The 72,089-nt window shown below is 42.3% G+C and overlaps 3 protein-coding genes across 5 annotated transcripts in view; 2 read left to right on the plus strand and 1 right to left on the minus strand.

Moving 5' to 3' along the window:
- Nucleotides 1-519: 519 nt before the first annotated feature.
- LOC140725717 (carboxypeptidase B-like) lies at nucleotides 520-26,057 on the plus strand. 2 transcript variants are annotated; one of them, XM_073041556.1, is made up of 11 exons: nucleotides 520-641; nucleotides 1,484-1,559; nucleotides 1,649-1,773; nucleotides 3,467-3,569; nucleotides 6,355-6,456; nucleotides 9,957-10,061; nucleotides 10,156-10,266; nucleotides 11,993-12,083; nucleotides 15,234-15,433; nucleotides 22,418-22,502; nucleotides 23,076-26,057. In XM_073041556.1, exons 1-11 carry the CDS (start codon nucleotides 571-573, stop codon nucleotides 23,261-23,263), a joined length of 1,257 nt encoding a protein of 418 aa, XP_072897657.1. In that variant the 5' UTR covers nucleotides 520-570; the 3' UTR covers nucleotides 23,264-26,057. The 2 variants fall into 2 exon arrangements, with proteins under 2 accessions (XP_072897657.1, XP_072897658.1); XM_073041557.1 differs by lacking the exon at nucleotides 1,484-1,559 and having other exon boundaries at nucleotides 521-641.
- A 7,589-nt stretch (nucleotides 26,058-33,646) lies between these two features.
- Nucleotides 33,647-56,824, minus strand: LOC140725718 (carboxypeptidase B-like). 2 transcript variants are annotated; one of them, XM_073041560.1, is made up of 12 exons: nucleotides 56,735-56,824; nucleotides 56,566-56,641; nucleotides 56,359-56,483; nucleotides 56,162-56,261; nucleotides 54,592-54,693; nucleotides 52,810-52,914; nucleotides 52,601-52,711; nucleotides 44,425-44,515; nucleotides 41,231-41,433; nucleotides 38,220-38,304; nucleotides 36,712-36,933; nucleotides 33,647-33,777 (listed from the first exon to the last, which is right to left on the minus strand). In XM_073041560.1, exons 1-11 carry the CDS (start codon nucleotides 56,803-56,805, stop codon nucleotides 36,746-36,748), a joined length of 1,257 nt encoding a protein of 418 aa, XP_072897661.1. In that variant the 5' UTR covers nucleotides 56,806-56,824; the 3' UTR covers nucleotides 33,647-33,777; nucleotides 36,712-36,745. The 2 variants fall into 2 exon arrangements, with proteins under 2 accessions (XP_072897661.1, XP_072897659.1); XM_073041558.1 differs by lacking the exon at nucleotides 33,647-33,777 and having other exon boundaries at nucleotides 36,688-36,933.
- Nucleotides 56,825-68,206: 11,382 nt separating this feature from the next.
- Nucleotides 68,207-72,089, plus strand: part of LOC140725719 (carboxypeptidase B-like) — an 11,856-nt gene continuing 7,973 nt past the window's right edge. The window contains exons 1-5 of the mRNA XM_073041561.1: nucleotides 68,207-68,341; nucleotides 68,748-68,823; nucleotides 68,906-69,030; nucleotides 69,127-69,226; nucleotides 70,993-71,094. Of these exons, the coding sequence (XP_072897662.1) occupies nucleotides 68,271-68,341; nucleotides 68,748-68,823; nucleotides 68,906-69,030; nucleotides 69,127-69,226; nucleotides 70,993-71,094 (474 nt within the window). The 5' untranslated portion in view covers nucleotides 68,207-68,270. The remainder of the gene's footprint in view (nucleotides 68,342-68,747; nucleotides 68,824-68,905; nucleotides 69,031-69,126; nucleotides 69,227-70,992; nucleotides 71,095-72,089) is intronic.

The following is a 72,089-nucleotide window of genomic DNA, read 5'->3' on the forward strand; positions in this document are numbered from 1 at the left end:
TGTTATATGGTGATATGGTTAAATACTCCACCCAGCTGAATAGCATAGTTTTTCAATACAGTCAGCTACACTGTCTTGGCTAGATGCTTTTTGTGGGTTCACCCTACTGAAGGATGCTCTCACGTTAGCACATTAGCTCAAACTTAAACCATAGAGTTGTCAGGGACTGTGCAGGTTCGTGAAGGTGTCTCCTTGTTCTGTTGGTCAAAGCTAGCATAAAAGGTCATCTGGGAGTGAAACCTTGCTGTTATTTATGATGCTCGTAATTGGTACAGGATGCCTTGGAATCTCAAGATGCACGTAATCTATAAGATAGACTTGAGGGAGCAGCAAGATACTAGTTACGGAACGGAATGTAAATGGCTATATTTAGTTTTGGATTGACAGGCCTTTCAGATAATGAACCAGAGGGGAAACGGCTCTTCAGAAGAATGCTGCCAAAGATATGACAGGACGTATTTCATGTGCCAATAAAGAATGCAACATTGCAGATACTGGTTGTGTATTTGCTCCAGAGACTGTGCCAAGTACCTGATCCAACGACACATTCCTTACAGTCCAAGGAACACAATGAAAGGACTGTTGCTTCTCGGCTTTGTTGCAGCTGTTATAGGCAGAGTTCCTGATAACCAATATGCCAGGTAAGGAGAGACACTAAATTCATACTTTCTTGCTTCTCTTGTTCAATTTCTTCCATAGTCTCATTCACTTTTGTCCATACAATGTAATTAGAAGTCTGTATTCTTCCACTTCTAGCTTTTCATCCTTTCCTCTACTTCACAACTGCCAACAGCCATCCAGGTCTCAAAACTGTAAAAGGCTTCCCTAAGTTCCTGGCTTTCTTTTCCCCCTTTAAGATATTTCTTAACCCTAGACAACTCCAGGTTATGAAAGTGCAACTGAAGGATATCCCAACATATGAATGTGATTGGATATGGTTAGGAAATTGAAATAGCTGGTGGAGAGCAGAAGTTTTCTGTCTTTCTCTCTCCACTTTCAGTAACTGTTCATTTTTGAATCACAAACAAGAGAGAATCTGCAGATGCTGGAAATCGAAGCAATACACACAAAATGGACTGAAGAAGGGCCTTGGCCCACAGTGTCGACTGTTTACTCTTTTCCGTAGGTGCTGCCTAGCCTGTTGAATTCCTCCAACATTTTGGGTGTGTTTTGTGTTTTTGATGTCATTTGTTACAATATTGTGGAGGTACAGTTGCCATATCAAGTGAAATGTGTGCATTTTCCAACTTATGGGTCAACTCAATTTAAGGATGTCTACACAAATGAAATCCCTTCATTACCAGGGAACAGCTTGTGCATACCTTTTTGAACAAGCTTTTTGAAACCTCCACTCCTTTAGCTCAATATCAATAAAATCTGATTTTGTCCCGTGGCAGCACGAGATATTACCTTGGTTAAAGGAATACTAGTCACTGTATTGCAGAAGTATTGAAGTCAAGCTTACACTTAACTCTTGTTAAAGGGATAAAGTTTTGCGTCTGAAACCAGAGAATGAACAGCACCTGCAATTTTTAAGGGACGTGGCTCCCGCATTAAAGGTATGATGTTCCATTGCTGCTTAACAAGATGGTGGTCAGTAACTTTTGGTGGAACTGAATGATTAATTATGTCCTTGATGTGCCCACAGATGGATTTCTGGCAGCCATCTTCTCTCGAGCTGGTAACCACTAACAGGAGTGTGGATTTGAGGGTCCCTGCAGCCTCCGTTTCTAAAACCCAGTTTCAGCTGGAGGAGATTGGACTGAAATACGAGTTAGTTTCGGATCATGCATCAACTTTGGGCACAATCTGTACCTCACTAGCAGTTACCAATAGTGGTTGAAATTGCACTATATTGCAAAGATAATTTGTTTTCCTCCGAGTTAGACACGGTAGATGTAAAGATGGTGTTTTCTTTGGCAGGGTATCTAGAAACAGGGGTCATGGCCTCAAAGTATGGGGTTGGCCATTTGGAATTAACGTGAGAAGAATTCTGTTCAATGCAGAGGGTAGTGAATCTGTGGAATTCTCCATCCAGTGTGTTGTGGAGGATCAGTGCAGAGGTACTGTATGGTTGGGTTTAAAGGGACCCAAGACCTATGGGTTTGGTACAGAAAATTGACACTTGGGTAAAATATATTATAGAATGGAGAGACAGTTTTAATAGGCTAAATAGTCCACTTCTTATATTTTACGTTTCCCTTCAGATTCTTCTAGATTTTTTTCTCTCCTTAACCAACATAATTGTAGAAATTGTTAAAAGAATATTGGGTTTTCATCCATAGAAAGACTGTCTTTGCTCATGAAAACCAGTTATAGTTTAACTAACACTACTGAAAACGGAATTTTAAAATTCCATTAAAATCTAGGGGTGCCACAGTAATGTAGCAGATACCATAGCACTCTAACAATGCCAGTGACTTGGGTTCAATTCCCGACAGTCTGTGAAGAGTTTGTATGTTTTCCCTGTGACCATATGGATTTCCTCTGGATGCTTCAGTTTCCTCCCACATTGCAAAGATATATGAGTTAGTAGGTTAATTGGTCATCTGGATGAAATTGAGCAGCATGGGCTCATGGGCTGGAAAGGCCCGTTACAGGCTGTATCAATAAATCAATCAATTAATAAGCAAGAAAGCAAATAGATAAATTTCACAAGAGTATTTAATTCCCCATGACTATCTGCATTTGAAATAAACATAAATTGCTTCAAAAATATATTTGTTACTATGCTAGTATTTCAGTATCTTAGAACAATTAAAGTTTTAAAAGGTGTCTTTTAGTACCATTGAGCTTAAGAGGAAGCTGAGATTAGTTCTATGAGCTGTATGGAGTGAACTTGATGATCAATTGCTCTTTATAGAGATTAATCCTGTTTTATTCATGATTAATTAGGTGACTACTCCTGATTAATGACTAATCAATTCTGATTTATTTGTGTTAATATATAATCAATCCTGATTAATCAGTGATCATTAATGGTGGTGCATAGTTGAATTAGTCTTTCATGCGATTTTTTTTTTAATTTAACATTAATGACTGGGTAAATCCAATTGTCCTTGGTATGATGTGCCCCTGAAATTCCTCCCTCTTTCACACTAGTTTGGCTAATTTGCGGGGAAGCCAGTAGAACCTGTTGTGTATTTAATATTTCAATAATATTTGAGTATTCTGTATGTATATGTGTATATATATATCTATATATATACACATATACATATGTGATTAAGCATTAAGCATTTTTGTTCATTTAAATAATTAATTATGGGTTTACATAAACATGTTAATTGCATACATGATACGTGCGTACCTTGCTTAAAGTAAACTGAAAGTTAGACCTACGTTTCAGACTCCTGTGGCTTCCTTTGAATTAGTTTAATGTTTTTAAGTTACAAAACATAAGAGAACCACTACCCACTAATCTTCAGGATGCACACATAGTGTCTCCTGATCTTATTTCACACAGTGTTTTAATTGATGACATGAAGACACTGATGGAAAACCAATTTGACCAAAAGGATAACAATTCTACCAACTACAATTATGAAAAATATCATCAATGGATTGAGGTAAATGTATGATGAAGAGAAAAATACAAAACTATAACAAAAGTAAAGTCATTCTGAAGAGATGCATAATGTAAATTATGATTCACATAATTTTTCTCGTTCAGTGCTACTAACCAGACTCCCATCTAATTAGTATATTTTTAAGTGCCAATCATTCCTGAAGTCTCAGTTATACATTCAGTGGCCATTTTATTAGGTCCCTCCTGAACCATAATAAAGTTGCTTCTTTGTGTACGTTCATGGACTTCTGCTGCTCTAGTCCATCCACTTCAAATTTTGAAGTATTGTACATTCAGAGATGCTCTTCTGCCCATTACTGTTGTAACATTTGGTTACTTGATACACTGCCACCTTCCTGTAAGCTTGAACTAATCTAGTCATTCTCCTCTGATCTCATTCATTAAATAAGGTATTTTTCTCCACAGAACTGCCATTCATTGGGTAATATTTGTTTCACAAATCTTGCTCTGTAACCTCTAGAGACTCTTGTGTGCGAAAATCCCAGGAGATCAGCAGCTGCTGAGATAAACTACACCTTCTGGCACCAGCCATCTTTCCATGGTCAAAGTCACTTAGACCTTCGCCATTTTGGCATTTGGTCTGAGCAGCAAGTGAACCTCTTGACCATGCCTGCATGCTTGTATGCCTCGAGTTGCTTCCATGTGATTGGCTGATTAGGTATTTGCATTAATGAGCAGGTGTACATAACAGAGTGGCCATTGAGTGTAGATTTGTCTGGCTCCAACCCTGAAGATCCAGGAAATGGCATCATTTGTTAATATTGCTTGTTGTCATTTTTCTTCTCAATGTGCATCAAATTGGGGCTGGCTGTGCTAATTTAATCTATGGCTTGTCTTTGTTGCAATGGGTGGGTTTCCCATTATTCTGCCAGACATGAGTGATCATAGAAACAACAGATGACTTCACTCACCTCAGCTCCAAACTGCTTTCACTACCTATGAACTCCTTTCTAGGACTCTACAACTCATATTCTCAGTATTATTGCAACACACACAAATATTCTCTGTGTGTTGCTTGAATTTCCAGCATCTGCAGATTTCCTCATGTTTGCGTTCTCAGTATTATTTACATTTTTATTCAATAAATAGTTGTACCTAATAAAGTGCCCACTAAATGTATAGTCTGACGTAGAATTAGGGTTTTTCACATACCAGGTGGCAGTGGAGAAGAAGCTGTTGTTGAACCTTGGGCTGTGGCTCCTCAGGTAGCTGTTTTCTCTTGCTACAGAGTACAGAACCGGGGAAGAATCTCAAGATAAAGGACTGACCATTCAGGGCATTAGAATTAAGGACCTTTGGTGCTTGTCAATGAATATCTTCTATATGCTCCTCTGTTAAGGTTAATAGATATTTGGACTATGGTCATGGTGAAGTAAGCTTTTGAGTTTGGAGCAACAAACAACCTGCTGGATGAGAGGATATGGAGAGCTATTGTCGGGGTGCAGCTAGATGAGTTGACAAGTATGTATAAGTGGAAAGGAATTTTTGGTGTTTTCTGTCCAAACCCAGGGTCAGGGATAAAGAATGGACAATTCCTTTTCCTTGTTCGGGTGCTGCTCAAGCCACTGAGTTCATACAGCAGCTTACGAATGTGTTGCCCCACATTCCAACGTCTGCACTTCCTTGTGTCTCATCCTTGTGAGTTTGTAAAGACAGCTTCCAGTGACTAGGGAGACTGATGGGACAGATTTTGGCATCCACTGTCTCCATTTACAAGGCTCTAAACAGGTACAGACTATATCAACATAAGAGCAGTCCCTGTAGCTAACTAAAATGGGCACCAGTAACTTGCTAAGATGTTGATTGGAAAGATTCCTGAGCAAAATGAGTTCTAAATGGCAGACAAATACTGGCCCAGTCCTTATAAAGTTATACAGGACTGAACCAGACATCTGTTCCATATCAGTCCAATATTCTACTTAGTTCCATCTGCCTGCACCCAGATCATAGCCCTCCATACCTCTTTCATCTATGTAGACATCCAAACTTCTCTTAAGTGTTACACTTGAACTCACATCCACCGCATCCACTTCCAGCCTGTTCCAAACTTGTACCACCAACTGAGGAAAGAAGTTCTCCCTCAGATCCCCCTTAAATATATCACCGTTCACCTTAAATCTCTGATCTCTAGTCTGTGTCTATCCCTCCCTGATGGGGAATCTCCTGCATGGATTAACCATTTCTGTACCCCTTAGATCCCCAGACACATAGTATCAGTAAGCATCTTGAAAGACTCAGGTGACACTCTTGAAGCAAAGCGAGTAAGAATGTACAGTAAATGGTACATGGTTAATGTTTACTGCTGATGTGGAATTCTATTGATGAATAAATTTTAGAAAACAATACTTAGAATAGCCATCAGGAGATTTTTTTAGATTATCAGTTAAAAGAAAAAAACATAAATTAATCATATTATATACATATTTGTTGTATTGAGATGATGGTAACATGAAAAATAACAAATTTTGAAAAGTCTAGGAACTTTTAAAACATTTCTAAAGACTGATAAGGTTTATTATCAAATTCAAAACTCTTAACATTGAAGATGAGCTCACAGCTAATTCTCAAAGTTCAAGATACATTTATTAGCAAAGTATGTACACTGTATGAATGTATTTTTTCTACTCCTAGCAGGATCACAACACTATCACATTATAAATTACTCTGGATCATGGAAAAGAGGCTCTGATGCCTGCTTTGGTCCAACTGTAGACATAACCATCTACACTGAGAACAGGAACAATCATCTGTATTCTCTATTGTAGATTGAATCCTGGATGAAGAAAATCACAAATGAAAACCCAAGACTGATTTCTCTGTTCAGAATTGGAAAGAGCTATGAGTATCGCAATATCTATATCCTCCGGGTAAACTTGCTTATTGAATTATTAATATGAGAGTTCTTTATCCCTCCAGCCAACTCTAGAGCAAGTGCCAGATCCTTTAAGCTTTGCGTGACATTGCTTGGTTGTCAGAGAATTTTTTTAATGCAGCATTCAAGTACAGTAGCATCAGCCATGGTATTCTGAGTCAGAAAACTCAATGCATGTCCTCCTGAAACACAGGCTGGGAACCGGGGGCGTGGTAGCAAAGCAGTTAGCATAATGGTTTACAGTACCAGCGACTGGAAAATGGTGTTTCAATTCCCACCACTGTCTGTGAGGAGTCTGTATGCACTCCCTGAGTAATGTGGGTTTCCTTCGGCTCCGCCAGCTTCCAGCCACATTTTAAAGATCTGCGGTTTGGGTTAATGAGTTTTGGGAATGCTATGTTAGTGTTGGTAGCAGGCTGACCCCCCACACATTCTTGGGCTATGTTGGTGGTTGATACAAACAACTCATTTCATTGTATGTTTCGATGTACATGTGACAACTAAAGCTAATCATTATCTATAGAAATACTGAAGTATTCTGTACTATACAAATACTAGTTTTTGTACAAAATGTCAAATGAAGGCTTTATTTTTTCTTTCGATGAGCATAGAAGTCTCCATGACAGTATTTGAAGAGCTGCAAAGGAATTGCTGCAGCACTGTTTATTTTTTTCTTCGAACAACATTGCCTAAGCATGCTGTGCATAAATGGTTTACTTTTTTTTAAAATGCATTTTCAGTGTCTGGGCATTGCAGGCAAGCTCAGTTGTTATTGTCCATCCCCTTTTACCCTCGCGAAGCAGTGGTCAGTCCCGTCCTGGAACTGCTGCTGTCCTTCTGATGGAAAGTACTCCCACCGTACGGTTGAGTAGGGGATACCAGGAGCAAAGACTCAGTGATGAAGGATGATGATGATGTATTTCCAGTCATCATGGTGTGTGATTTGAAGGGGAACCTGTAGGTTGAGATATAACCATATAACAATTACAGCACGGAAACAGGCCATCTCAGCCCTTCTAGTCCGTGCCGAACGCTTACTCTCACCTAATCCCACTGACCTGCACTCAGCCCATAACCCTCCATTCCTTTCCTGTCCATATACCTATCCAATTTTACTTTAAATGACAATATCGAACCTGCCTCTACCATTTCTACTGGAAGCTCGTTCCACACAGCTACCACTCTCTGAGTAAAGAAATTCCCCCTCGTGTTACCCCTAAACTTTTGCCCCCTAATTCTCAACTCATGGTCTCTTGTTTAAATCTCCCCTACTCTCAATGGAAAAAGCCTATCCACGTCAACTCTATCTATCCCCCTCATAATTTTAAATTCCTCTATCAAGTCCCCCCTCAACCCTCTATGCTCCAAAGAATAAAGACCTAACTTGTTCAACCTTTCTCTGTAACTTAGGTGCTGAAACCCAGGTAACATTCTAGTAAATCTTCTCTGTACTCTCTCTATTTTGTTGACATCTTTCCTATAATTCGGTGACCAGAACTGTACACAATACTCCAAATTTAGCCTCACCAATGCCTTGTACAATTTTTTTAAACTTTTTTTTTTGTAATTTATTTTTTTATTGAAGTTCATCATCAAACAAACATTTCCATGAGATGTATTTCAGACATTGTACATATATATCATATAATCATATATATCACAAATCTCCACAAAGTATTTATCTGAGGTACACACTTATAGAAAAGAGTGGAAAGAAAAAACAAGCAAAAGGAAAGAACTATGTACAAGTAGGGAGTGATCTTTTTTTTACAACAGATTCATTGATTTGTGAGAATAAAATCAGGCCTATGAGGCATTATGTAGTTAAACCATTTTTCCCAGTATGAATCAAATTGTTCCAGCTTATGATTAACAGATGTAATTTCCATCCATGTATTTAAAGTTGGGCCCTCCTGTGATAACCATTCCCTAGTAAGAGTCTTTTTACCAGCCACCAACAGTATATTCATTAAATATTTATCTCTTTTCAACCATTCTTGAGGTATATATCCAAAATATATGGTCTTACTCTCTAAGGGTATTTCACATTTAAAGATGTCTTGTAGGGCATTGTGTATCCCCCTCCAACAGTTTTTGATAACAGGGCAGTCCCAAAAAATATGATAATGATTTGCATTTTGATTTCCACAATTTCTCCAGCAAACAAGGAGGTTACTATCATAACGTGATTTCTGAGAGGGTGTAATAAAAAATCTTATCAAGTTTTTCCATCCAAACTCCCTCCATTTCTGTGAACTGGTACACTTTCATTGATACCTCCATATTGTTGTCTATTCCTCCTCAGATATAATTATCCCTCCTTCCTTCTCCCATTTTGTTTTAATGTATGAAGTCGAATGTGTTTTAAGATTTGACAACCCCTTATACATGCTTGAAATGATTTTACTACCATTATCTGAATTATATGCTTTTCTAAAGAGCTCTATCAAGCACAATTTTAACATTACATCCCAACTCCTATACTCAATGCTCTGATTTATAAAGGCCAGCATACCAAAAGCTTTCTTCACCACCCTATCCACATGAGATTCCATCTTCAGGGAACTATGCACCATTATTCCTAGATCACTCTATTCTACTGCATTCCTCAATGCCCTACCATTTACCATGTATGTCTTATTTTGATTAGTCCTACCAAAATGTAGCACCTCACATAGAACTTCCTGTGCCTCTGCTGCCCTTTATTACCTTTTCAAGGAGAGGTTGTGGATTTGGAAGGTGTGGCCAGAGTAACCTTGGCAAGCAACCATGATGCATCTTGTACAGGGTACACAACAATCTTTCCAACGCCATTGTTCCCTCCAATTTGTAATGACCAGTGTGTGCAAAACTCTTGTCCTGGGCAGTTTTTTGCCCAGTGACAACAACATGTGTGCGCTGAATATTTAAGGGAAAGTAAACCTGAAGCATAATAAGGATAATAAAGTACCAATCCAGTTAGTTGTTCATTGTTAAAAAAGACAATACTTACAGGTATCACCAGTTTCTGTATTGCACCTAAATATATCTCATAGGTGCATGTTCCCGGCCGTTCCGCTTTAAATGAACTAGCAGTTCTTTTGAATTTCATGCCCGTTGCTTCTTTAGAATTTGATATCGTGAATCAATAATTTCTTCAGACAGTATAAATAAGCCAGTTCTAAAATCTGCAGACAAATCATCGCAAACTCCATGTTGTCGACACCGTAAGCATCAGAAACTGGAAAAGGAAATGTAATTGTGTACTATCGTGAAATGTGCCAACAAGGTACAGGGTGACAAACTTTGGTGCACAGTTTAAATACCTTTGTGTACGAGTAGCAAAAGATGTGTGTGTGTACACACTTTAGAGGGAACTTTGCCCAACCCTACAACAGTGACTTCACCCTCAAAGATAAAATGTCTCTGGACAACTTGAAGAAGATGTCCAAAGGCACTGTGTAAATGCAAGATTTTCCCTTTTTCTTGACAATGTCTGTCAATCTCTCACTGAAGGTCGGCAAGAGAACACGTACAGCGAAACCTACGATCTTCATGGACTGTGGGATCCACGCCCGCGAGTGGATTTCACCTGCCTTTTGCCAGTGGTTTGTGATGGAGGTCAGTGAACCAATTCTGGAGTTTATTTCATGAAGCTCTTTTTTTTTAGTCAAGATTGAGGAACATATCATTTAATAAGTTTACATTTCCACAGGCTGTTCAATCTTTTGGAAGAAATTGTACCATGGACACCCTTCTCAATAAATTGGATTTCCTGATTGTTCCTGTTATCAATGTAGATGGTTATGTTTACAGTTGGACCAAGGTAGGTATCAGAGCCTCTTTTCATGATCCAGAGTAATTTACAATATAACAGTGTTGCGATCCTGCTAGGAGAAGGGGGAAATAATCACTGAATAGAAAGATGGAGGGGGGAAAAGGATCAATCATGATTGAATGGAGGAGCAGACTCGATGGGCCAAATTCCAAAGATCTACAACTCTCTGTTAGGAATGCTAGAGGGAGGGGGTGGGAGAGAGAGAGAGAAAGTAGAAGGGAAGGGAGGAAGGAAAGAGAGGGAAGAGGAAAGGAGGGAGGAGAGAGAGGGAAGGGGAAGAGAGTGAGGAGAGAGAGGAAAGGGGAAGGGAGTTGGCATTCAAGCTCCACATAGGAGATGGCACCCAAGATCTGGGTTGACCCTGGGTCACTGGAATTATGAGGCAGCAGCTCACTGAACTACCCAAAAAAAGCAAAAGAACAAAAGACCATTTATTCTGAAAATCAAGGAAATGTAGAATAGGTATATGCTGAGCTGGAAATGTAAAACTATTTTATATTTCAGGCCTGATCTAACTGAAATCTTCTTTGATTATGCTCCCATTTTCATTCTCCTGAGGAGCCTCTCACCAATACTTTAAGCCGTACTTTCTTTCTTCAGAAGTTGCCCAGATTAGCCCTGTATCTTGTGCATGTCTCTACAGATGTAAATAATGGCAAATGTATTTCCATTTAGCAGGCCTCCCGTGTTCTAACCATCATTACGAGGTTACCCCAGTCTCTGCTGCCATGTCCCAAACCACATCAAGTCCAATTCACCCAACACTTCTGTGCTGCTGGCCAGTCAATTATTTCATTAAATAAAAACTACCCTTGTTTTCATACCTCTCTCTAGCCTCACTCTACCTGTCTTAAAAAATTCCTCCAAAGCTCATAGATACCTATATTCCTCCTTTCCTGGCCATTTGATCATCTCATAAATGCGAGAAAGTCTGCAGATGCTGGAAATCCAAAGCATCAGGCCAAGACCTTTTGTCTAGAGCTGAAAAGGAAGGGGGAAGACAACACAATAGCCAGAAGGTGACAGGAAATATAAAGGGCTGGAGAAGAAGGAATCTGATAGGAGAGGAGAGCAGACCATAGGAGAAAGGGAAGAAGGAGAGGAACCGGGGGAGGTGATAGGCTGTTGAGAAGAGTAAGAGGCCAGAGTGGGGAATAGAAGTGGGGGGGATTTTTTTAACCAAAAGGAAAACTCGATATTCATGCCATCAGGTTGGCAGCTACCCAGAAGGAATATAAGGTGTTGCTCCTTATCATTTCTGTTGCTTCTCCAATCTAGCCACACCTTCAATTACCAAAGCCCTAATCACCAAACTCCCTCCTATGTTTCTATCCTCTTGAAGATCGCTTTATAAAAAGTAGTTATGAGGAAAAGGGAAGATTAGATTTATTTGTCACACGTACATTGAAGCATCCTTTGTGTCAAACCAAATCAGCAAAGATTGTGCTGGGCAACCTGCAAGCATCGCTGCCAACATAGCATGCCCACAACTTACTAAGCTTAACCATACACCTTTGGAATGTGGGAGGAAGGAAGAGCACCTGGAGGAAACCCACATGGTCACAGGGATTTCATTTATCACTTTTATCCTCTCCCTGAGTGGTCCGTTATCAAACTTCCTTTGTCTGTCGTTCCAAGAAAATACTTTTGGGATGTGTTGCGAGGCTAATTTGAAATACAGGTTGCTGTTGTTTTTTGCTGTTGCTTCCCACAGGATCGATTGTGGAGGAAGACACGCTCCAGGAATCCTGGCACTACCTGTGTGGGCACTGATCCCAACAGAAACTTTGATGCCAAGTGGTGCTGTGAGTTTGTGCCTTTAAACCAACACTCTGTAAGCAAGGTGGGAGCACTTGTTAAAACAGAAGGAAAGAAAGCTAATTCATCAGTAGTATTAAGCAAGCCATGTTGTAAAACGCATTATCTGTAGGAAGCAATTCCCATCCACAAGGCCTGGCCTAAGATCACAGAACACAACCTCAGAATAGAAGGGCATCCTTTTGGAATGGAGATGAGGAGGAATTTCTTTAGCCAGAGAGTGGTGAATCTGTGGAATTCTTTGCCACAGGCAGCTGTAGAGGTCAAGCCTTATGTATACTTAAGGCAAAGTTTGCTAGATTCTTGATAGGTCAGGACATGAAGGGACATGGGGAGAAAGCAGGAGACTGGGGCTGAGAGGAAAATTGGATCAGCCATGATGAAATGGCGGAGCAGACTTGATGGGCCAAATGGCTTTATTCTGCTCCTATATCATATTTGAGAGAGGTGGGGACTGGGGTTGGAGGGTTTGAGTTATGATTAAGTCCAGATGATCTGGGGCTTTTTCCCTGGAGTGAGGAAGGCTGAAAGCATACAAATTCAGGAGGGCATAGAAAAGGCATAGGCTCCCATCCTTTTTTATGCCATGGAGCCTTGCCATTAACTGAGGGGTCCATGGACCCCAGGTTGCAAACCACTGGTTTAAGGGGTTATGGACCAACACAGACAAAAGGGACTAGCTCATGCAGGCACCTTGGTCTGCATGGAAGAACCTGTTTCTCTTCTAGGGGAAAGGGGGGAAGGGAAATAGAGAAAAGGCAAAAGGAAATGGGGTGGGAGTGGATGTGGAAAAGAAGAAAAAGGACAGGAAGTGATTGAGGGCAATTATGGAAATATTCAAATTTACACAAGGACCAAGTCCTGGAGACACAAGAGACAGCAGATGCTGAAGTCCTGAGCAACTATCTGCTGGATCAACTCAAGTTATGCGGAAGCAAAGGTACTGGTGACATTTTGGGTCAAAATCCAACATTGGAACTGTTGAGATGCAGGCTTTTGATCCAAAATGATGACGAGACCTAGCATTGGTTAGTCTTGGTCATAATTGAGGGGAGAGGAAAAGGATGTGGTAGAGGGTGATGGAGAGAAGGACACACAGCATATGTAGATGTCAGCTGGAGTAGAGAGCAATACAGAGAGATTTCAAAAAGAAAATCAACCTGGAGAAAAACTCATCTTTCTTTCAATAAGTATCACAGGGGCATTGACAGACAACTTGTGTGGGTGTGGATGTTCTGTAAAGACAAGATGTGAAAAGTTTCAAAGAGCATGAAATGGGAAGCTAACTAAAGAAGCTCTCAGACAGGCATTGCCTGCATCAGTGGCATAATATAGGCACCGAGACGGTGGAGAATGGGTGTGGGGCAAGCAGCTGGCCAGTCAGTCCATCATGTAGGCTAGCAGAGAGCCAATGGAAATAACAAGAACCTCTTAATACATGTGGAGGAGAAACGCCTGTCATAGGACAATCACAGAGAACTGACAGTGATTCCAGGAGCTTGAGCAACGTTATGATGGCTATCGGCTTGAGTGTCAGTTCAGGCTTGACCTTCAGCTCCAGGATAACATCCAGAAACACAAGAGATTCTGCAGAAGCTGGAAATCCAGAGCAACACGCACAAAATGTTGGAGGAATTCAGCAGGTCAGACAGAATCAATGGAAAAGAATTAGAAGTCTATATTTCTAGCCAAGACGCTTCATCGGGACTGGAAAGGAAGGGTTTAAGGTGGGGGGATGGAAAGGCGTACAAGCTGGCAGGTGATAGGGGATGTCAGGTGAGGGGGAGGAAGGTGGGTGGCAGAGGGGTGAAAAGCTGGAAGGTGACAAGTGGCCAAGGCAAATGGCTGAAGAAGAAGGAGCCTGACAGAAAAGGAGAGTAAACCATAGAGAAAGGGAAGGAGGAGGGTCACATCCAGGATAACACCCAGGCCAGCTGTGTTGGAGGTGACACGTTTTCTGATCGAGGAGCTGTCCACTTCCCCAGGTGAATGCTCATGACCCCACAACAGGAATATACAAAACACAGCAGGTCCAGCTTTGGAGAGCCTCTTGTTAGCTAGGATGTGCATGCCTCTGCATCTGTCACACTGTGGTGGTGTAGAATAGAGTGGTCTGGTGATCAGCTGCTGGGAAAATGGAACTGCTACTCCGCCACTGGACTCAGCATCAATTGCTGACGAAGCAGTCACTACTTATGCAGTAGCTAGCCTGTTGCCTTTTCATCAGCCATTGCTATTTGTCTTAGTTTCCGGCGTGTTTTTAATTATTAACACACGTCATTCTGCAGATGCTGGAAATCCAGAGCAACACACTCAAAATGCTGGAGAAACTCAGTGGGTCAGGCAGCATCCGAGTCCTGATGAATTGTCCCGGCCCGAAGTGTCGACTGTTTATTCCCCTCAATAGATGTTGCCTGGTCCTCCGGGTTTCCTCCAGTATTTTGTTGGTGTTGTTCTTTACTCGTAATTAACTTCATTTTAATCAACATTTACGTTTTAATCCATTCACAGAAGTCGAATGAGTTTTTAAATGAAATTAATTATTCAAAAGGAAAAAGAATCTATCTTGTCTTTCATCAGGAGCAGTATGGGGCAAGAGAAAAGGATTTTGACAGTGAGAATTAATTGCCAGAGTTCTTCACGGAGGTTTGGGTTTCTGCCACCTCAGGCCCTGTAATTGTTTGAAGAAGCCAGTCAGTCGCTCACGGCAATGCTGATCACTAATCAAGCCTTCAATGTATTAGGATCATATAGCAATGAGATTTTAATGAGTGTAATACTATCTGGCTCAGGAATGATCCACCCCTCCTTCATCTCCTTTATCCTGTATGTTGGTTCCAGGTTACTGGATAGAGCACACCAGGACACCAGCATGCAGGATATTCGACCGAGTATATTCGACTCAGGATCCTCGACTGAACATTATTGATAACCCAGCTTGTACAGTTTGTGAACTCCTCCCATGTGGGAGTAGCTAACTGAGAATCATAGGAATAACACTATTAACTACCACTACAGATTGCACATATTTCACAAGGCAACAATAACTCTGTTTCAAAAGTGTTGAACTGGCAGTAAAGTGCTTTGGGTTGTGGAAATCGCTATGTAAATGCTACCTCTTCAATTTTTACCTGCAGCCATTGGTGCCTCACGGAACCCATGTGATGAGACTTACTGTGGATCCCATGTTGAGTCTGAGCGGGAAGTCAGGGCTGTGGCTAATGCCATCCGTAAATACAAAGGGATCAAGGCTTACATCACAATGCACTCGTACTCTCAGATGTGCCTCTTTCCGTATTCCTACACGTACTCATTGGCTCCAGACTACAAGGAATTGGTAGGTGCCAGTGTCAGTTTTCATTAAGTGAGATATCTCAGTACTGTGAGGTTGCTGTTGGTTAACAATATGACAATGAGGTAACCATAGGAAGGATGGCTCTGTGTGTTTTCTTGAAGAAACAACATGCATGCATCATCTTCAGCTCTGATGCAAGCTGATCATTTTAATTCTACTCAAGGTGGGAGCAGCTACCTTGAGCTGTGGTTAATCATTTCTTGAGTCATGTATCTCCAATGAAGCTGTTCATGAGGTAAGAGCCTCCGCCATGAGACAGGTGCCTAGAAATGCAATGGGTTGAATGTAGACCACTCACCCAGAGCCATCCAATCCCACTCTGGCAACTGGAGAACGAACGTTCAAATTTACACAAGGGCCCAGTGTTGGAGACATAAGAGACAGCAGATGATGAAACCCTGAGCAACAATCCGCTGGGTCTGTGGAAGCATAGGGATTGTTAATGTTTTGGATCAAAGTCCAGCATCAGAACTGTTGAGATGCAGGGCTTTGACCCAAAATGCTGACAAGCCCTTGTCTTGTTTAGTTTTGATCAGGAAGCCATTTGACTGCTGTGCGTTGGCATTGGTATCAGTTTATCATTGTCACATGCAGTGAAAAGCTATCTTGCATACTGTTCGTACAGATCAAATTATTAGTGCACTTAGCTAGAACAAGGTAAAAGAAACAATGGAGAATAATGTGTAAAAGCTACTGTAAAAGAGCAGTGCAAGTAAGCAATAAAATGTAAGATGGATTATGAAATCAAGAATCTACTTTTTTGTGCAAGAAGTCCAATGAAGTGTCTGGTAACCATGGGACAGAAGCTGCCTTTGTGCCTGGTGGTACATGCTTTCAAATTTATCTATCTTCTACCTGATGGGACAGGAGAGAAAAGTAAACGTGCCCGTCTGATTCTCCACAAGAAGGAACCCTGTCACCTGAAATCCTTGCCTGGTCTGACTCCAGATGGCCAGTCTGCATCTCTCTTAACCATCAGGGACTGATAGGAATTGACAATGTGCTGGTTTTGCCAGTGTGTAAATAAATGAAAGCCTCTGGACAGTCTATGGGGTTGCTGAGAATGTGAATAGTGCAGGAGCCCTGGTGAGATGCACGGATGAACCACAGAAACATTTGAGATTCATTGTTATCACTGTTGCTGATGCAATAGGGCCATAGCAGGTACTCATGAGGAATTGTTTTTAGAACATGGAACAGGACAGTAACGGCTCTTCGACCCACGACATCGTGCTAACCTTTTAACCTACTCCACGATCAATCTAACTCTTTCCCCTTACACAGCATATAACCCTCCATTCCTCTTTCTTCCATGTGCCCACAGTATCTCAGGGTCTCTTAAATTTCCCTGAGGTTTCAGCCTCTATCCCCACCCTCTGGCAATACACTAAAAGCACTTACCATGACCATGATGGTTCTTGGCAAAGTTTTCTACAGAAGTAGCTTGCCATTGCCTTCTACTCTGCAGTGCGTTTACAATACGGCTGACCCTAGCCATTATCAAAACTCTTCAGAGGTTTTCTGCCTGGCGTTAGTGGTTGTATACCCAGGACTTGTGACTACCTGCTCATATGAACATCCATCACCGGCTCCCATGGCTTCATGTGACCCTGGTCAGAGGGCTAAGTAGGTGCTACACCTCACCCAAGGGTGACCTACAGGTTAACGGAAGGAAGGAGCGCTTTATACCTCCTTTGGTGGATACATATCTCCACCCTGCCAAAGAATATAGATATCCAAATACTGCAAAAACTGAATAGTGAGGTGGTCTTCATGAGCCAGTCACAAAACTGATGGCAGAGGGAAAAAGCTGTACTTGAAACCTTGAGTATGGTTCCTAGTTTTCCTGTGCCTTGTCTCTGATGGTAGCGTTTAGAACAGGGAATGTCCTGAATAGTGAAAGTTCTTAATTATGGATGCCGCCTTCTTGAGGCACTGCCTTTTGAAAGTGTCCTCGATTTTGTGGAGTTCGTGCCCAGGATGTAGCAGTTTCAGTCCGCAATCCTCTGCAGCCTCTTCCCATCCTGGTAACTTCCAGGCCCTGGCTCAAAATGGGTGTGTAGGTTGCCAACTCAGGGCACCCACACTCAACAAAGGGAAGCTGGAAAGTCCGAGGTCAAAGTGCAGGCCAGTGTCGAGTGTCTGGGTGTCAGCACCTGACTTGGATAGATTATTGGAGATTCTATTTCAAACCGTATAAGCTGAGTCTCCAGAACTCCGTGTTACAAGTAATAACCTCCTCCTATTTTTATCTACTCCCTATAAATTGATTTGCTCTCCTCCCTAGAATTATTGTCCAACATGTTTTATTGATCAACAGATTACAGATCTGAATCTTTCCCCAGCTGCTGCATTGCTTTCCTCATGTCCAAACATACGTTTACTAAATTCATCACATCAGCCATATCTCCAGCCCCTGCCCAGCCCAGCGCTGAGGCTCTCTGCTCCCCTCTGCTGTTACCACACAAGAAATCATCGGATGCTGTTGCATCCTGGTCAGTTTGTATTGGGCAAGCCGGCAACCAAAGACAAAGCACCAACACCAATGGTTTGTGCTCCTGGATTAGTGATCTGAGCCACTCAGTTTGAATCCCACCCCAGCAGCTGGGAAATTTAAATGCAATCAAATAAAATCTGGAAATTGAAGAAAAATTATATTAGTAAATTGGTTATTATGTCACATGGACCAGGGTACAGAGAAAAATTTTGTTTTGCATGCCATCCATTCAGATTTGTTTGATGCACTGAGGTAGTACAAAGGGTAAATAATAACTAAATGGAGAATAAAGTGTTACAGTTACTGAGAAAGTACATAATAAAATACTGGGATAGTACAAAAAATGCCAGTTTGTAGCATCCACATATGTTCTGGCCCATGGGATTCAGATTTATGGTGGTTTACTCTTAACTGCAAACTTCTTGATTGGCTCTGAATTCACCAAGTCCAGGATGGACAACAAATCCTGGCCTAACCAACGATGCCTACAACCAGTGAATGAATCAACATTTAGATTATCTCCCTCAAATAATTAACTGATTAGTATGGGAAACACGGTAGCACAGTGGTTAGCATAACACTGTTACAACGTCAGCCACCTGGATTCGATTCTGCCACTGAGTTTATACATTTTCCCTGTAACCGTGTGAGTTTCCTCACACATTCCAAAGACCCATGGTTGGAGTTAGGGTTAGTAAGACGTCGACATGCTATGTTGGCATCGGAAGCAGGGCGAGTCTAGCGGGCAGCTCTGTTTTAGTCACTGGTGCAAGTGACACATTTCACTGGATGTTTCAATGTTTTGTTGTATATGTGACCAAGAGAATTCTAACAGGCTGCATCACTGTCTGGTATGGAAGGGCTACTGCACAGGACCGAAGGAAGCTGCAGAAAGTTGTAAATCTAGTCAGTTCCATCTTGGCCACTTGCCTAAAAAGTAGCCAGGACATCTTTAGGGAACGGTGTCTCAGAAAGGCAGCATCCATTGTTAAAGACCTCCAGCACCCAGGACATGCCCTATTCTCACGGTTACCATCAGGTAGGAGGTACAGAAGCCTGAAGGCGCACACTCAGCGATTCAGGAACAGCTTCTTCCCCTCTGCCACCTGATTCCTAAATGGACATTGAAGCTTTGGACACTACCTCACTTTTTTTTAATATACAGTATTTCTGTTTTTGCACGTTTTTAAAAATCTATTCAATATACATAATTGATTTATTTGTTTATTTATTATTATGTTTGATTTTATCTTTTTTCTCTCTGCTAGATTATGTATTACTTTGAACTGCTGCTGCTGAGTTAACAAATTGCACATCACATGCTGGTGATAATAAACCTGATTCTGATTCAGATTCTGTACTTGCTAACGCTTTATTCTGTATTGTTGTGTTTTTACCGTGTTCTACCTCAATGCACTGTGTAAAGATTTGATCTGTACGAAAATTATGCAAGTTTTTCACTTGTCTTGCACGTACCTTGGCACATGTAACCATAATAAACCAATCCAAATTCCAGCACTATTTATCTGAAGGAACTATATCAAAGATCCTTCAAGTCACAGTACATCCACTCTGTGTATCACATCCTCAGAAGGATAAATCTAACCCTCCTGAAATCATCGATTACTCTGTCACTGCTAAACCTCAGAGTAATTTTTTAGTCGAAAGAGCTAGAATACAGGTTGTCAGTTAAATTGATTACATGCCCCCAACATTCATAGTTTAAAGTACATTTATTTTCAAACTACTTATATGTCTGAGTGACGGAATGGAAATGTACTCTTGGGCAACGTGTAGCAGCTGCTTAGACTACCAGTCCCCCCACCCACGCGATCAGGGTCACGTGAAGCCACGGAAGCCGATGGTGGATGGTCATATGAACAGCTGGTGCATATCAAAAGTCCTGGTTATGCGACCACTGATGCCAGGTAGACAATCTCTGAAGAGTATTAATTATGGCTGGGGTCACCCATCTTGTAAAGACACTGCCCAGAAGAAGGCAATGGAAAATCATTTCTGTAGAAAAATTTGTCAATAACAATCATGATCAGGAGACCATGATGACCCACAACATACTACATGGCACATAATAGTGATGATGACATATATGTCACCCCATACAACCCTGAAATTCATTGCCTTGAGGCATATTCAATAAATCCATAGAATAATAACCATAAGAGAATCAATGATAGCCCACACCAACTTAGGCATCAACCAGTGTGCCACAGGCAACAAACTGTGCAAATGAAAAACCAAAGAAATAATAAGAAATAAATAAGCAATAAATATCAAGAACATGAGACAAGGAATCCTTGTAAATGTGAACATAGGTTGTGGGAACATTTCAATGGGGGGACAAGTGAAGTTGAGTGAAGTTATCCCCCTTGGTTCAAGAGCCTAATGGTTGACGGGTGATAACTTCCTGAGCCTAGTGGTGTGAGTTTTGAGGCGCCTGTAACTTCTTTCTGATATTAGCAGTGAGAAGGGAACATGTCCAGGATGGTGGGAGTTCCTAATGATGGATGCTGCTTTCCTATAACAGTGTTTCATGCATTTGTGCTCAATGGTGAGGTGGGCTCTACCCATGATGGACTGGGCCATATCCACTACTTTTTGTTGGATTTTCCATTTTGAGGGTATTAGTGTTTCCATACCAGGCTGTGCTGCAGCCAGTCAATATACTCTCCACCCTCATGCACATGGTAAAAATATGTACACGTCCAAGGGGCTATCAGAGGGCGCGTTGTGCAGAGTTAGGGCTTCTGCCTCACACCCCAAGGACTTGCCTTCAGTCCTGCCATTAGTGTGGGATTTGCACATTCTCCTCAAGACTTGTGAGCTTCGAATTCAGTACATTGGATCCCTCACACACCCTGAAGGGGACTTCCTTCACTCAGAGAGTGGTGCGAGTCTGGAAAGAGTTGCCAGCGGAAGCGGTGGATGTGGGTTAGATTGCAACATCTACGAGAATTTTGGATAGGTACATTGATGGGAGGGGTATGGAGGGATATGGTCTAGATTGCAGGTTGATGGGACTCGGCAGAAGATTAGATCAGCATGAACTGGATGGGCTGAAGCACCTGTTTCTGTGCTGTAGTGCTCTATGACTAACTCAGTGAGATGCTGCTAGGTGAATTGGCCACAGTATACTTCCTTTTAGTATAGGTAAGGAAGAAAGAGTTCCAGGGCTACATGGGAATAAGGAAACAGGAAACAGGATTAATGAGTTTGCTCTGCTGGGTGCTAGCATGGTTCTGATGGGCTGAATGTTCTCCTTGAACGTCATAATTGTTCTTTGCTCATAATAAGTAAGTAAGTAAACCAAAAGGTAATGTTTAAATTGATGAATTGGTTAACTATTGTCACATGTACTGAGGTACAGTGAAAACCTTTGTTTTGCATACCATCCATACAGATCATTTCATCAATTCATACAAAGGAAAATCAGTAATAGAATGCAGAATAAAGTGTTACCGTTATAGAAAAGGTGCAGTGCAGGCGGGTAATAAGGTACGAGGGCGAAAAATGAGGTAGATAGTGAGGTTTAGAAGCCAACTTATCTTACAAGGGGACCATTCAATAGTGTTATAACAGCAGGAAAGCAGCTGTCCTGAGCCTGGCAGTATGAGGTTTCAGGCTTTTGTATCTTCAGACTGGTGGGATGGATGAGAAGAGAGAATGTCTGGAGTGTGTGGGATATTTGATTACATTGACTGTTTTACCAAGGCAACAAGAAGTGTAAACAGAGTCTAAGGGGGGGGGGGGGGGCTAGTTTTCATGATGTGATGAGCTGTGTCCACAACTCGTGGCAGTTTCTGATGGTCTCAGCAAGTGCAGTTGCCATGCCAACCCATGATGCATCTGGATAACTTGCTTTCTATGGTGCATTAATACAAATTGGTGAGGGTTGACTGGGACAAGCCAAATTTCTTCAGCCTCCTGAGGAAGTAGAGGTGCTGATGAGCTTTCTTGACCATGGTTTTTTTGTGGTTGGACCTTTTTATGCCTCTCTAAATGTAGCAGTATCTAAATCTTCTTCCCTCATAGTCATCAGGGGAGTTACCGTGGCACCCATCCAAACATCATACCAGCCATCATTTCAATATGATTTCCACAGTACAATACTCCTTGGAGTATATAAAATGGTCATTAGTAAATCCAATAGGCAAATCAGGAGAAATTTCCATATTTGGTGATGGATAAAGAGGTGGAATCGACTACCAAAGGAGGCACATAGCATTTAAGGCAGCTTGCATAAGAGAGGGAAAGGAAAGGAATAAATGCTAGTACATTTAATTGAGAACATTGTGAGAGGTGATGCAAACATTGGCTTGGACCAGGTTGGGCTGAATCAACAGCTACTATGTTGTTCTACATACAACTTTCCTCAACTTTAATGATCAAAGTGAAACTTTCTGTATGAGATTTTGCTGCTAACTCTTTATGGTTCTGTGATTGTTTATTAGAATTCCATTGCCCGGAATGCAGTTATGGCCTTGAGGAGCCTTTATGGAACTCGATATACCTATGGTCCAGGTTCACTCACAATATGTAAGTGACAGTAATTGTTCATGCCTGTCTAAAGCCATTGCTCACTGCTCAGAAACAGGAGCTATGCTTGTTTCATTAAGCCAATAAACACTTACCCAGAAAAAAGTTGCAAACCTGATCACCATATCATAGTGAGGTATAAGACAGTAGGAAAAGAAATAAGGAAGGTCTCCATACATTCATATCAACCCTTGCCCAACAGAGGAAACAGCAGAAGGAGTTTGTAATTCTATCTGATAGTCAAAGATGTCCAATGAAGACAAAATCATGCTTTGCTCTCTAATATTTGATTTTAAGGAATAATGGATCAGGTTCCAACATGAACAAACTGTCTACTCTCACAGATATCCCAATGCATGTCTCACAAAACAGAAGTGATCTTTATAAAACATATTAGAAGCTATTGTGGAGCAGCAGCTGGTTAAGTATCTGAAAGGAAAGAATTTGCAGGAACTTGGATAGATGGCAGAGGACTAGCTCTTTTGCTCTTTATATTGGCCTGGTACAGACTAAAGGAACAGAAATGCCTCCTCTGTTACAACCACTCTACAGTTCTGTTCTATCCCTCTCCAGATCCATCAGCTGGAGGTTCGGATGACTGGGCCTATGACATTGGAATCAAATACTCATTTACCTTTGAACTCCGCGACTTGGGTCAGTATGGTTTCTTATTGCCTGAGTCGCAGATCAAGCCAACCTGTGAAGAGACCATGTTGGCAATCAACTACATCGCCACTTATGTTCTCGGGCATCCATATTAATCTTCCTCGGTGAATGAGTAATTTTTGATTCTTGGAAGTATTGCATTTGTACATTTCTATTGCTTGGAATGTATCAGTGTATATTTGTTTTTGTATACGAAGCAGAGTTCAGAGATCTTCTGGTCAATTTCTCTCTTATGAAATGTCTTCTGTTTCCCTGTTGCCCATTTCTTATTGTTCCTCATTCTCTTTCCATTATTTTTCTTTCTGTTTCTTCTCTTTCTCCTCCCTCTGATTTTCTCTCCGCTTCTTTCCATTCAGAAGGAGGTGATGGACATAACGTTGAGGAGTGGAGTTTGTAGGATAATTCTCCCACCATGAGGCTGCGTTTCTATTTCTTGCTCCACTACTCATGCTCCCAACCGCCCCCCCCCCACCTTGCTCCTTTACTTCTCTAGTCCTTCATTCTCCAGTCAGAACATTCATTTCCAAACCCATCAATTTTACAACCTCTTTGTCACCAAACTCGGTGCTGAGTTTTCCTAAGCTCTTTACCCTTCATTTCTCTCTCATCAATGAAAGACTGGCCTTTCCTCTTGGTAGTATCCTTTATCCTCTACCTATTTCCAGCCTCCATAGGCCTCAAAGCCTCTACCCTACCTTCTTATTTTTACAAAGGCCTGCCTTGCTTCCACAGGAAACCCATCTTTCTCTCTATTTCTATATCAAGCTCACGAGGGGAAGAAAGCCACAGCAGCATAAAGAAAATGGAACTAAGCACGCACCGCATGTGTGATTCACGGGCATTCATACTTATATTGAGTTTAATCCTCTGTATCTTAGCCCTAATGTTGATTCCATACATCTGAAAAAATTGGTGAATTTATAATAGCTGAGAAAGCTACAATAATTTTGAAAACTGAATTCATATTGACTGTGATTATATCTATAGTTGGTATACAAGAAATATGCCATACCCTGTCATTTCATTCTCCTTGATATGTGGGTGCATACTGTCAATCAGAGCTTCAAATGCATACATTCCAATTTGTTCTCTAATGTCAAATAGCTTGAAACATATTATATCCGAGTAGGAAATTTCCTTCCATTTGCTGATCTGGTAAAGATCTTCGTTCCCACACATGATGGAGTTAGAACGCAGAATACAGACCATAAAAGGCTGTAGCACAGTACAGACCCTTCAGCCCATGATGTTGTGCTGACCTAATCTTGCCCTTCCTTTCTATGTAGCCCTCCATTTCTCTACCATTTGTATGCCTGTTGAAGAGATTCTTAAATGCTCCTAATGAATCTGTCTCTACCACCACCCATGGCAGGGCAGTCCACACACCCACCACTCTCTGTGCGAAAAAACATACCTCCGTCATCACTCCACCCACCCACCCCCTAGACTTTCCTCCAATCACCTTAAAACTATTTCCTCTTATATTAGCCATTTTTGGTGCCAATGAAAGCACACCCTATGTTATCTTTCAAATATGACTTAATCTTAGCTTTGAAAGAATTTGCAGACTTATTGGTGAAAGGCAGAAGAGATGATTAGCTGGCAGTTCATTCAGAGATCTGACAAAAGTTGGACAGTTTGAATGGTCTTAATTTATCAGAAAATTGTGTAATTCCAAGAGTACACCGTCAATTCTCAAATAACACAAACTTAACATTTTCCACAGGGTTGTTGCTCTGGGAAAGATAACAGTCTCAATTCTTTCATACTCAATTATATGTATGATAACAGTCAACAATACATAGGAAGTAGATTAGGACCTGGAGATATTGGGTTCTGGATTTCTTCATCCAGATTCTCTACACAGCAGTTAACTTCACCTAATGGATAGAGGAAAGGGAAAAAAATCCACTTCCATGACTGCATATTCTATTCCCAAGCAAATACTTTTTTCCTTACTTATCCCTGGTTTACAACCTGTTGTGTATTCTGCAAGTTTGCACTGAAGAAGGTGGAGTTTCCAATTTGAGATCCAACCCTCAAGCTGATCCTGCATGCCCAAAGATACTTTGGTCAGTTTTCAGCCCTTTTCCATGTAACAAGTACACAGGTTACAACACACTTGTCAACAACAGGTCTCCAACCAGGACTCAGGTTTCAGAGAGTTAAGCGCCGGGCCAGATTGAAAAGGTCAAGATGTAGGGGCCAGAGACCAGGTGGGGGCTGGTTCAGTTCACTGCTCCACAGCATTTACTCAACTCTGCACTGAACAATGGGTCCCTCTTATGGACTTCAGTTCAGAAACACTATTTGCTTGCGATTACTGCTTGCACGATGATATTTTTACATCGCACATTGGGTGTTCAGTGGTCTTTTTATGGGTTATTTTATTTTTTATGGGTTCTTTTTTATGGGAATAATGTGGTTTTTATTCTCTACACATTGAGTGTTAGATAGTCTTCTTTATATATATGGGTTCTTTTTTTGGGTGTCTTTGTTTCGTGGCTGCCTGCAAGGAGACAAATCTCAAGGTAGTACAATGTGCACATACTTTGATAATAAATGTACTTTGAAACTTTGATACACTGCTAGGAGTAAACACCCTTCATCAGTGTCAAAAAACCTGCTGCATCAATTTGCTTTCATTGTGGGAAAGATATTTCATTTAAGAATGATTAGGTTGTCATCTATATTGTGGAACCATTTAAGTGCTGTAATAAAATAATCTACTTAACAATAAGAAATTATGTCAATTCTTACAGCAAACAACCTGCATTTATCTAGTATACAGAATTTGTTAATCTATATTGTTTTTTTTAATTCATTTATCGGGGTACTCTTTCAATTAATTATATCTCAAGAACAATTATGCACTGTAAACCAACAGTATTTAATAAAATATTGAGACACTTGATCAAACAGTCTCAGCCCAAAACGTCGGCTGTATTTTTTTCCATTGATGCTGCCTGGCCTGCTGAGTTCCTCCAGCATTTTGTGTGTGTTGCTTGGATTTCCAGCATCTGCAGATTTTCTCTTGTTTGAGACACTTGACCTTGAACTTTATGCAATACAAGATACAAATCTACTTTTGATAGCTGTGAACTTCTAAAGGTACTGAAACATGTAAAGAGATGTTTTCTTTTCTGTCTTGACTTATTGAGTAATCGGGATGAGTGAGTAGTACACTGTACTTGGCAAATAGGAAAATGGTCACAGCTTCAATAGATAACCAGGACCTCACAAATTAGTTTAGTAAACATTTGTAATGCACCAATTAATCAATGAATATGTTGTAAAAAGAAATCACTCCCTACTTGTACATAGTTTTCTCCTTTTGCTAGTTCTTTCTTTCCTCACTTTTCTATAAGAGTATACTCAGATAAATATTAAGTGGAGATTTGTGGCAAATATGACTATATGATATATATGTACAGTACCTGAAATATATCTTATGGAAATGTTTTTTTAATGATGAACTTCATTAAAAAATAAATTTAGATAGATAGATAGATAGATAGATAGATAAATAGATAGATAGATAGATAGATAGATAAATAGATAGATAGATAGATAGATAGATAGATAGATAGATAGATAAATCAGAATACCATGCAAGTAATCAATCCAAAGGCCTGTGCTAATGATCCAGGGACTTGAACTCAAATCCAGCTACAGCCTTGTGGAAGTTAAAAGTATTTATTAGTTTGAAATTTGGAAAAACAGCAGATAGTAACAATGGCCACAAAACTACTAGATTGTTGTGAAAGCACACGTGAGCATTGCCAGCTCAACCAGCATTTACCGCCCATTCCTAGTTGCCCTTGAGAATGTGGTGATGAGCTGTCTTCTTGAACCACTGCAGTCCCTGAGGTGTAGGTAGGCCCACAGTGCTGTTAGGGAGGGAAATCCATGATTTTGACCCAGCGACAATGAAGGAACAGTGATAATGTTTCCAAGTCAGGATGGTGAGTGACTTGGGGGGGGTGGAATTTCCAAGTGGTGGTGTTCCCAGGAACCTGCTGTTCTCGTTGTTCTAGATGGTAGTGGTCCTGGGTCTGGAAGGTGCTGCCTTAGGAACTTTGGTGTGTTGTTGCAGTTCATCTTGTAGATAGTACACACTGCTGCAACTGTTTGTCAACATTTGGTCCAGAAACGTTTGGGGACGAAATTTGCCATATTTACCTAGTCTGTCCTTTGTGCAACTTCAAAACTGAAGCTATGATTTAATTGCCCTCTAGAATAGTCTAGGGTGCCGATCAATCACGTCATTACCTCTGGACTGCGGCACTTCAATAATATTGCTCACTTTTGATAGTTGTGCAGTATTAAGCATTCTGACAGGTTACATCCTCCCTGGCATGGAGACTCCAATGCACACGATCACAAGAGGTTATAGGGGATGTAGACTCAGGGAGCTCCATCACAGGCACAACCCTCCCCACCACTGAGGAGGTGGTGTCTCGAGAAGCCCTATCCTTCACTAGGGACGCTCACCATCTGGGAATATGCTTTCCTTTCATTATTACCATTAGGGAAGAGATATAGGAGCCCAAAGGCACACTCAGTGATTCAGGAATAGCTTTTTCACCTCAGGTTTTTGAACGGTCCATGAACCCTACATCATTTTTCCTCTTTTGTATTATTTATTTATTTAGTTCTAATTTATAGCAATTTTTAAATGTCTTGCACTTTTCAACTGCTACAAAACACAACATTTTATGATAAACGTCAGTGTTAGTAAGTCTAATTCTGATTCTCAGGAGCAATTGGAATGTGCAATAAATGCAGATTTTGCTCATGAGAATTTAAATGAAGGAATTAAGGTAGTTGATTACATACATTAGGAGAATTTTAGAAACTCTTAGGTTCATGGATGAAAGAAAACTGAAGGATTATGTAGGATTAGACTGATCTAAGGTTAAATTAAATGGTTAGCACAATATTATGGACCAAAGGGCCTAAACTGAGCTGTAATCTTCTACCATCTAAAATGAGAAAAATCGGAATCATGCCATCTTTTGGAGAATTTGCAATTATATTTCCCTGAGAAGTTAACATGGTTCTTGCACAGCCAATTCTGTGTTTTTTTTTAATATACAGTATGTTGAATCTTTGGAGATTAGCAAGGTGTAAAGTTCTATCTTATTGAAAACATTGGTTAAAGTGTAAAGAGAAAAGAATTAGCTTTATTTGCTTCATGCACATTGAAACCTACAGTGAAATGTGTCATTTGTGTCAAATCAAATTACCGAGGATTGTGGTGGGCAGCCCTTAAGTGTGGCAAGCTTCCAGCACCCAGAAAGCATGCCACAACTGAAATGTCACACATCCTCTGCACATAGAACCTCACTTGTAAATGGAGTCCTCAATAGAAGGATAGGTACTTCTCCCTTTCTTCGATTTTTCCATCCTGAGGAGCCCCCTAACATCAATCACTTTCGAAAGTATTTAATGACTGAGCAACCACTAACCCCACGCATGATAGCACAAGGTTGGAAACTTTCATTTTCCTCATCTCCTTTCACCGAAAGTAATTTGGGTTCAATACGGAATCAGATCCAAAGAAACACCCATAATCATATTGACAGTTGAGAAGTTAAAGGAGTTTAGTATTTCTTGCCTATTAGTCACTTTAGTTGTCACTTGGCTGTTGTATTTAGATGGAATGCAGATTGCTGAGGAGATCGAAATTCAGGAAGTATTTTAGCATCCTTACATCCTCAAATTCTTCTGGAGCAGGATGGTTATCTAGAAGTGATCATTCTCAGATTGTCTGCTTGGGTGCAGCAGCATGCTGTACTCAATGAAATTCTCACCCAGTATATTATAACAAATTTCTCATAAATAAATGGAAATGTACTTCCTAACAAATTCACTGTGATACTTTGACATGTTTGATGTTGGTTCCAGAAATATTTTGTGCATTTGGTTAAGGATGATGGTGGCCAATCAATCATAAAACCATGAATACCTTTCTTTTCAATCTAACAATCTGTTTCTCATGCGTCCTCTGTGAGCATGCTTGTTCGGGACTACTGTCATGCAACTACCTAAATCAAGGTCCTGATGAAGACTCTCATCCTGACATGGTCACTGTTTATTCCCTTCCACAGATGCTGGCTGACCTATTGAGTTCATCTGCAGAATCTCCTGTGTTCAAGTTTAACTCATTTAATTCCATATGACTCTGCTACTGGATCCACAGTAGCATTTTTCCAGAGTTAACGTAACTGAGATGTATTAAATAATGCAACACCCTGCTTCAGATTTTTACTGCTATGCAGTCGGTATTTCATTTTAGATTTTTGTTTGCAAGAGTAGTCTCAGCCTGTTTGGGTTGAGCTGAAATAAGAAGTTTTGTTATTCAACTTAGGAATGTGGCATCAGCCAATCAGGGTGGTAGATTTGGTTGGAGGCTCTAGAGGATACAGGTGGAGCGGTCTCTGTTGGCAGGAGCTGCAAGAAGATGGGGGGAAAGAGGCTGAGGATGGAATCCTTGTTGCACAAGATGCTTTGTGCAAAAGAATGGCTTCAAGAAGGAAGAACCAATATTCCCATGAGATACCTGTTTGTTCAAGATAGATGTTGGCTGATATTCGGAAGGTGGTGTGTGCTTTCACGCAGACCGACGGTCCAGCGCGTGACTGACAGACGAGTTCAAGATGAGCTCCAATTCAAGTGCACATTTGACTGTTTAAGAATAACTGGCTCTTATTGGTTTTTTTTCTTTTGTTCATTTAATAACTGTTTGCTTGAGTTAACATTCTTAAATATATTTTTAATGGTATGCAGTGTACGATCTGTTATTTCTCGCCAGTGGTAGTAAATCACACAGCATTCAGACAAACCGGGGTTTGGGGTGGGCAAGACATCCCAAACTCGTGGATTTGGCAGGACCAAAGTTGCATACACCCTAGATGTACAAAGCCGGAGAAAAGTGGGTTTATCACCCCGGAATCGAGGGGCTATTAGCAAGGGGCTACATGCTGGTTTTCCAGAGATGCCCAGCATAAGGCGATTCAGTAAGTTTTCCTCCTCATTTGTATCCATGTACTACTCCAACTTGGGCACCATCTTGGGCATTTAGGCAAATAGGACATTTAAGCAGAGGGCCATCCTTGTGGGCGTGGCCTGTGCACAAAGATGTAATCATAAAAAAGCACGCCAGTGTCTTTGCTTTCATAAGAGATTAAGGATGTCCATCTTATCACTGAATGCTCTGACAAACTTCTACAGATGTACTGTTGAAAGCTTCATGGTTTGGTACAGCAACTCGAATGAACAGAAGAATGTGGGGAGTGTAGTGGACTCTTCCCAAACTATCACAGGCATATTCCTACCCACCATCGGTAGTATCTACAGAAGCCACTATCTCAGAAAGGCAACATCTACCATCAAAGCCGCCCACCAGTTAGCACACACCATCCTCTCACAGTTACCACTGGGCATGACTTTGGCAGGTACAGAAGCCTGAAGTCATACACCACCAAGTTCAAGCATCTGGTTTTTGCATCCCGTTCTCCTGGTGAGACCCGAAACAGATTAGGGAACCACTTTGCTGAGCACCTTCTCTCTATCCACCATAACAGCAAGATCTCCCACTGTTCAGCCATTTTAACTCCAATTCCCATTCCCACATGTTTGGCCACGGCCCCTCTAATGCCAAATTGAGGCTAGACACAGATTAGAGAAACAGCACCTCATATTCTTGATAGTCTCCACTTGACAATAACCACATCGACTTCTCTAATTTCCAATAACCACTCCCCTCTGTCACCCACACACCCTCTGTTTCCCCTTATTTCTCTGGCTTCTTCAACCCTACTCATTCCCCTTTTTTGCCCTCATGTCTTGCCCATCACCCACACCACCCTCCCCATGATTCCCCACATCCTTCCCTTTATTATATTGCCCCCTGTCCTCTCCTATCAGATTCCTTCTTGTTCAGTCCCTTGCCTCTTCCATCTAATACCTCTCAGTTTCTCACATCATTTCCACTTCTCCCCTCTCCTACTTAGCAACCTTCTCCTTCTCACCTGGACTCACCTATAACTTGCCAGCTTGTGTTCCTCTCTCTCCCTACCCTTTTATTCTAGTTTGTGCCCTTGTTCTTTCCAGTCCTGCCTGAAACGTTGACTGTTCTTTTCCCTCCATAGAGGCAGCCTGACCTGCTGAGATCCTCCAGCATTCTGTTTATGTTCCTTCAGGTTCAAGTACAGCTACTTTCCTACAACCATTCGATGCTTGAACCAACTGACTAAACCCCAATCACTACAGTTTATCAACATTATGAACACCTTGCACTAAAATGGACTTGTTTTTTTTTATTCCATATATGGTCTTCCTTGTAAAAATTGTGTATATTTTTAATATTTGTGTACTGTATAATGTTTAATTTATCTTTTTCTTGTGAATGTTGCAATGAAAAGCATACTTGTAGCTATTTCATGGCACACATGCAGACTTGCATTTGTGACAATAAACCCCAACTTTGACTTGTTTTTGCTGGATTCTGTGTTTGACTGATGTTGGTGGCTCTGATAATCAAGACTAAAATTTAACAGAATTTTAACAATTAAATCATTCATTGGTGAGCCAGCATGGGGTTTAAAAAGAGCTCAAGGCCTTTCAGAAATGCTTGGCGGGCTGTAATCATAATTATCTCTTAGGCACTCGGCAGGGAAAATAAAAAGAAGCTAGGTGAAAGCAGAGCAGTCATTGCTGGAGTGGACAGGCTTTGGTTCAACAGGCTTAGGCAAGAACAGGCACAAGCCAGAGCTTAAACTTGAGAACTAAAAGGTATAACAAGTGTAGGCAGGATAGTAGTTAAGACAGTTGATTGTTTTTCCTGTGAGATGTGAGATTTCAAGGTACCTAACAGTTTCCCAGATGACCACATCTGCAGGAAGTGCATCCAACTGCAGCTCCTGACTGACAAGGTTAAGAGACGATGCCTGGAGTTGGATGTGTTCAGGATCGTCCAGGAGGGTGAAAACCTCATACACAAGAGATGATCACTCACAGTGTAGGCTTCAAATAGTAAACGGGAGGACACCAGGAGAAGTAAGAGGAGGAAGCAGTCAGCGCAGGGTTCCACAGCAGCCATTCCACTCAGCAATAAGTATACCCCTTTAGATACAGCTGGGGGTAATAACCTATCAGAGCACAGCAGCAGCAGCCAGGCCAGTGGCACTGTGGCCAGCTCTGAGGCTCAGCAGGGAAGGGTAGAGAAAGGCAGAGTGATAGTGAGAGCAGACTTGGTACCTAGGGAGATGGACAGGAGATTATATCCAAAGGACAGGCAGGTAGGCGGAGGGTGTGGGTGGTAAAAAATTAAATCAAATCATTAGTGACATAGGATTGGCAGACGTAGAATCCTTGTGGGTTCAGTTAAGAAATTGAATGCATCTGCAAGCATTTCCATTCCTCCTTCCCAGCCAAAGCCAGGGGGGTTTCTATCCTTATTAATCCTTTCAAGCTCCACAGTAAGATATCTAATACAAATGGTCGTTTTATTATTGTTTCTGGCAAATTATATAACACTAAGGTAGTATTAGCTAATTTGTATGCTCCCAATTCGGATGATGTGAACTTTTTTGAACATTTTTTTTCCTTATTACCTGATCTGAATTTATATTCTCTTATACTGGGCGGTGACTTTAACTGTTGGTTAGATCCAGCTTTAGATCGATTGTCCTCTGTTCCTAGATTACCTAATAAATCTGCTTTAGCTATTCATTCTTTCCTTTCTAACTATGTTGGCGTTTTTTTTCATCCTACTGAGAGAGATTATTCTTTTTTTTCGACATGTCCACCCATACTTTTACTAGAATTGATTATTTTTAATTGTGTTACGTACCCCATAACTGGGTCACTTACCAGCAAAGATAGAGAGGTCCGTTGAAGTCTGATGGTACTATTTATAAAAGTCTTTATTTATAAAGAGGCACAAAAATAAGATTAATACAAACATTCAGATAATATACGTCATCAATACTCAATCTAAAAGCGCGGGTATAGTAATAATCATCAATAAGAAATAGCTCTATCGTTTGTCTAGGGGATACTGTATTGTCCGATGGAAAAATAAAAAGTCACTGTCATTCAAGATGCAACTCTTTGGGTTTAAGAGAGACGGTTTTAAACTTGCCCGGGTCTTTTATGAGGCCAATCCGTTGAGTCGGGGGAGTTGGTTCCCCATTGTTAGTTCAAAGTCTTTTTCGGTGGTATCAGCCACCAGTTCCCAGGCAAGGGAACTGAACGCACGTGGCTTCCTTCAAATGGCTTCCTGCTATTCCGGGATCACTAGCGTTTCTTCTGGTGCATCTCAGGGGGCTGTTCCTACAGCCCCTCTTTTATCCTGACTTGCAGGGTTGTAGATGTCAATCAGGTTGGGATGATGCAATCCCTTTCTCACCCAGCCCACTTTTGCCCGAAGGCGTCCAGGTAGCATAGGATCGCAATCCACAAATGTGTCTCCAAGAGACAATGGAGATGTCTCATGACTTTACATCGCCGGGGAACGAGGCATTTTGCACGTCTCTCTCTCATTTCCTGGGTCCCCTGACCCAACCCAATAGTGCTCTTGCAATTCTCACAAAGGAGGGGGCTGCGGGCATAACAATTGATAATCAGCTTATTTCATTTCTTCACTCTTGTGATTATCAGAGTATATTGATCTCGGATCATGTTCCAGTTGCTTTGTCTTTAAATTTTCCCAGTCTCCCTCAAATGAACAAACATTGGCGTTTTAATCTGACTTTGTTATCAGATGATGATTTTGTTAAATTTATGAAGGATCAGATAACTTTTTTCCTAAACACCAATACGTCATCTGAAATTTCATCTCAAATTGTCTGGGATGCTATGAAAGCATATCTGAGGGGTCAAATAATTTCATATACAGCGAATCTCAAAAGTAAGACCCATTTAGAGCGATTAGATTTGATCAGTCAGATTAAAGTACTAGACCAACTATATGCTCAGTCTAAAAATCCTGAATTGTACAAGAAGCAAGTAGAACTACAAACTAAATTTGACCTTCTCTCCACTCAAACCAGTTTAATGTCAACTTCTTGAAAGTAAGAGCCGCTTTTATCTTCTTTCATCTCAGTTACTTTCAGTTCTATCTGATTCATTTAAACATGGTAAATTGCCACCATCATTTAATGAGGCATGTATTATTATTTTACCTAAAAAAGTTAAAGATCCAACAGAGTGTTCCTCCTATAGACCGATTTCTTTGTTAAATATTGATGTTAAAATTTTGGGCAAAGTTTTGGCCCACAGATTGGAAAATATTATACCTTTTTATTATTTCTGATGACCAAACCGGTTTTATTAAAAATCATTTTCCCTTTTTTAATATACAGTGTTTATTTAATATTTTATATTCACCTCCAATTGGAACTCCTGAATGTGTTATTTCTCTTGCTGAGGAGGAAGCGTTTGATCATGTAGAGTGGAATTACCTTTTTGGGGTTTTAGAAAAATTTGAGCTCGATCGAAGTTTTATTTCTTGGATTAAATTGTTATACCTATGTTCCTCCGCTTCTGTTTTGACTTTCAGCAATCCCAGTCTTTTAGCCTTAAACATGGCACCCATCAAGGATGCCCTTTAAGTCCCTTCCTTTTTGATTCGGCTATAGAGCCACTGGCAATTGCATTTCAAAGTTGTCCTGAACTGACAGGGATCTGGAGGGGGGTGCTGTTGAGCATAAAGTTTCTCTTTATGCCAACGATTTATTACATTTTCTATCAAATCCGTCCACTTGCTTACCCCAAATGTTTTTAATTCTTGCTCAATTCAGCCAGCTTTCTGGCTATAAACTCAATCTACACAAGAGTGAACACTTTCCAATTAATAAAGAAGCACAAGCATTAGTATTTCGTGACCTCCCTTTTAAAGTAGTTAATAATCAATTTACTTACCTTGGTATTACAGTTACAAGGAATTTCAAGGATCTTTTTCGTGAAAATTTTGCTAATCTTTTGAACTCTACAAAACAGAGTTTGTCACAATGGTCACCCTTATCTATGTCTCTGGTAGGTCATGTTAATGTTATTAAAATGTATATCCTTCTTAAATTTTTATACTTATTTCAAACTATTCAAATTTTTATTTCTAAAACTTTTTTGGCTCCTTAGATATTCAGATGGAGAGTTAAGTGCCAGCCAGATTGAAAAGGTCAAGGTGTTGGGCTCCATGGCGAGATGATTTTATTTTGTGTGCTTTTTCAACATTGTTTTGAATTATATTATTGTATGTTTATCTTGCACTGTATTAATCTTCATTTTGCCATTGGGCTTTTGATGTAGTAATTGTAGAAATGCATTAAAAAATCAATAAATAAAAAGAAACTGCAAGAGTAAAAGGTTCTTGATGAGAGTTACATACAGGCTCTGGATTGTAGCCAGGATGTGGGATATAAAATACAATGGGAGGTAAAAAAAAAAGGCATGCAATAAGTTCAATGTTACAATAGTCATGGGGGATTTCAATATGCAGGTAGATAAGGAAAATTATATTGGTGTTAGATCCGAAGAGAGGAAAATTGTAGAATGACTACAAGATGACTTTTTGGAGCAGATTATGGTGGAGCCCATTAGGCAGGAGATAATTCTAGGCTGGGTGCAGTGCAATTAATCAAATTTGATTTGGGAGCTTAGGATAAAGGAACCCTGAGGAGGGGTGACAACAGAACAGCAATGGCTGAAGTTTCTGGTGGCAATTCAGAAGGCGCAGGATAGATACATCACAAAGATGATCGAGTACTGTACTCTAAAAGGAATATGAGGCAACTGTGGCTGACAAAGGAAGTTAAAGACTGCATAAAAGGAAATGAAGGGCCATTTATTATAGTGGAATAGAGTTAATGGGTTGAATGGCCTAATTCTGTTCCTAAAACCTTGTAGTTATTGTCTTAACTGGGTGTCCAGTGGAATATTTTCTTAATTGTCATAGCACTCAATTTGAATATCTGATTGGTCCATTCATTTTGAACAGACTGAATGGACTAAGCTTTGGGAGATGTGTATAACTGATGGTCATTCAATGCTAGTGGCTAGGGACCAACTTCATCCTTGTATTAATTCCAGTTCAGATGGAGCAGGATGCACTTCCCCATCCCCAGTGATCAGGCCAGAGCGGACGGACAACTGGGCAAGTTGTGCTGTGTGAGTTCTGTTGTTCCTTCAGTCTGAGACAAAGGATCTCTATGACTCAGATTATTATAATACGGAACAAAAATATCCAAACAAGATTCAAGGGAGTTGAATACGTATATATACAATTTTAACAAAAGGAACATTGCAGAAGGAAATTCGGGCTAATTGTGTCCTCTGTTCAAAGAGCCGTCACAGACAGCATGAGACAAATGCCTTTCTCCTACATGATATGATCGAATGAGTCTGACAAGGACAAATAACCAAGGTGAATGTTATCCTACTGAATGTGTGCAAGGACGTAATACGTGAAAAAATACAAAGATTTCCACTTGTAAAATCAAAACTGCTTGTATTTCTAAATATAAAGTCAACCTACATCCACCTCTAACTTTGACCCGTCATTAGGAGGTTTAATAAAGATGGTTGAGAACATAAGTGGCGATGTAGTTGATTGCCAGCATAGTCTCTTCACATGTTGGTTTGATCAGGGACTCAGGCAACAGGAAACCATGTTCACCTGTGTCTCGGAGTTCAAAGGTAAACGCATATTTGATGCCAAGATCATGGGCCCAATCTGGTGAACTTCCAGCCGCAGGATCTAAAGAGAAAACACACTTAAGTGAGGTCAATGCAATGAATGACTTGTATAATAAACAAAGTCTGTCATGATAAACAAGAGAAAGTCTGCAGATGCTGGAAATCCAAGCAACACACACAAAATGCTGGAGGAACTCAGCAGGCCAAGCAGTGTGTATGAAAAAGAGTAATAGTCAAAGTTTCAGGCCAAGAACCTTCATCAGCACTGAGGCCTTCTGGACCCTGAGACTGGTTAAGATATTTTTGTTATTGATCTGTATCTCTTCCTGGCCCATTCAGAGCCTTATATATAATTAGTCCTTACACTGTACTTAATGCATCAAGAGGTGTTTGGGAGGGTTTGAAAAGGGTTCCTCACACAAGAGGATGCAGAAGTAGAAACCTCAGCATATGAGATCGAGCATTTAGGACTCATTAATAAACACAGATCAAACAATTTCAAAACACATTTGGATATGTACATGGACAAGAAGGATTTTGAAGCAGATGGGCCAAAGGGTGGCAAACGAAACTGGCTTGGTAGCCATTATGTCTGCCATAGATGAATAGGGCTGTTTCCCAAGAAGAAATTTTTTTAACAAGAGGACTAGAAATTGTTAGGATTTGCTATCACAGAGAAACTCCATTGTTGAGGTTGAGAGCAATGACTCTATGCTGTATTGTTCCATGATTTTTTTTTCTGAGGCCTCCGTTGGTCAGGGTTGACCATGGATGTTATGTGCTAGCTGCCTAGATACGCAAGCCAAGGCCAGACAATATGGAGCAAGTTATTGCCCATGTTGCAAGCTCCCCCTCTCCATGCATATGATGAACCCAAAGGAACGGCAGAATTGGATACAGTTTGGTACCAGCAGCATCGGAGGAGTTGCTAGTCAGCATTGAACACAATGTAGGGCTGCCTTAGAGACTCCAGCTCCATATTTTCCCCTCAAGGTTTACCCCTGAAGTCTTTGCCATGAGCGGGTATAGCCATAAGGTGCAGTGCTTTAAGATCAGAATTTTCCTTCTTCTAGATGTGCTGACAAGCCTTTTTTATCCGAAGCAGCTCATTTTAAATCACCAGTAACCTGCTTTTGCCTCTTTTCCTGGCAAGAGGAACAGTTCCACCAGGTTTAGTAGTGAAGCCACACATGAAGACCAGGAGCTGGACTTGGTTTTCAGAGGCTGTTTGCAGTGCACACCATTGGGAGCATTTAATAGATAATGGGAGTTTATCCCCATTACTATTCCCAGCTATAACAACCTAAAGGAATCTGTGATTCTATGATTCAATAATAGGGTGCTTACATATTGTTGATACTCCAGGACCATAGCGATAATTAGTCCCATGAAGGTGTCTCAATTTCGCAACCGCACTTCCAGCTAGGGCATTCTAAAATAAAATCACAAAAAAACAGCCTTGGTTATCAAAAATATCAAACTGGAAGACAGGATGGGCTGCTCCTACATTCTATCTAGTTTGCTGTTTGTTGTTCCACAATGGTGCCCACAATCAAGCAGCCTTTCTGGAGAGGCCAGGAGGAGAAGCCCACCTCTGCAACACTACCAGTATGAGAGTAACATAGAAACATAAAAAACCTACGGCACAATACAGGCCCTTCAGCCCACAAAGTTGTGCCGAACATGTCCCTACCTTAGAAATTACTAGGCTTACCTATAGCCCTCTGTTTTACTAAGTACATTGGATCAACACAATCACCCCAAGTGCAAACACTTTGCAAAGTTCAAAGTAAATTTATTGTCAAAGTAGGAGAATGTCACAACATATTATCATGAGATTCATCTTCTTACAAGCAGTCACGGTAGAACACAGAAATACAACAGAAGCAATGATAAAATTAGATACAAATACTGACAGACAACCACTGTGCAAAAGAAAGCAATCTATGCAGAGAAAATGATAAATAAATAGATTAATAACTAGATAAATGATAATTAAATAGATAGATAGATTATATTGGGAATATGAGATGTAGCGTTGTTAAACATGTGAAATCAGTTTGGAGTTGAGGTGAGTGAAGTTATCTGCTGGTGTTCTGATCACTCATGATATCACGTCTGTCAGAATAATATGAAACCCACCCATTGCAACAAAGACAACCCATAGATTAAATTACCACAGTAAATCTCAATTTGATGGATGTTGGGAAGAGAAATGACAACATGTCCATATATCAAATTATGGCATTTTTTTGGATCTTCAGAATCAAACCCACTTAAATCTATGAAGGCAACAGGGAAAGCTGATAGCATACAGGCAAAGAAGACACTCGGCTTAATAAAGGGGAGATGTGGAGCAGGAATGTAGATATGCTCTGATAAATACTTGCTAATGAACATCAGATTAAAAACTGTGGATGTTGGAAATCTGAAATAAAAACAGAAAAGGATAGAAACACTTGGAGGTCAAACACCATCTGTGGAAAGGGAAAAAGAGTCAATGGTTTAAACTGAGGCTCTTTAACGGAACTGGGAAGCGGGAAGCAGATTTTCATTTTTTGTTGCAAAGAGAGTGAGGATAGGACAAAGCCAGGATTGTGGAGCAGTAGATGAAGCCATCTGTTTGACAGGCTAATGAGGGGAGGTTAAGAAAGAACACAAGCAAAAGAAAGCCAGAGCTCCTAACTGCAGAGATGAGTCTCCTAAGGGATCTGTTGGGGGATCCAGCGCACTAGACTCTCCAGAGTGCAGGTATGGTTGGGGGAGCCATCACTGGAGATGTACACTTGCATTGAGGCCTGATGGAAGAAGACAAACCAATGGCCACCTCCATTACTGTGCACCAATTAAAGCATTGAGCAAAATGTAAATTCTTGAGGAAAAGAGCAGAAAATGAACAGGTGTTCAGCACCATCTGCCTGCATTTGACTGGTCTTGCTCTTTTCTCGCTGGTATCGTTGGTGGGAGGTGCAAGAGACTTGGCTCCCACGCTGTCAGATCTGGGGGCAGTTATTGTCCTGCAGCCATCGGACTCCTGGACGGACTTTATTTGCCTCAGTACTGATCAGGCTCCATAGCTGGTGACTCACTTTCATTCCTTCACGCTCCATGTGTTTTTGTTTACATTTTTTAAATATTTGTGCGATTTAATCTAGGCATCAAGGCTAAAGGGCAAAGGGCAAACTGGTGTTCAGCTTACTGCTGTACAAGGTTTACTTGTTTCAGTGCGGAATTGACTCTGCAGCTGTGGCCTGTAACCATCGGCACTTGCTGTATCGCTGAACTGGCTCTGTGGCTGTGGCCTGTAACCACCGGCACTTGCTGTATCGCTGAACTGGCTCTGTGGCTGTGGCCTGTAACCATCGGCACTTGCTGTATCGCTGAACTGGCTCTGTGGCTGTGGCCTGTAACCACCGGCACTTGCTGTATCGCTGAACTGGCTCTGTGGCTGTGGCCTGTAACCATCGGCACTTGCTGTATCGCTGAACTGGCTCTGTGGCTGTGGCCTGTAACCACCGGCACTTGCTGTATCGCTGAACTGGCTCTGTGGCTGTGGCCTGTAACCATCGGCACTTGCTGTATCGCTGAACTGGCTCTGTGGCTGGGACCTGTAACCATAGGCACTTGCTGTATCGCTGAACTGGCTCTGTGGCTGGGGCCTGTAACCATCGGCACTTGCTGTATCGCTGAACTGGCTCTGTGGCTGTGGCCTGTAACCATCGGCACTTGCTGTATCGCTGAACTGGCTCTGTGGCTGTGGCCTGTAACCATCGGCACTTGCTGTATCGCTGAACTGGCTCTGTGGCTGGGACCTGTAACCATAGGCACTTGCTGTATCGCTGAACTGGCTCTGTGGCTGGGGCCTGTAACCATCGGCACTTGCTGTATCGCTGAACTGGCTCTGTGGCTGGGGCCTGTAACCATCGGCACTTGCTGTATCGCTGAACTGGCTCTGTGGCTGTGGCCTGTAACCATCGGCACTTGCTGTATCGCTGAACTGGCTCTGTGGCTGTGGACTCACTTTCGGAGACCTTTTCCTGTGTGGTTTTTGTTTACGTTTTTATCGTTTGCACCATTTTTCTTTCACACAATGTGTGTTTGATAATCCTTGTTTTGTGTGTGTGTTTTTTAATGGGTTCTATTGTATTTCTTTGCTTTGTGGCTACCTGTAAAAGGACAAATCTCAAGACTGATACAGTATACATACCTTGCTAATAAATGCACTTTGAAATTTGAGTCGATCTTTTTCTCTTGTTAACCTAGTTCTAAATGTTGCATTCATACATCAGACATTTTCTCAAGTAAACAAAGAGATTTCTACATTGGCTTTAAATTTATCAATAATTCACACAACTTACCAGCTCTTCATGATGATGTGAGTATGAAAAGGTGTAGCTATAGGGAAACAGAAGAAGCTGGGAGTATGAGTGGATCACAAGATATGCCTTGATGTGCTGAAGGTAGTAATGGACAAAATCAGCAACAGCTTTGACTTCTGATTCAGATTCCACGAATGGTCCACAGTAAACGTTAGAGCATGGATTATTCGAGGCACCAATGGCTGTGCATCAGAAAACTCATTGTCAAGAATCTATAGGGTCATAAGGCGAGGAGACAAGCCCTTCAACCCATCAAGTCCATGTTAACCATCTAACATCTTCATCAAGCAACTTATAGAGTCATAGAGTCATAGGGAAATACAGCATAGAAGTGTAGAGTGTAGGTCCATGTAGTCCATGCCGAAAACCATTTAAACTGACTATTCCCAATGACCTGCACCAGGATCCTAGCCCTCCATATTCCTACTATTCATGTACCTATCCAAACTTCTTTTGAATGGTGAAATCAAGTTCGCATGGGTCACTTGTACTGACAACTAATTCCACACTCCCTCTAGTGAAGATGTTTCCCCTCATATTCCCCTTAAACTTGTCACCTTTTACTGTTAAGCCAGTTTTATTTTCCAATCAATTCTGGCCAACTCCTCTCTCATTCCTCTGTAATTCCACTTTACTCCACCGTAATACTGATACATCTGACTTTAGCTTCTCCTTCTCAAATTTCAGGGTGAATTTGATCACTTTCTCCTGAGGGTTCTTTTACCTTAAGCTCTCTAATCAATCCTTGCTCATTACACAACACCCAATCCAGAATAGCTGATCCTCGAATGGGCTCAACCACGAGCTGCTCTAAAAAGCCATCTTGTAGGCACACTAGAAGTTCCCCCTCCTGTTATCCAGCACCAAACTGATTTGCTCAATCTACCTCCATATTGAAATCTCCCATGGCTATTGTGACGTTGCCCTTTTAGCATTCATTTTCTATCTCCCATTGCAATTTGTGAACCACATTCTTACTACTGTTTGGGGGTCTGTATACAACTCCCATCAGGGTCTTTTTACCCTTACAAGCCCTTAGCTCTATCTACAATGATTCAACGCGTTCTGACCCTATGTCACCTCTTTCTAATGATTTGATTTCATCTTTTACCAACTGGCCCCCTCTGCCTTCCAACCTATCCGTTTGATACAATGTGCACCCTTGGACATTAAGTTCCCAGTTATAATCGTCTTTCAGCTATGATTCATTGATGCCTACAACATCATACATGCCAATTTGCAACTGTGTTACAAGTTCATCTACCTTATTCTGTATGCTGTGCACATTCAAATATAACACTTTCTGTCCAATATTGATCCTTTTCAATTCTGTCTGCCTTTTTTGTTGCAACTTATCCTGTTGACTGCAATTTTACCCTATCAACAGCTTCTCAATAATCCTAATGTATTCTCCCCACATGCCCAGATCCCCCATACTCTCACTTTTATGTATTTGGGAGGATTTTCCGTGGCCTGTTCATCTCCCAGCCTGCACATTGCTGCTTTCTGGGAGGACTCCAGAGCACCCAGAGGAAACGCATTCAGTCACAGCCCCACACAGACGGCACCAGAGGTCAGGATTATACTCCAATTGCTGCGGAAATTCCTTTTTAGTTCTGATGAAGGATGCTCGCCATAGATGCTGCCTAACCTGCTCAATTCTTAACTGAAATTGGGGAGTTCATTAAGAAGGACATAAGACCATAAGTCACTGGAGCAGAAATAGGCCATTCAGCCCATCGAGTCCACTCCAACATTTCATCCTGACTGCAATCTGATCACATTCAACCCCATACACCTGCTCTCTCACCATATTCCTTGATGCCCTGACCGAACTTGTGCTTTGAATATACCCATAGACTTGGCATCAACCCCAGCATGTGGCAGAACATTCCACAAATTCACCACTCTTCGGCTAAAAAAAATTTCCTCCTTACTTCTGTTCTAAAAGGTCACCCCTCAATTCTGAAGCTGTGTGACCTAACTGTGGATACCCCCAGCAGAGGAAACATCCTCTCCACATCCACCTTATCAAGTCTTTTCAACATTCAGTAGGTTTCAATAAGATCCCCATGTACTCTTCTAAATTCCAGTGAGTACAGGCTCAAAGCTGCCAAACACTCCTCAGGTGTTAACCCCTACATTCCTGGAATCACCCTCATGAACTTCCTCTGGACTCTTTCCAATGCCAATACATCCTTTTTTGAGATAGGTGGACCAAAACTGTTGACAATACTCCAAGGGCAGCCTGACTAGTGTCTTATAAAGTTTCAACATTATCTCCTTATTTTTAAATTCTGTTCCCCTTTAAATAAATGCCAACATTGCATTTGCCATCTTTACCACAGACTCAACCTGTGAATTAACCTTCTGGGAGTCTTGCACAAGGACTCCTAAGTTCCTTTGCAAATCTGATGTTTGAACTTGCTCCCATTTAGATAATAGTCTGCACTATTGTCCCTTTTACCAAAATGCATTACCATACATTTCCCAACACTGTCTGTAGTATCGAGTCTGGGCAAGAATGTAATCGAAGAGCAGTGATTACAGGGGAGCAATGCGAGAGGGTCTCACAGAAGTCCTGTTGAGAAGGCCAACTTCTTCAAAGTAGACATCAAAAAGATTTTAGCTGCTTCTCTTGGGCAGCAGGATGGACATATCCCAAAACTAATGGAGTTTTCTTCACATTTCCCCATTAAGCCACAACAACATTCAAACGTATTTCTGATCTTAATTGCATTTCAGCAGAAAGCAGTCACAGAATGTGATGCCAGGCCTAATTGTCAAAGGATTAGCTATGAAGGGAAGGGATTGTGAACTCTAAGCATTCTTCTTTCCATTGTGAGGTTTCCACAGGCCTGATATCCTCATGGGACCACTGATTGCCTGTAAAAACTGTCAATAAGGCCATTCAACTGTCCAGGAGTCACTTCCTGCCTCCATCACACACATTTCAGGGTGGAAATAGCCTGGGCCTGATCTCTGAAATTCACAGCTGAACCACCCAATAGAATCCTGGATGAACATTGGGTGTCAACGTTGGAGCAGCAGGAATGATCAAATTCTGATTCTTTGGCATCGTTCCTTCCCACAAACATAAATCCTGAAACGATTTCAAAACTAGGCTCGCTACCCCTCACGCAGAAGGTCTTGATTAAAATGGATAAACTCACAGCACCACTTGGCAGCAAAGTTTCGGTTGGGGTCGGTGCCTGTACAGCTATTGCCAGGATACCTGGAGCGTGTTTTCCTCCAAAATCGATTCTACATACAAAACACAGAGAACAGGCACGTAATTGGCTAAAATACTAGTTGGCTTCTTCGTTACAGGTATAATTTATGCAGACTTTCGATCTGTGCCATTTCCTTCCAGTGCAATAATTATGATTTAATGGTGCAGCACCTCAGCACATTATCCCTGGATTAACAAGGACCATAGTTAGTAAGAGCACAGTATAAGGCCTTCAGCCGCAATGTTGTGCTGACCTTCTTAATTACTCTAAGATGAATCTCACACTTCACTCCCACATAGACCTCCCTTTTCTATCAAACACGTGCCCATCTAAGAGTGTCTTAAATATCACTAATGTATCTGCCTCTAGCACCACCCCGGCAGAGCTTGCTATGCTCCCACCACTCTCTATGTAAAGAACTTATAACCATATAACCATATAACAATCACAGCACGGAAACAGGCCATTCCGGCCCTCCTAGTCCGTGCCGAACTCTTAATCTCACCTAGTCCCACCTACCCGCACTCAGCCCATAACCCTCCACTCCTTTCCTATCCATATACCTATCCAATTTTACCTTAAATGACACAACTGATCTGGCCTCTACTACTTCTACAGGAAGCTCATTCCACACAGCTATCACTCTCTGAGTAAAGAAATACCCCCTCGTGTTTCCCTTAAACTTTTGCCCCCTAACTCTCAAATCATGTCCTCTCGTTTGAATCTCCCCTACTCTCAATGGAAACAGCCTATTCACGTCAACTCTATCTATCCCTCTCAACATTTTAAATACCTCGATCAAATCCCCCCTCAACCTTCTACGCTCCAATGAATAGAGACCTAACTTGTTCAACCTTTCTCTGTAACTTAAGTGCTGAAACCCTGGTAACATCCTAGTAAATCGTCTCTGCACTCTCTCTAATTTATTGATATCTTTCCTATAATTCGGTGACCAGAACTGTACACAATATTCCAAATTTGGCCTTACCAATGCCTTGTACAATTTTAACATTACATCCCAACTTCTGTACTCAATGCTCTGATTTATAAAGGCCAGCGTTCCAAAAGCCTTCTTCACCACCCTATCTACATGAGACTCCACCTTCAGGGAACTATGCACTGTTATTCCTAGATCTCTCTGTTCCACTGCATTCCTCAATGCCCTACCATTTACCCTGTATGTTCTATTTGGATTATTCCTGCCAAAATGTAGAACCTCACACTTCTCAGCATTAAACTCCATCTGCCAACGTTCAGCCCATTCTTCTAACCGGCATAAATCTCCCTGCAAGCTTTGAAAACCCACCTCATTATCCACAACACCTCCTACCTTAGTATCATCAGCATACTTACTAATCCAATTTACCACCCCATCATCCAGATCATTTATGTATATTACAAACAACATTGGGCCCAAAACAGATCCCTGAGGCACCCCGCTAGTCACCGGCCTCCATCCCGATAAACAATTATCCACCACTACTCTCTGGCATCTCCCATCTAGCCACTGTTGAATCCATTTTATTACTCCAGCATTAATACCTAACGACTGAACCTTCTTAACTAACCTTCCATGTGGAACTTTGTCAAAGGCCTTGCTGAAGTCCATATAGACTACATCCACTGCCTTACCCTCGTCAACATTCCTCGTAACTACTTCAAAAAATTCAATAAGGTTTGTCAAACATGACCTTCCACGCACAAATCCATGCTGGCTACTCCTAATCAGATCCTGTCTATCCAGATAATTATAAATACTATCTCTAAGAATACTTTCCATTAATTTACCCACCACTGATGTCAAACTGACAGGTCTATAATTGCCAGGCTTACTTCTAGAACCCTTTTTAAACAATGGAACCACATGAGCAATACGCCAATCCTCCGGCACAATCCCTGTTTCTAATGACATCTGAAAGATCTCCGTCAGAGCTCCTGCTATCTCTACACAAACTTCCCTCAAGGTCCTGGGGAATATCCGGTCAGGACCCGGAGATTTATCCACTTTTAAATTTCTTAAAAGCGCCAGTACTTCCACCTCTTTAATTGTCATAGGTTCCATAACTTCCTTACTTGTTTCCCACACCTTACACCATTCGATATCCTTCTCCTTAGTGAATACCGAAGAGAAGAAATCGTTCAAAATCTCTCCCATCTCCCTCGGCTCCACACATAGCTGACCACCCTGATTCTCTAAGGGACCAATTTTATCCCTCACTATCCTCTTGCTTTTAATATAACTGTAGAAGCCTTTCGGATTTACTTCCACCTTATTTGCCAAACCAAACTCGTAACTTCTTTTAGCTTTTCTAATCTCTTTCTTAAGTTTCCTTTTACATTCTTTATATTCCTCGAGCAATTCCTTTACTCCATGCTGCCTATATCTATTGTAGACATCCCTCTTTTTTCGAACCAAGTTTCTAATATCCCTTGAAAACCATGGCGCTTTCAAACCTTTAACCTTTCCTTTCAACCGAACAGGAACATAAAGATTCTGTACCCTCATAATTTCACCCTTAAATGACCTCCATTTCTCTATTACATCCTTCCCATAAAACAACTTGACCCATTCCACTCTCTCTAAATCCCTGCGCATCTCCTCAAAGTTAGCCTTTCTCCAATCAAAAATCTCAACTCTAGGTCCAGTCCTGTCCTTCTCCATAATTATATTGAAGCTAATGCTATTGTGATCACTGGACCCGAAGTGCTCCCCAACACATACATCTGTCAGCTGACCTATCGCATTCCCTAACAGGAGATCCAACACTGCCCCATCTCTAGTCGGTACTTCTATGTATTGTTGCAAAAAGCTATCCTGCACACATTTCACAAACTCTAAACCATCCAGCCCTTTTACAGAATGAGCTTCCCAATCTATGTGTGGAAAATTAAAATCTCCCACAATCACCACCTTGTGTTTACTACAAATATCTGCTATCTCCTTACACATTTGCTCTTCCAACTCACGCTCCCCATTAGGTGGCCTATAATACACTCCTATCAGTGTTACTACACCTTTCCCATTCCTCAATTCCACCCAAATAGCCTCCCTAGAGGAGCTCTGTAATCTATCCTTCCAAAGCACCGCCATAAGATTTTCTCGGACAAGCAATGCAACACCTCCTCCTCTGGCCCCTCCTACTCTATCACACCTGAAGCAACTAAATCCAGGAATATTTAGTTGCCAATCACACCCTTCCTGCAACCATGTTTCACTAATAGCTACAACATCATAATTCCAGGTATCAATCCACACTTTAAGCTCATCCACCTTTCTTACAATGCTCCTAGCATTAAAATAGATACATTTAAGATACTCTCCACCTCCTCCTCTCTTTTCATCCCTAGCAATGCATTCAAATCTATTATCCTTTTCTTTCTTCTCCCCTACAACTTCGGGCTGAGCGCATCCCTCCTCCATCACCTGCCTGTCCTCCCTCACACACGGTCTACTTACTTGCTCTACTGGTGAACTAACCTCCTCTCCCATAGTTTCCTCAAATTGATTTCCGCCCCCCCATCTTACTAGTTTAAAGTCTGCCCCGTAGCCCTAGCAAACCTCCCCGCTAGGATATTGGTCCCCCCAGGATTCAAGTGTAACCCGTCCTTCTTGAACAGGTCACGCCTGCCCCAGAAGAGGTCCCAATGATCCAGAAACTTGAATCCCTGCCCCCTGCTCCAATCCCTCAACCACGCATTCATCCTCCACCTAATTCCATTCCTACTCTCACTGTCGCGTGGTACAGGCAGTAATCCCGAGATTACTACCTTTGCGGTCCTTCTTCTTAACTGCCTTCCTAACTCCCTATACTCTCGTTTCAGGACCTCTTCCCCTTTCCTACCTATGTCATTGGTACCTACATGTACCACGACCTCTGGCTCCTCACCCTCCCACTTCAGGATATCTTGGACGCGATCAGAAACGTCCCGGACCCTGGCACCAGGGAGGCAAACTACCATCCGGGACTCCCGATCACCTCCACAGAACCGCCTGTCTGAACCCCTGACTATCGAGTCCCCTATTACTATGGTCCTCTTTCTTCTATCCCTACCCTTCTGAGCTACAGGGCCGTCCTCTGTGCCGGAGGCCTGGCCACTGTCACTTCCTCCAGGTAGGCTGTCCCCCCCAACAGTACTCAAACATGAGTACTTATTGTCAAGGGGTACAGCCACTGGGGTACTCTCTAGTACCTGCCCCTTCCCCTTCCTGATCGTGACCCACCTATCTGCCTCCCGTGGCCCCGGAGTGACCACCTGCCTGTAACTCCTCTCTATCACCTCCTCACTCTCCCTGACCAGGCGAAGGTCATCGAGCTGCAGCTCCAGTTCCCTAATTCGGTCCCTCAGGAGCTGCAGTTCGGCGCACCTGGCGCAGATGTGGACGTCCGGGAGGCTCGGAGACTCCAGAATCTCCCACATCCGACACCGAGAACAACAAGCTGCCCTCACACTCATACTTACATCTGATATACCCCCCAACACACACAAAATGCTGGTGGAACACAGCAGGCCAGGCAGCATCTATAAGGAGAAGCACTGTCGATGTTTCGGGCCGAGACCCTTCGTCAGGACTAACTGAAAGGAAAGGTACTAAGAGATTTGAAAGTAGTGGGGGGAGGGGGAAATGCAAAATGATAGGAGAAGACCGGAGGGGGTGGGATGAAGCTAAGAGCTGGAAAGGTGATTGGCGAAAGTGATACAGAGCTGGAGAAGGGAAAGGATCATGGGATGGGAGGCCTCGGTAGAAAGAAAGGGGGAGGGGGGCACCAGAGGGAGATGGAGAACAGGAAGAGTGATGGGCAGAGAGAGAGAAAAAAACGAACAACTAAATATGTCAGGGATGGGGTAAGAAGGGGAGGAGGGGCATTAATGGAAGTTAGAGAAGTCAATGTTCATGCCATCAGGTTGGAGGCTGCCCAGCCAGTATATAAGATGTTGTTCCTCCAACCTGAGTGTGGCTTCATCTTGACAGTAGAGGAGGCCATGGCCGCACATTTGCCCTCACCCCATCTGCCCGCCACCCCACTCAAGATAGGGTTCCCCTTGTCCTCACCTGCCACCCCACCAGCCTCCAGGTCCAACGTATAATTCTCCGTAACTTCTGCCACCTCCAACGGGATCCCACTACCAAGCACGTCTTTCCCTCCCCTCCCCTTTCTGCTTTCTGCAGGGATTGCTCCCTACGCGGCTCCCCTGTCCACTCATCCCCCCCATCCCTTCCCACCGATCTCCCTCCTGGCACTTATCCTTGTAAACGGAACAAGTGCTACACCTGCCCTTATACTTCCTCCCTCACCACCATTCAGGGGCCCAGACAGTCCTTCCAGGTGAGGCGACACTTCACCTGTGAGTCGGCTGGTGTGGTATACTGCGTCCGGTGCTCCCGGTGTGGCCTTTTATATATTGGTGAGACCCGACGCAGACTGGGAGACCGTTTCGCTGAACACCTACACTCGGTCCTCCAGAGTAAGCAGGATCTCCCAGTGGCCACACATTTTAATTCCACGTCCCATTCCCATTCTGATATATCTATTCATGGCCTCCTCTACTGTCAAGATGAATCCACACTCAGGTTGGAGGAACAACACCTTATATACCGGCTGGGCAGCCTCCAACCTGATGGCATGAACATTGACTTCTCTAACTTCCATTAATGCCCCTCCTCCCCTTCTTACCCCATCCCTGACATATTTAGTTGTTTGTTTTTTCCCTCTCTCTCTGCCCATCAGTCTGCCTGTTCTCCATCTCCCTCTGGTGCTTCCCCCTCCCCCTTTCTTTCTCCTGAGGCCTCCCGTCCCATGATCCTTTCCCTTCTCCAGCTCTGTATCACTTTCACCAATCACCTTTCCAGCTCTTAGCTTCATCCCACCCCCTCCGGTCTACTCCTATCATTTTGCATTTCCCCCTCCCCCCACTACTTTCAAATCTCTTAGTATCTTTCCTTTCAGTTAGTCCTGACGAAGGGTCTCGGCCCGAAACGTCGACAGTGCTTCCCCTTATAGATGCTGCCTGGCCTGTTGTGTTCCACCAGCATTTTGTGTGTGTTGTTTGAATTTCCAGCATCTGCAGATTTCCTCGTGTTTGCTCTGATAGACCCCCCCCCCCACCACCACCAATACACTCCTCCATAATGTTCCTTCACATCAGCTGCTTCTGTGCTGGGAAATAAGTTTTTGGCTATCCACTTTATACGTGCCTCCCATCATCCTATACACCTCTAATGCATTGCTGTCCTCTGTAACTAGGAAAGCCTCCAGTTTCGGTGGTTCAGATACCCGAGTGCTTAGAATCATTGTCATAGAGCACTACAACACAGAAACAGGCCCTTCAGCCCATCCAGTCTATGTAAACTGTTATTTTGGCAAGTGCCTTGATCTGTCCTTGGGTCATAACCCTCCACACCCCTCCCATCCATGCAAACATTTCGTAAATGTTGAAATTGAACCCACGTCCATCACTTCCATTGTTCGTGCTTTCCACACTCTCACCCCTCCTCTGAGTGAAGATCCCCACCATGTTTCCCTTAAACTATTTATCTGAACAGTTTCTCTCCATCTAGAAACTGAAGTAAAATCATTGCAAGTGTTAGAAATCTGAAACAAAGATAGAAAATTTCAGAAACATTCAGCTAATCAGATAACATCTGCAGAGAAAGAAATAGAACTGATGATTCAAGTCAAAGACCCTTCATCAAAATTGAGTTCTTATGAAGGTTATTCACCTGAAGCATTAACTCCATTTTCCCTCCACAGATGCTGCCTGACCTGCTGAGTGTTTCCGTCAGTTTCCTATTTGTTTCTTCTCATCCACCACTGGATGTGACAGAACAGTATGACAATTCAGAGCAAGCAGAGAGAGTGTTATGTTTTACACCTGAGATGAGTTTACGTGTTAAAACCAATCAGCTTTCAGATTAGTTTAATAAGAGCAGCATGTGAAACAGAACTGGGCTCACCAAGAAGAGTAATTCAGAAAATTCCACGTATTATAACATGTGCAGGGGGAATTACAATGTTTAGTGGCTGCTGAGCAGGCTAATTTTTTTTCTGTATCAGAACAAACGTCTCTGCCTGATTAAACACGTCAGACCTGGTTCACCTTCAACTCTTTGGTTGAACCAACCCACAAAACCTTAATCAGCATCCAGTTAGCAGCACGATTACCTCTCTGATCACTTTGCACTAAAGTGGATTTGCTCTTTGTTCTGTGTTTCATTGCAAAACTTGTGAATAAACTATGCTTAATTTATGCTCAGTTTTTCTAGTGAATCCTGTTTATCTGATACTACGTGCCTGTGATGCTGTTGCAAGTTCCCTTTAACCTGCTGTAAGATCAATCTAGCACTTCACTCCTATATCATCATCGTCACTACGACATCGTCTCCATACCATGACTGTTCTTGGCAAATTCTACAGAGGTGCTTTGCCATTGCCTTCTTCTGGGCAGAGTCTTTACAAGACGGGTGATCACGGCCATTATCAATACTCTTCAGAGATTGTTTTGCCTGGTGTCAGTGGCTGCATAACCAGGACTTGTGATATGCAACAGCTACTTGTACAAACATCCACTAATCCACCACCTGCACCCATGGTTTCACGTGAGCCTGACTGGGGTGGGGGGCTAAGCAGGTGCTACACCTTGCCCAACAGAGGGAAGGAGCACCTTGCATCTCATTTAGTAGAGGCATACTCCGCCACCCATTTCTTGAATAGAGTTGAATAACCTCGTGAATGAAGGAACTTGAGTTTTATCCAATGACTAGGACAATGTGGAGGATACGCCACTTCACTTTTACAGAAGACCTACATTAGTAACCTGCTTTCACATTACAAAGAGGATTTTCGCTTTTATGAAAAATTTTCCCATATAAATTAATGGTTCTTCGCTTTATGCCATTTTGGCTTAAGAAAGGTTTCATAGGAATATTCTACCTTTGTAAAGGGAGGGACACCTGTATATGAATTAGAATATTGTAGATATGGAAAGAAAATAACATTGCAGTGGATTCCTGGCCAATGGCCAGACAGATGAATAGGTAGTCATGGAGACTGGAAAACCAAGCTAATGCTCAGCCAAATGGAATGACATACACAATATTTTACACAATGATGCTTACCCCAGTCCAGGTGTAAGAGTAACCATCCACATTTACAACTGGAACAACCAGGAAATCCAATTCATTGAGAAGTGTCTCCAGGGGGGAGCCAGTTTCACAGGATTCAACAGCCTACGAAATATAATGGATTCAGAATGACTTGTGTGTTTCTCAATGTCAGTAAGAAAGCTTCTGTAACTAAATTGCACAGCTGAGGTTTCTCCACTGACCTCCTTCACAAACCACTGGCAAAAGGCGGGAGAAATCCATTCCCGGGCGTGGATCCCACATTCCAAGAAGATGGCAGGTTTCGCCATATCCTTTCTCTTGCCAACCTTGAAGAAGGGAATTGGAGCTTGTCATCAAATTCCCAGCCAGTACGATCAAGTGTAATCAAGTTTTTAGTACTGCACAACATTGTAATGCCCACAATGTTGCACATGATGTAATTAAACTAGTAATTAACTACCTAAAAAAAGAATTACCTCTGCTTACACGACGTCCATATCCCTCCATTATCAGCACATTCATGAGCCTATTTAAGAAGCCTGTTAAATGCCTTTATCCTATTTTCCACCATCATCAGTCCAACCAGTGCATTCCAGGCATCCACTATTCTCTGTGTATAAATACTTGACTCACACATCTCCAGAAGTGACTCTCCATCCCTCAGCTGCATCCTTTCTGCTGTTCTTTGTCAGAAAATGTAGATCTCAACTTGAGCCAGAGCCTGGGGCAGGAGTAGGGCTTGGATATGAATTCTGGAATCTTTGATGGGATGGTTTCTGAATGCCCTGCAGGATCCAACTGGAATTCCAGCCCACTGATAAGATGGTGGATCATCTGAAACCCTCTGAAGCCTATGAGCGCATTGGGAGAGAGAGTATCAATCTAGAGGAGGTTCTAGGGGACTCTATCTAGGAGGAGTTTCTGGACAATTGTGGTAGAAAGTTCCATAGGTGATGGGGAGGGGCGGATGGTGGGTGGGCAGCAGGGGTATCTGCCCAACTATCTAAGAGGATTACCTCTTGCAGATTCAGGCGTTCTTTTGGTTGTGTTTCACTAAAGGTGGGAAATCCCCTCAAACCTGGACCAAAGCTAGAATGATTATGATCTCACAAACCTCACCAATGCCACTAAAACATCAACCCTCTTTCAGCCCTCTTCCCTTAATTCTAAAACTGCCGTCCAATGGCTTCTAGATTAAGCCAGCATTGTCACTCCTATATCTGAGAGAGAAAATTCAGCTGTTGCATAACACGCACAAAAAGCTAGAGGAATTCAGCAAGTCAGGCAGCATCAGTGGAGGAGACAGCATCTATGGAGGGGGAAAAAAGAGTCAACATGGTGATTCTTGGCTGAAATGTTGACTGTTTATTCTTCTCCATAGATGCTGCCTAACTTGCTGAATTCCTCCTGCATTTGTGTGTTGCTCAACATTTCCAAAATCCACCGAACACCTTAGGTCCAGCAAATTCAGCCATTGCTATTGGGTGCAAGTTGACAGGGTAGATCAGAGTTCCTTCAAAGCTCCTTCACAACCCATGTGGAATATTGGTTTTAAAGGCAACATCTAGCCACTAAGGATCCCCGCCCTCCTAGCCATGCTCTCTTTGCACTTCTACTGTCAGGCAGGAGGTTCAGAAGCCTGAAGCCCCACATCACCAGGTTCAGAAGCCTGAAGCCTCACATCACCAGGTTCAGAAACTCTCCTAGAGCCATCAGGTTCTTGGATGGAGCTGCTCAGTCCTAACACTACCTTAGCAATGGAAGACTGCAGACACATCTTGCACTACCATGGACTTGCTCTGATTGTGTTTTAGTTCTTTGGACTTAGCTCTTGTTTTTGCAATCATTTTTACTCTCTCTTCACACTGTCTTGCATAGCTTACATATAATGTATGTACTATGTTCTGTTTATACCAATGCTACTGCAAGAAAGATTTTCATTGTATCTGTACGTTAAGGTACTTGTATACATGACAATAAATGTGATTTAAGCATAATCTTACCTGGAGGAGATAGATACTTCTCCCCTCATAGCTCTTTCCAATTTCTAATCGAGAAATTAGCTTTGGGCTGTCTTTGGCTATTTTGGCAGTCCAATCTTCAATCTGCAATTGATAATCAAAGCTTTATTGATTCTGGATGCACCTGTAATTCTATTAGTTTGGATGTGTCAGTCTGATAAAGAAGATTTTAGTATTGAGCAATTTATTGAACATGTCACTTGGTGATTCCAGAAAGATAATTGCATTCCCTACAGAACAGGTATTGATAACTCTAAGACTGGCTTCTGTTCTCTGTATTAACCTGGTCCTAAAACAACAATAGACAAGGAAGCATTGTGGAAGAAAATCAGCCTTGAAGTTCTCAAGGATCTTGAAAAGAACTTCTTGGTCAGTGTTTCACGGAAAACCAGACGCTCACCAACTGACAAGAACAGCAAAGGGTCCACAGCAACTGCACTACCCTGAGGTTCACCATAGCCAACACCTCTAAAGAGATTCTTGGCCCTGAGGTCCACCATAGCCAACACCTCTGATGAAATTATTCGCCTTGATGGCCACCATAGCCAACCCTCTGAAGAAATTCTTGGCCCTGAGATTCACCATAGCCAACACCTCTGAAGAAATTCTTGGCCCTGAGGTTCACCATAGCCAACACCCCTAAAGAGATTCTTGGCCCTGAGGTTCACCATAGCCAACACCCCTAAAGAGATTCTTGGCCCTGAGGTTCACCATAGCCAACACCCCTAAAGAGATTCTTGGCCCTGAGGTCCACCATAGCCAACACCCCTAAAGAAATTCTTGGCCCTGAGGTCCACCATAGCCAACTACTCTGAAGAGATTCTTGGCCCTGGGGTCCACCATAACCAACACTTCTGATGAAACTCTTTGCCTTGAGGTCCACCATAACCAACAATTCTAAAGAGATTCTGGGCCCTGAGGTCCACCATAACCAGCACCTCTAATGAGATTCTTTACCCTGATGGTAATAGCCATCACCTGTGATGCAATTCTTGGCCTAAGGTCCAACGTAATCACAATTTATTGTGAGATTCTTGGCCCTGAGTTCAACCATAACCTGCACCTGAGATGTGATCCTTGGCTCTTCTGTTAGAAAACATCAGGACCACTTTGCTGAGCATGGAAAGGTGCTCCAGAAGAGACAGAACAACATACACAAAGCATCTTTATGTTAGAAATATTACTGGATGGTCTAGAGAATAGAAACAGTTTTCTGAGCACCTGAAAGTCAAAGTGTGATAGGTCAATGTCAGATTGACATAATTAGCTACATTTCATTGTCCATTTCTGGAAAGAAAACATGATTATTAAAGGATACTAATAACACAGTAAAGCCCAACAATTTGTGCTAATACCTATTTTCCTTCCAGGCGTCTGTATCGCTAGGGAGTTCAGCAAGCTTCTAGTCAGAGGAAGTGAGTGAAGTTCCTCTGCAGACCAAATCAAATAACAGGGTAGATCTGAGAGTACTAGTTCTCTACTCAAATGGCTACCAACAGTCCAACATCAAACCACACAATTCAAAACAATCCTGCAATAAAATTCATTTTACCTGTTCCCAACTGTGATAATTTTCATAACTGTAGTTTGCTTCTGAACACGTCTCATCAAACTGGCCTGTAATCAAGACTTGCAGGTTTTCATTTAATACCCTGTAGGAGGCAAAGCATTGTTTCATTTCCAGTAGAAATGGAGTTATTAAACAATGATAAGACTTGATGAATGTTTAGACGGGAACCTGAAACTGACTCATATTTTAATCCAATCTTCTCCATCTCATTTAGCATTTCGGAAACCCACTCTCCAGGGACCCTGATTTCCGCAGTCGAGTTTATCATCAACAACTCTGCCCAGGTTGGCAACCAGAAATCCACCTACATGCACAGAAAGGACCCAATTAGTTCTTTAGTTTATCTGCACTGACTTCAGCTTCATCTGGCAATAAGAAATATTTACCTTCTCAATGTCAGACATGGTCCTTAAGAACTGGACGTGCTGTTCATTTCCAGGTCTCAGGCGCAAAACTTTATCACTTATAGAACAAAAAAATAAAGTCAGATTGAGTTTGTCTGGGACAATTCCCCAGTTCCATCACGTCTACAACACATGTAGGGACGTTCCTTACCCGGAGTGCTTTCCAATGGGAAATGCTTCCGAAATCACTGCAACAAGCCCCAGGAACAGAAGTCCTTCCATCGTTTACCTCGGATTGCCTGACACCCCAAGTAGATTGGACAGTTATATATACCTTGTCCAGCCCAAATTACCAACAGGTGACTGCTGTGTAAAACTCAGTTTTCTGGTTTAATCCTAAAATTTGCATGACACAGGTGTCTGGTGACGTTCCAATAGTTTATCATATTATTATGAGCTTTGAAACAATCTGATGATTGCCTGCAGCCACTCCCAAGTTGAGAAGGGATTAGAAATCATCCTTTCTCTTTAAATCACTTCACTGCGATCCCAGATGTCACTATGTTATAATCTTTTAAACCCACCAAATTTACCAGGGAGGTGCTGACTGCCCTCAAACTGTGGTACACAAGTCCATGTTGGGGACACTCTGGGCAAATAATGGGGCTCAGCACAGTGACGCTGCTGGTAGAGTTGCTGCTTCCTGGCTCCTGTGATCTGGGTTCAGTCCTCATGGCTGACACTGTCTTCAGAAGCAGCTCCTCTGAGCGGGGAGCCGGGAACCATGTGAAAATTAACTGAGCTGACCTTACACTGCAGTACGATCCAAACGTACACAAGCAGACATTCATTCTGAACTCACAACAAGAGTATATTACAACAAGAAGAGGTGCCAGTGTCTGCCCAGCATGTCCGTTATGCATTTAACGTAAGTATTCGTCCAGGGTAAGGGAAACATTAGAGAGGCGGACTGAATCCAGGCCATGTTTCCCACCGCTACCTCATTTGAGGGTTGCATTCAAAATTTTCCTAAAACTCATAAACACAAGAGATCCTGAAGATGTTAGAAATCTTGAGAAACCCACTCAATGCACAAGTCATTCAGCATCGTTGGAGGACCTATTGATTCTCAGCATTGATGCCACCTATAACCATATAACAATTACAGCACGGAAACAGGCCATCTCGGCCCTTCTAGTCTGTGCCGAACGCTTACTCTCACCTATCCCCACTGACCTGCACTCAGCCCATAACCCTCCATTCCTTTCCTGTCCATATACCTATCCAATTTTACTTTAAATGACAATACCGAACCTGCCTCCATCACTTCTACTGGAAGCTCGTTCCACACAGCTACCACTCTCTGAGTACAGAAATTCCCCCTCATGTTACCCTTAAACTTTTGTCTCAACTCATGTCAACCTAACTCTCAACTCATGTCCCCTTGTTTGAATCTCCCCTACTCTCAATGGAAAAAGCCTATCCACATCAACTCTATCTATCCCCCTCATAATTTTAAATACTTCTATCAAGTCCCCCCTCAACTTTCTACACTCCAAAGAATAAAGACCTAACTTGTTCAACCTTTCCCTATAACTTAGGTGCTGAAACCCAGGTAACATTCTAGTAAATCTTCTCTGTACTCTCTCTATTTTGTTGACATCTTTCCTATAATTCGGTGACCAGAACTGTACACAATACTCCAAATTCGGCCTCACCAATGCCTTGTACAATTTTAACATTACATCTCAACTCCTATACTCAATGCTCTGATTTATAAAGGCCAGCATACCAAAAGCTTTCTTCACCACCCTGTCACATGAGATTCCACCTTCAGGGAACTATGCACCATTATTCCTAGATCACTCTGTTCTACTGCATTCTTCAATGCCCTACCATTTACCATGTATATCCTATTTGGATTACTCCTACCAAAATGTAGCACCTCACACTTATCAGCATTAAACTCCATTTGCCATCTTCAAGCCCACTCTTCTAACTGGCCTAAATCTCTCTGTAAGCTTTGAAAACCTACTTCATTATTCACAACACCACCCACCTTAGTATCATCTGCATACTTACTAATCCAATTTACCACCCCATCATCCAGATCATTAATGTATATGACAAACAACATTGGACCCAGTACAGATCCCTGAGGCACACCACTAGTCACCGGCCTCCAACCTGACAAACAGTTATCCACCACTACTCTCTGGCATCTCCCATCCAGCCACTGTTGAATCTATTTTACTACTTCAACATTAATACCTAACGATTGAACCTTCCTAACTAATCTTCCATGCGGAACCTTGTCAAAGGCCTTACTAAAGTCCATATAGACAACATACATTGCTTTACCCTCGTCAACTTTCCTCGTAACCTCTTCAAAAAATTCAATAAGATTTGTCAAACATGAACTTCCACGCACAAATCCATGCTGACTGTTCCTAATCAGACCCTGTCTATCCAGATAATTATATATACCATCTCTAAGAATACCTTCCATTAATTTACCCACCACTGACATCAAACTGACAGGCCTATAATTGCTAGGTTTACTCTTAGAACCCTTTTTAAACAATGGAACCACATGAGCAATACACCAATCCTCCGGCACCATCCCCTTTTCTAATGACATTTGAAATATTTCTGTCAGAGCCCCTGCTATTTCTACACCAACTTCCCTCAAGGTCCTAAGGATATCCTGTCAGGACCCGGAGATTTATCCACTATTATATTCCTTAAAAGCTCCAGTACTTCCTCCTCTTTAATCATCATAGTTTCCATAACTTCCCTACTTGTTCCCTTACCTTACACAATTCAATATCCTTCTCCTTAATGAATACCAAAGAAAATTAATTGTTCAAACTCTCCCCCATCTCTTTTGGCTCCACAAATAGCTGTCCACTCTGATTCTCCAAGGGACCAGTTTTATCCCTCACTATCCTTTTGCTATTAATATAACTGTAGAAACCCTTCGGATTTATTTTCACCTTACTTGCCAAAGCAACCTCGTATCTTCTTTTAGCTTTTCTAATTTCTTTCTTAAGAGTCTTCTTACATTCTTTATATTCCTTGAGCACCTCATTTACTCCATGCTACCTATATTTATTGTAGATATCTCTCTTTTTCCTAACCAAGTTCCTTTCAACCTAACAGGAACATAATGATACTGTACCCTCAAAATTTCACCTTTAAATGACCTCCATTCCTCTATTAATCCTTCCCATAAAACAAATTGTCCCAATCCACTCCTTCTAAATCCTTTCGCATCTCCTCAAAGTTAGCCTTTCTCCAATCAAAAATCTCTATGCTGGATCCAGTCCTATCCTTCTCCATAATTATATTGAAACTAATGGCATTGTGATCACTGGACCCGAAGTGCTCCCCAACACATACCTCCGTCACCTGACCTATTTCATTCCCTAACAGAAGATCCAACACGGCCCCTTCTCTAGTTGGTACCTCTACGTATTGCTGCAAAAAACTATCCTGCACACATTTTATAAACTCCAAACCATCCATCCCTTTTACAATATGGGCTTCCCAGTCTATGTGTGGAAAATTAAAATCTCCCACAATCACAACCCTGTGTTTACTACAAATATCTACTATCTCCTTGCAAATTTGCTCCTCCAATTCTCACTCCCCGCTAGGTCTATAATACACCACTATAAGTGTTACTACACCTTTCCCATTCCTCAATTCCACCCAAATAGTCTCCCTAGATGAGCCCTCTAATCTATCCTGCCAGGGCAACGCTGTAATAGTTTCTCTAACAAGCAACGCAACACCTCCCCCCCCTTGTCCCTCCGATTCTATCACACCTGAAGCAACAAAATCCAGGAATATTTAGTTGCCAATCACACCCCTCCTGCAACCATGTTTCACTAATAGCTACAACACCTGACCTGCTGAGCTCTACTGGCATTTTTGAATGTGTGTCTCCAAATTCATTGTCCATTGAAGGAACTAGCAGTGGCACTCCCGTTTTTCCATCCAATTTGTCAAGCCAAGAGATGTTTTTGGAAGGTCACAGCAGGGGTCTAATTACCCACCAAGCTTCAGAAAGTCAGAGAGGTGAGAACACTGTCCTTCTGCAGCCAGCAAAGTGAGCGAGAGCCACAGGCAGCCAAGGTCTGTCTGAGGTCTTCAACCAATGGGAGTGAAAGTGGCATTGGCACCACTCTAGGTACGGGACTGAACTTCATGGATAGCAGTGAACCCTGGACTCTATGAACTCAGGAGGATAGTTAGAGCTGTGTGTGTGTGTGTGTGTGTGTGAGTTCGCATTCCACTTTATTGCCATAGCATAAATATACATGGGGTGGCAGGGTGAAGATACGTCTCTAGCAAAGGAGGCGTATGCAACCCCTGATGCCTGATGCCAGGCAAAAAAAATCTCTGAAGAGTATTGATTATATCTGTGGTCTCTTGTAAAGACACTGCCCAGAAGAAGGCAATCACAAAACACTTCTGTAGAAAAATTTGCCAAGCACAATCATGATGGTGGAGACTATGATCACCCATGTCATACGACATGGCTCACAATGATGATGATGATATAGGAGTGAAGTACTTAATTAATCTTAGAGTAGGTTAAAAGGTCAGCACTACATCATGGGCTAAAGGCCCAAATTGTACAATCTTCAATATTAATCCAGAGATAATGTGTTGGGATGCTGCACCATTAAATCATAATTATTGTACCTGAGAGAAATGGCACAGATTGCAAATCTGCTTCAATTATACCTATAAAGAAGAATCTAACCAGTATTTTAGCCAACTACTGTACGTGCCTGTTCTCTGTGTTTTGTATGTAGAATCGATTTTGGAGAAAAGCGCACTCCAGGTATCCTGGCAATAGCTGTACAGGCACCGACCCCAACCGAAACTTTGCTGCCAAGTGGTGCTGTGAGTTTATCCGTTTTGACAGAGACCTTCTGCGTGAGGGGTAGTGAGACTAGCTTTGAAATGGTTTTAGTTTTTATGTTTGTGGGAAGAAATGATGGCAAAGAATCGGGTATTTGTTCATTCCTACTGCTAGCATTCACACCCGATGTTCATCCAGGATTGTATTGGGTGGTTCAGCTGTGAATTTCAGAGATCAGGCCCAGGCTATTTCCACCCTGAAATGTGTGTGTGAGACACAGGCAGGAAGTGACTCCTGGAGACTTGAATGTCCTTGTATTAACTATATCCATTCACAGCTTCTACAGGCATTTTCCAGGGTTTGTCAGTTAGCAGACCAGAGAGGAGATCAGGCCTGTGGAAGTCTCACAAAGGAAAGATGAATGCTTAGATTTCATATTCCATCCATGGCTGATCTTCTGACAAGTTGGCCGGACATGACACTCTGTGACTGCCTTCACCTCAAATGCGTTAGATTATAATTGAGTTTGAACGTTACTGGGCCTTAACAGGGAAATCTGAAAAAAAGGACCCCATCAGTTTTGGGGAACGTCCTTCCTGCTGCCCCAAAGAATCAGCTAAAATCTCTTTGAAACCCATTTCTCAACAGGACATCTGTGAGACCCCTCCCACTGTCCCCTGTAATCAGATGCTTCGATCACATTCTCACCCAAAATCTGCAAAATATCACAATAGACGCCCTTTGACTTTTATATGCCCACACTCACATATACACATTGCCTGACTGGTTGCATCCTGCCCTGGCATGGGAACCCCATTGCACAGGAATCCAGGAGGCGACAGAGTGTGTCGGGCTCAGCCAGTTCCATCGTGGGTACAGCTCTCCCCGTCGTTGAAAACATCTGCAGGAGGTGACGGTGATGTCTCAGAGAAGAATATCTCTCCTTAAGGACCACCATCGGGCCACACCCACTTTTCAATGCTGCCATCAGGCACGAGAAATGGGTGCATTAAGACTCGCACATCAACGTTCAACAACAACTCCTTCAGGTTCCCGAAACAAGGTGCACGATGCCAGTTTTACCTCAGACTACATTCCCCAATACTTGCAGTAATGCCATTACGTTTGTACCTGTTTATTTTGTGTAAGTTGTGTAGAAGTTGTCCTTGTCATGTTTGTGATGTACTGTGCTGTTGCTGCTGTAAAAAAGCAAATCCTCATGGTATTTTATACCTTGGGCTTTACACCTGCCCATTATGCTTCAGGCTGGTCATAGGTGTCTCTGCTGGATTCCCAGATTCCAGGGTACTCTGCCATTCATATTTGGTCCCCATCTTCAGTCCCTTCATTACAGACCCTCACTGCATGCGGTCTACACTCATTTTAGAACCAAAGAAACATAGAAAACCTACAAAAACAATACAGGGCCTTCGTTCCACAATGCTGTGCCGAACATGCACTTACCGGTACTTTAGAAATTACCTAGGGTTACCCATACCCCGCTATTTTTCTAAGCTCCATGTACCTATGGAGAGACTCTTAAGTCCCTATTGTATCTACCTGCAACACAGTTGCCGGCAGCCCATTCCACGCACTCACCACTCTCTGAGTAAAAAACGAACCCTCAGACATCCCTCTGTAGCTACTTACAAGCACGTTGAAACTGTGACCTCACATGTTAGTCATTTCAGCCCTGGGAAAAAGCCTCTGACTATCTACAAGATCAATGCCTCTCATCATTTATACACCTCTATCACGTCACCTCTCATCCTCTGTCGCTCCAAGGAGTAAAGGCCAAGTTCATTCAACCTATTCTCATAAGACATGCACCCCAATCCAGGCAACATCCTTGTAAATCTCCTCTGCACTCTCTCTATGGTTTCCACATCCTTCCTGTAGTCAGGCGACCAGAACTGAGCACAGTACTCCAAGTGGGGCCTGACCAGGGTCCTATATAGCTGCAACATTACCTCTCGGCTCCTAAACTCAATTCCTCAGTTGATGAAGGCCAATGCACCACATGCCTTCTTAACCATGGAGTCAATCTGCACAGCTGCTTTGTGTGTCCTATGGACACAGAACCCAAGATCCTTCTTATCTTCCACACAGCCAAGAGCCTTCCCATTAATACTATATTCTGTCATCATATTTGACCTACCAAAATAAACCACCTCACACTTATCTGGGTTGAACTCCATCTGGTACTTCTCAGCCCAGTTTCGCATCCTATCAATGTCCTGCTGTAGCCTCTGACAGCCCTCCACACTATCCACAACACCCCCAACCTTTGTGTCATTAGCAAATTTATTAACCCATCCCACGACTTCCTCATCCAGATCATTTATAAAAATCACAAAGTGAAGGGGTCCCAGAACAGATCCATGAGGCACACCACTGGTCACTGACCTCTGTGCAGAATATGACCCATCTACAACCACTTCCATGGGCAAGCTAATTCTGGATCAACAAATCAAGGTTTCCTTGGATCCCATGCCTCCTTACTTTCTCAAAAAGCCTTGCATGGGGTACCATATCAAATGCCTCGCTGAAATCCATATACACTACATCTATTGCTCTACCTTCATCAATGTGTTCAGTCACATCCTCAAAAAATTCAATCAGGCTCGTAAGACACGATCTGTCTTTGACAAAGCCATGCTGACTATTCCTAATCATATTATACCTCTCCAAATGTTCATAACCTGCCTCTCAGGATCTTCTCTATCAACTTACCAACCACTGAAGTAAGACTCACTGGTCTATAATTTCCTGGGCAATCTCTACTCCCTTTCTTGAATAAAGGAACAACATCTGCAACCCTCAAATCCTCCAGAACCTCTCCTGTCCCCATTGATAATGCAACGAACATTGCCAGAGGCTCAGCAATCTCCTCCCTGTCCTCCCACAGTAGCCTGGGGTATATCTCATCCAGTCCCAGTGACTTATCCAACTTGATGCTTTCCAAATGCTCGAGCACATCCTCTTTCTTAATATCTATTTGCTCAAGCTTTTCAATCCACAGTAAGTCATACCTACAATCGCCAAGATCCTATCTGTAGTGAATAGTGAAGCAAAGTATTCATTAAGTACCTCTGCTATCTCCTCCAGTTCCATACACACTTTTCCACTGTCACACTTGATTGGTCCTATTCTCTCGCATCTTATCTTCTTGCTCTTGTAGAATGCCTGGGGTTTTCCTTAATCCCGACCGCTAAGGCCTTCTCATGGCCCCTTGTGACACTCTTCTTAATCTCCTTCCTGCTAGCCTTATAATTTTCTAAATCTCTATCATTACCTAGTTTTTTGAACGTTTCGTAAGCTTTTCTTTAGTTCTTATCTAGATTTTCAACAGCCTTTTTTCACCATGGTTCCTGTACCTTACCATCCTTTCCCTGTCTCATTGGAATGTACCTATGCAGAACACCACACAAATATCCTCTGAACATTTGCCACATTTCTGTTGTACATTTCCCTGAGAATATCTGTTCCCAATTTATGCTTCCAAGTTCCTGCCTGATAGCGTCATATTTCCTCTTACTCCAATTGAACACTTTCCTAACTTGGCTGTTCCTATCCCCCTCCAATGCTATGGTAAAGGAAACAGAATTGTGATCTCTATCTCCAACATGCTCTCCCACTGAGAAACCTGACACCTGACCAGGTTCATTTTCCAATACCAGATCAAGTACAGCATCTCCCCTTGTAGGCTTATTTACATATTGTGTCAGGAAACCTTCCTGAACACACCTACAGTAACAAACTCAACCCCATCTAAACCCCTCGCTCAAGGGAGATGCCAATCAATATTGGGGAAATTAAAATCTCCCGCCACAACAACCCTGTTATTATTACATCTTTCCAGACTCTGTCTCTTTATCTGCTCCTCGATGTCCCTGTTATTATTGGGTGGTCTATAAAAAAGACCCAGTAGAGTTATTGACCTCTTCCTGTTCCTAACTTCCATCCACAGAGACTCTGTAGACAATCCCTCTGTGACCCTTCCTTTTCTGCAGGCATGATACTATCTCTGATCAACAGTGCCACACCCCCAATACTTTTGCCTCCGTCCCTGTCCTTTCTGAAACATCTAAAGCCTGGCACTCTAAAGAGCCATTCTTGCCCCTGAGCCATCCAAGTCTCTGTAATGGCCACAGCATCATAGCTCCAAGTACTTATCCACGCTCTAAGCTCATCCACTTTGTTCACAATACTCCTTCCATTAATATGGACACATCTCAAACCATCAGTCTAAGCGTATCCCTCCTCTATCACCTGCCTATCCTCCCTCACACACTGTCTACAAGCTTTCTTGATTTGTGAGCCAACCGCCCCTTCCTCCGTCTCTTCAGTTCAGTTCCCACCCCCCAGCAATTCTAGTTTAAACTCTCCCCAATTGCCTTAGTAAACCTCCCCACCAGGATATTGGTCCCCCTCAGATTCAAATGCAACCTGTCCTTTTTGTACAGGTCACACCTGCCCCAAAGGAGGTCCCAATGATCCAGAAATCCAAGTCCTTTCCCCCTGCTCCAATCCCTCAGCCACGCATTTATCCTCCCCCTCACTCCATTCCTATACATACTCACTGTCACGTGGCACAGGCAATAATCCCGAGATTACTACCTTTGAGGTCCTGCTTCTCAATTTCCTTCCTAACTCCCTGTAGTCTGTTTTCAGGACCTCATCCCTTCTCTTACCCATGTCTTTGGTACCAGTATGTACCACGACCTCTGGCTGTTCACCTTCCCACTTCAGGATGTCATTGACACAATCAGATACACCCTGGACCCTGGCACCTGGGAGGCAAACTACCATCTGTGTTTCTTTCTTGTGTCTACAGAATTTCCTGTCTGACTAGAGTCCCCTATCACTGCTGCCATCCTTTTCCTTTCCCTACCCTTCTGAGCCAGAGGGCCAGACTCTGTGCCAGAGGCGCAGCCACGGTTGCTTCCCCCAGGTAGGCTGTCCCCCACAACAGTACTCAAACAGGAGTACTTATTGTTAAAGGAGACAGGGGTACTCTCTATATCTGCCTCTTGCCCTTCCCTCGCCTGACTGTTACCCACTTATCTGTCTCGAGAGGAGCTATAGTCAAGTGTGACTACTTGACTATAGCTCCTCTCCATCACCTCCTCACTTTCCCCAACCAGACGAAGGTCATCGAGCTGCATCTCCAGTTCCCTAACCCAGTCCCTTAGGAGCTGCAGCTCGACACACCGGGTGCAGATGTGGCCGTCCGAGAGACTGGGAGTCTCCTGGACATCGTACATCTGACACCCAGTACAGAACACCAGCCTCACACACATACTTCCTATTCTTATTCTCCACAAGTAACTCGCCTCTCCTCGACCCGTTATCGCCGAAGCCCCATTGAGCTGAAGCCCGAAGCCCTCAAAAGAAGGCTGGCCTTGAGGCTTTTCAGCAGGGGGGTGGCACAGTGGCTAGCACAACTCTGTACAGTACAGGCAAGCCGGGTTCAATTCTGGTCACTGCCTTTGAGGAGTTTCTACGTTCTCCCTGTGACCGCTTGGGTTTCCTCCGGGTGCTCCGGTTTCCTCCCGCAGTCCAAAGACGTATCAGCTGGTAGGTTAATTAGTTTTTGTAAACTGTCCCGTGATTAGGCTGGTATTAAATCGGGGGGGATTGCAGAGGGTCGTAACTCGTGGGGCCGGAGGGCCTATCCCGCGTTGTATCTCAATAAAACACGGTTAAATCACTGCTGACTACGAGGGCAGTGTTTCCACTTCGCAGGCTTGCTGATGGGTGCGGCGGGGAGGGTATTTCTTGTACCTCTGCTGTGACCTTCCAGAAAGTTCTCTTAGCATGACGAATTGGATGGCAGATTGGACTACTGCTAACTACTCACATCAAAGGGTGATGAGCTTGGCAGACATGCAAAATACTAGGGGATCTCAGCAGTTCTGGAGGCAGTTACAGAGGGGACAAAAATCCCCTTCATAGATGATCTCTGACCTCCTGAGTTCCCTCAGTATTTTGTGTGTGACTTCTGTGGAATCTCCTGTGTTTATCAGTTTCTGGGAGAGCATTGACTTTAACCCTCTAAATTCCCCATGACTATTATTTTGACACTTGGATAAGTACATGGATGGGAGATGTATAGAGGGATATGGTCCAGGTGCAGGTTGATGGGACTAGGCAGTTTAACGCTCGCCAATGATTAGATGGGCGGAAGGGCCTGTTTCTATGCTGTAGTGCCCTATGAGTGTATGACTATTGGAGAGAGTGCCGGGAAATGTGGGTGCATTCAGTCTGACTCTTTCTCGTTTCTCTTACCCTGGACCCAAACACGTTAAATGTGAAATGGACCTTCTCTGCAGTCACTACCACTTCTTGCTGTAGTCTGCGAGTTCCGGCTGGACGCCTGCTGTCGTAGATTTGGATCGTAATGCTGTGTAAGGTAAGCTCAGCTAATCTTCTCATGGATCCCGGCTCCCTGTTCAGTTGGGGTGCTTCTGAAAACAGATTCAGCCATCAGGTCTGAATCCAGAATCACTGCCTCACTGAGGAGCTCCATGCTTTGCCCAGAGTGTTTCCAACATAGACTTGGATACCACAGTTTCAGGGCAATCAGCATCGCCCTGGTAAATTTGGTGGGTTCAAAAAATTATAACATAGTGACATCTGGGATCGGAGTGAAGCTGTTTACAAGACAAAGAATGATTCTTAATCCTTCTCAGTTTGGGAGTGGCTGCTGAAAATCACCAGATTTTTGTCAAACAGTTTTCTGGAAAGTTGCCAGGCACCTGCGTCATGGAAGTTTCAGAATTAAGAATTAAAAAGTGAGTCATACCTGTTTGCTGCGCATCTATAACCATCCGATCTACTTGGGGAGTCAGGCAATCCGAGGTAAACGATGGAAGGACTTCTGTTCCTGGCGATTGTTGCAGTGATTTCGGAAGCACTTCCAGTTGGAATGCACTCCGGGTAAGGAACATCCCTGAATCCCTGAAGTCCAGAACGAGGGGTCACAGTTTAAAGATAAAGGGGAAGCCTTTTAGAACTGAGATGAGGAAAAACTTCTTCACACAGAGAGTGGTGAATCTGTGGAATTCTCTGCCACAGGAAACAGTTGAGGCCAGTTCATTGCCTATATTTAAGAGGTTAGATATAGCCCTTGTGGCTAAAGGGATCAGGGGGTATGGAGAGAAGGCAGGTACAGGGTTCTGAGTTGGATGATCAGCCATGATCATACTGAATGGCGGTGCAGGCTCGAAGGGCTGAATGGCATACTCCTGCACCTATTTTCTATGTTTCTATGTGTCATAGACATGATGGAACTGGGGAGTTGTCCCAGACAAACTCATCTGACTTCATATTTTTGTTCTGTAAGGGATAAGGTTTTGCGCCTGAGGCTTGGAAATGAACAGCACATCCAGTTCTTAAGGACCATGTCTGACACTGAGAAGGTAAATATATTTTATTACCAGATGAAGCTGAAGTCAATGCAGATAAACTAAAGAACTAATTGGGTCCTTTCTGTGCATGTAGGTTGATTTCTGGTTGCCAGCTTGGTCAGAGTTGTTGATGATAAACTCGACTGCGGACATCAGGGTCCCTGGAGAGTGGGTTTCCGAAATGCTAAGTGAGCTGGAGAAGATTGCATTAAAATATGAGTCAGTGTCAGGTTCCATCTGAATATTCATCAAGTCTTATCATCGTTTAATAACTCCATTTCTACTGGAAATGAAACAATGCTTTGTCTCCTACAGGGTATTAAGTGGAAAGCTGCAAGTCTTGATTACAGACCAGTTAAAAAAAAAGTTATTTCAAGCAAGCTACAGTTATGAAAATTATCATAGTTGGGAACAGGTAAAATGAATTTTATTGCATGATTTTGTTTAATTGTTCACACAGTCTGGTGTAGGACTGCTGGTAGCCATTAGAGCATATTTAATTATGACAATCTAACATTGACCATGCTTTATACAGTATATCCTTTGACCTGACAGACAGCAATCTGTCTAATGAATTTGCTAGAAAAGACGGGTATTTATATGACGCCTTTAGCAAGGCATTCTATGCTCAAAATCAGAACTGCAAAAATTTGGCAGAAAATCAGTATTCAACAGATTCAAATATCATCTCCTTTGGGAAATATGAAGGACATCTGTCCAAGCGTTGATTGGTCGACAAATACAGACCGGATACTAGGAGAGTACTCGGATTTTCTGAGAATATTCCTCTCGGATATTTTAAGTTACAAGTTACAAGTTACAGCTTGTAATCACCTTGGTGCCTCATAGAGAGGGTTAAGTATCAAAAGATAAGAGTTCTATAACTCTTCTATTCAGTACTGTGCTATCTACAAACTAAGTCATGTGCTTCCTGTCACACCTTACCATTCTGCTGCCTGGAAAGTTGATTCTATTCTTTTCTCAGGTAATGATTTTAACACAAAGATGCTTTGAGTTTGTGGTCAGCTAGCTCCTGGATTTTCTCGCAATGCTCAGGGAAGTGGTCCTGGTCAAATTTCCTTCTAATTCATAATGACCAGTGTGTGCAACAACTTTGTGCTGTGCAATTTTCTTGCCCAGTGACAACATGTGCGCACTGAATAATTTCTTCAAAAAAACAGTATAAATTAGCCAGTCCTAAAATCGGCAAATCATCGCAAACTCCACGTTGTCAACACCGTCCACATCAGAAACTGCAAAAGGAAATGTGATCGTGTACAATTGTGAAATATAATAACATGCCAATAAGATAGAGAGTGACAACCCTTTGTGCACAGTTTATATTCCTTTGTGCTCTGGTAGCGTAATATATACGCATGTGCACAGGCACACATTTCAGGGCACCAAGGTCCTGCTGTTTTCTAATAGAAGAGCCAAGGATACTATAGAGAGAGTGCAGATGAGATTTACAAGGATGTTGCCTGGATTGGAGAAGATGACATATGAGAACAGGTTGAGTGAGCTTGTCCTTTTCTTCTTGGAGTGACAGAGGATGAGAAGTGACCTGATTGAGGTGTGTAAGATGATGAAATGCATTGATCGTGTGGATAGCCAGAGGCTTTTTCCCAGGGCTGAAATGGATAACACAAGGGGTCATAATTTTAAGGTACTTGGAAGTAGGTACAAGGGGGATGTCAGAAGTAAGTTTTTCACAGGGAGAGTGTTGGGTGTGTGGAATGCACTGCCAGCAAAAGTGGTAGAGGCAGATGCAATAGGGTCTTTTAAGAGACTCTTAGATAGGTTCATGGAGTTTAGACAATGAGAGGACTATGCAGTAGGGAAATTATAGGCAGCTTCTAGAGTAGGATACATGATTGGCACAACATTGTGGGCCAAAGTACCTTTAGTGTGCGGCAGATTTTCCATGTTTCTATGTATCAATGGCTATTGCTGTTTCTGGAACTGGGTAACACAAATAACAGAGGAGATAATGTGGTGGCCATTCCATGAGATATCAATACCTGTTGTTCTGTGGGGAATACAATCATCCTTCTGGAATCATCATGGCACATTATCAATAGCTTGTAAGCTACCAAAATCTTCCTCATCAGACTGACACATCCAAACTAATAATGGTACAGATGCATTGAGACTTATTAAAGCTTTGATTATCAATTATAGATTGAAACTTGGACTGCCAAAATAGCAGAAACCTACCCAACACTAATTTCTCGGGAAGAAATTGGAAAGAGCTATGAGGGAAGAAGCATCTACCTCCTGCGGGTAAGATCATGCTTAAGTAGCATTTATTGTCATATGTACAAGTACCATGAGATATGAATACAATGAAAACATTGCTTGCTGCAGCATCAAAGGCGTAGAGGTATATAGAGCACACAGAACATAAATTATACATAACTTGTACAAGAAGTGGGAAGAGCGAGAGAAAATATGAATGCTAAGTACAAAGAACACAAGCTCAATTGGAGATGAATCCATGGAAGTTGAAGTGGTGCTCCATGGTGTTCCATTGTTTAGACAGGATTAGGGTTGTGTGAGTCAATTCAAGAAACTGATGGTTGTGGAAAGTAGCTGTTTCTAAACCTTGCGATGTGGGAATTCAGACTTCTGTATCATCCAGTTTTGTTGTGGGGGGGTTCCCGGTCTGTCAGCTCTAACTTGTCAATTTTCACTCAAACAGCAACAACTGAATTACCTAGACAATGAGAGATCCTGCGGATGCTGGAAATCTTGAGCAACATGCACAAAATGCTAGAAGAACTCAACAAGTCAGGCAGTATCTATGGAGGGGCATGAACTTTGGCATTAAGGGCCAAGACTCTTCATCCAGTCCTGATGAAGGGTATCAACCCTATTATACCTGTTGCTCAAAGCCTGGAATTTATCTCTCAGATATGGGAAAATGGATGCTGGGTTAATCTAGAAGCTATTAGGAAGCAGTTTTAGTCATGATAGATGAGGGTTAGGTGACCAGTTAATGGCAAAAGAGTGTTGATAATTTAGTGGCCTTGCTGAGGTTGGTGAGGTCCTGTTTTTGCTCCATGTTAGAGGGGATTTCACAGTTCTGGGGAAAAGCAACCAAATAAAAGCCTAAATTGGCTTTTATGAGCTGAAATGTTACATCGTTTCTCTTACCACAAGTACTGCCTGACCTACTGAGTTCTGCCAGCTTTCAGATTTCAAGCATTTGCATTTTTGTTTGTTCTGCATTTATTAAAAACTTGATTACACTTGATTGTACTGGCTGGAACTTTGAA

The sequence above is a fragment of the Hemitrygon akajei genome, chromosome 3 (genome assembly GCF_048418815.1).
Source record: "Hemitrygon akajei chromosome 3, sHemAka1.3, whole genome shotgun sequence".
Lineage (NCBI taxonomy): Eukaryota > Metazoa > Chordata > Chondrichthyes > Myliobatiformes > Dasyatidae > Hemitrygon > Hemitrygon akajei.

Coding starts and splice junctions, on each gene's coding strand:
- LOC140725717 (XM_073041556.1), top strand. CDS start 571: ATGAAAGGACTGTTGCTTCTCGGCTTTGTTGCAGCTGTTATAGGCAGA. Junction 12,084..15,233: donor CTTTGATGCCAAGTGGTGCT/GTGAGTTTGTGC, acceptor TTTTACCTGCAG/CCATTGGTGCCTCACGGAAC. Junction 22,503..23,075: donor TCCAGGTTCACTCACAATAT/GTAAGTGACAGT, acceptor ATCCCTCTCCAG/ATCCATCAGCTGGAGGTTCG.
- LOC140725718 (XM_073041560.1), bottom strand. CDS start 56,805: ATGGAAGGACTTCTGTTCCTGGGGCTTGTTGCAGTGATTTCGGAAGCA. Junction 56,484..56,565: donor CCATGTCTGACATTGAGAAG/GTAAATATTTCT, acceptor CTGTGCATGTAG/GTGGATTTCTGGTTGCCAAC. Junction 52,712..52,809: donor GCCAGTGGTTTGTGAAGGAG/GTCAGTGGAGAA, acceptor TATATTTCGTAG/GCTGTTGAATCCTGTGAAAC.